The sequence below is a fragment of the Saccoglossus kowalevskii genome, chromosome 5 (assembly GCF_978046115.1).
Source record: "Saccoglossus kowalevskii chromosome 5, keSacKowa6.1, whole genome shotgun sequence".
In the NCBI taxonomy this organism is placed as follows: Eukaryota; Metazoa; Hemichordata; class Enteropneusta; family Harrimaniidae; genus Saccoglossus; species Saccoglossus kowalevskii.
In genome coordinates this window covers 27,753,782-27,825,870 of record NC_140645.1, presented here as the reverse complement: position 1 = coordinate 27,825,870, position 72,089 = coordinate 27,753,782, and the positions used below count along the sequence as shown (strand labels likewise).

The 72,089-nt window shown below is 33.7% G+C and overlaps 1 protein-coding gene and 1 long non-coding RNA gene across 2 annotated transcripts; both read right to left on the bottom strand.

Annotated features, from left to right (window-relative positions):
• Positions 1-58,772: 58,772 nt before the first annotated feature.
• On the bottom strand, positions 58,773-59,065 carry LOC146745964 (uncharacterized). The gene is made up of 2 exons (XR_014929431.1): positions 58,998-59,065; positions 58,773-58,907 (listed from the first exon to the last, which is right to left on the bottom strand). It is a non-coding gene; the product is annotated as an uncharacterized LOC146745964 (long non-coding RNA).
• Positions 59,066-59,575: 510 nt separating this feature from the next.
• LOC146745963 (cell adhesion molecule CEACAM5-like) lies at positions 59,576-65,652 on the bottom strand. The gene is made up of 9 exons (XM_085498852.1): positions 65,619-65,652; positions 64,880-65,206; positions 64,442-64,717; positions 63,864-64,136; positions 63,099-63,362; positions 61,561-61,824; positions 60,611-60,907; positions 60,001-60,297; positions 59,576-59,709 (listed from the first exon to the last, which is right to left on the bottom strand). The coding sequence occupies exons 1-9, from the start codon at positions 65,650-65,652 to the stop codon at positions 59,576-59,578; spliced, it is 2,166 nt and encodes a 721-aa protein (XP_085354978.1).
• Positions 65,653-72,089: the final 6,437 nt, after the last annotated feature.

Here is a 72,089-nt window from a genome sequence, read left to right as displayed (position 1 = left end):
GAACGATACCTAGTCAAACAGATTAGGACCGTAAACTAGGCCGACTGTTTATGATATATAGTCAACCTGTTATATTTTCCAAATGCAGGTGTAATTGAACAATTATAAAACGCTGTAGAAAATTGTAGAAACAGGTGTAGGATAACTAATTCTCAGTTTACTAAATTGCAAATAAATAATCTGTGCAATTGACATGCTGCAATATCAACATATATAAAAACAAATGATTATTTGACTGTGTCGGTTACCTTAACATCTAAGTGCTTGATCAGTATATCGTCTGGAGTATTTGTACTGTTGTTAATTATTGACGCAGTATTAAGAGATTAACATTGCGTTTAGCTGTAAGGATGATTTAGACATGTCAATGGCCGACATCAGAAGCAGATATAATTATTAGTGTGATTATGTTATTGTGAACAAGATTAAAAAAAAATAACTATAACAGAATTATTTTCACACACTAATTTGATAAATATCTGATGAAGGCGGTTTGTGTATTGTCTGGAAAGTGCTGGAATAGGAGTGACTATTTACCACTGCCTGTGTGTGTCCACACCTTTTTTTCTTCAAGTACAGAAGTCGGAATTTAGTAAGTCGTCTTGAGTATTTATGCGCTTGACCATCATTCACATGATTGAGTACAAATTCATTATCATTTTACTAGTCTATGAGCAGAGCCTGTACGGGCCAGTTGGTAATGGTGACACACTTTCAAAATATAAATGTGTTGTGCGCCCTCTAAATTTGACATTCAACTGTGATCATGTGCTTTATTTAGGTAAATTCCATATAATTCGTCTTGGCGTGACATCAAAATGGGAATAATATAGTATGCACGTAATTTGTAATATTCACACATAGGAAATATATAAGGACTACCAAAAAACATACAGTAAATGTTAAATTCATATAAATACCGATTGTTTTGTCTTCAAGTGTGTTATGTATGATAATCTCGCTGTACCAATTACATTAAGACACAGAGTCATCCAGTTGATACCAAATTGATACCAACTACAGAATCACCGCACGCTTCTTTCAGGAATTCTACTATGCTCGGATATTGAGCGACCAACCGACAGTTTATCTCGCCATGACAAGTACCTTGTTCGACAAGAAGTCTGATATACTCAGTGTCAACATTTATTTCAATATTCATTGCAATGCCACTAATTAGTTTTACCTCTCGAATATGACGTCATATACGAAACGAGCACGTCTTAATCTTTATGAATATTATAAAGTGGGGTCAAAACAGAACTGACTGCCCCCTTGCCATTCGTTACTGAAGCATTGCAAATTGACGATATGATTTTGATTTTCGTTGTTTATTTCAGAATACCGTTGTTGAAGAATAAATGTCGCCACCGAAGGAATAACTTCGAGAATCACAGCTAAAATCCTAATTGTGATTACTCAGCGCCAACTCATCAATTGAAATTACGTGAAGAACCAAAATGTTAGAATCCAGAAGTATTAGAAATTCACTTGGCAGTCATAACCTACGAATAAACCGTCAATATATGTAACATACACGAGTCAATGTTTCACCCACGAACATGAGCGATGCGATACGGCGTTTCTGTTATTTCATGTCAATGATTAACATATTAACTATTTAATACTGTCTGCATCGGCAACACACACGAACCTGTAGAACACGATATGTTTAGCGCCATCTAGAAGCTGTACTCGTCTACCACTTGCTTATATGATGCAAAAGTGCTGCTGAATATTTTAACGATGCCGTGCATGGTAACATCAACAATACAACGAGAACAACGTTTTAGTTTGGTCACCGATTGGAAGAAGACATTTGTTACTGTGTTATGTCTGCCTTTAAAGTTACCCTATTATTTGAGACGATTTCACTATGAGATTATGGTACACCATTGCCTCTGTGGTTTAAATTGTTAGTTTGTATTTTTTTCATCGTATTTTAATCTAGCAAGTAAATTTGCTGTGTAATTAGGCTCAGCAAAAGGTGCCTATTTCCGTGCGATGAACTACTTTGTTATCAGCTAACATTGCGGTAATTCAGCTGATTGTACAGTAGTGAAGAGACACAACTCGATAACTAATTAGTGTACTGCTCTATGTTTAACCCTGTATCTTCACTTACTTTGATAACAGTGTTTATGTATCGCCAACAAAAATCAAGTCCGTAGACGATTTAGCTATACAAAATAAAGACAGTACGGTCTGAGGAAATTAAGGCTCCTCATTTGAACAGCAGTCCCAATGTTAAACTTTGGTCTCAGTAACCTGACAACACCCAGTGATCCATGTTTGTGTCACTATTAATACTTACCCATGGTACAGACTGCTACGAGCACAGTAATCTTTCTTTATAATATGTTATATATTGTTTTCATAAGATTGATGCCAATCTAACTTCCTTGTAATTGGTAATGTATTAGACTATGACATCAAAACACGTGAATATACTAGCCAATTCAGACGTTCTCGTCGTAGACAATGATGTGCATAATATTTAGTGTTAATATCACAAGCTTCAATAATAAAAACAGAAACATAACACATGTTTATTAAGCTGCAATGGCTTTACAACCCACTATCATGTAACCTAAATATTGTAGATTGCACTGCACTATGACACTGCACTGCCATAACGACATGAAATAACAAGTCATTTCACAATTATATTTTCCAATATTATTTTACTGTTAGTATTTGTCAACATTTTTCCTGACGCAGTGAAAGTGTCCAAAATGATTATGGGTCATAACTGTTTTATTCATAAACTAATCCTTTCTAAATACACAATTTGAATGAATTAATATCACATTATATTTATTGTGTGTTCTATGTGTACCAGACTCTACATGACAACCATCTGCTCATTCAACTGAACCTAATGTTCGTCTTTGGAATACTAGTTTTATCTCCCCATTATATCACTATTTCATTATAATATGTTATTAAAAAAGTAAATGGCATAAAAATCTGCTGTAAATAGCTATTGCATTCGTTTTTTTTTTAATAACATAAAGCTACATTGCGGAAAATACAATGTAATCCTGTAATGCAATGATAAAAATGGTAGAATATGTACAAAAGCAAGTATTTTTTTGTGGCATAACAGTTTTTTTTTATTAATCATAGGATAAGTGTAAACAAATACTGATTATGCAACTGTATCGGTAACCTTAACATCCATTGCTTGATCATTGAAGCGCCTCGAGTATATGTATTTGCGCTGATGTTAGTTATTGACAAAGTATAAATAGAATGATCAACTTTGCGTTAGCTGTATAAGTGATTTAGATGGTTTAGTGACCGACATCATACGCAGATGAAAATATTAATGTGTTGCTGTTGTATTCCAGAATATTTAAAAATAAATATGACATGAATTTGTGTTTCGTGTATATTGTCTGCACTTATATTTGTCATTTTTACCTTGTGTTGATTTAAATAAATAAACACGAGTGTTTACGACAAAGTACAAATGATCACATAGAGCGATCACTGCCTTGTAATTGGTTATGTATGGTAAAATACATGATTGGCCCAAACTTGTAAAAAAAAACGAATTTACACATACATACATATATATATATATATATATATATATATATATATATATATATATATATATATATATATATATATATATATATATATATATGGCTCAAATTATACTTTAAGCTTTCTAGGAACTCAAAGACTTATGATAAGACCACTGTTTGGCTGTCTTGGCACATTTTACATCTTGAACATATTATGGTTTTCCTAACGAACGCAAAATATTCCCAGCTTTTAGGTTTAGCTTCAATTGCGTTAATAGGACCTGTTATCAACCTGCGAGAATGTCAATATTGATTTTATGCAATCAAGGACTATTTTGTATAGATATATGATACTAAAGTTAAAGTCAATTCAGATTCACAATAGCCTAGTATCAGATCATATGTATTAATCTGTTAAAAACGTATTGTATTCAGTGCTGATTATATGAGTGTGGAAATAACTTTAACCACATAAATTTGAACAAATTGGAAAAAAACATTCACTTATATTCATTGATGCCAAAATACTTAGTTCACACATAATGGTTCGTTTCGTAGTGTAGGAATAACCGATAACCACCCACATACACACATGCCGAACATCCTTATTATAATAATTACATTTTTATGAAAATGCAATTATTAATATAATACAAGGCATTTTAAACTGCTTATTTTATGAAATTTGAGAATGTGTGTTTCATATACAATATTAACGATAAATATTTAAGCAGTGTCAATGTTTGCATGTCGAACAATTGTGATCAATACATTGAACACTAACATATTACATCGCTTGATTTCAATCACCAGCGCCATCACAGTTTGTTCGCTTATTTCACGTGACAAGGTTAGTGTGACCTATCGAACTGAATCAGTGCAGTAAGCTGTCAGAAGTATTTGCTTTGATGTTAATGGTTGACACAATGTTGAAGCATATAGTACATTCAGTCATCGGTTTTTAATGAAACCCATGATTGTAGTGGAATTGTTTAACATAAATACGACAAGATTAAATTATTTAGATATATGCTAGAAGAAGAAGACTGTTTACCACTGCATTTTTGTAATTAACAGAAAAAAAGACAAAGAAAATGTGTTTTAGTACCAGAAACATTAATATCATTAATTCAATTGTTCGTCTTGGGTATTTGCGCTTCTGTCAATGATTAACACATGATCATTTCACGAGTCTATGAGTACGGTCGATACGGGTCAGTGGCTAAAGTTGACGCACTTGAATATTATCAGTGTGTGTTGCGCCCTTTTATGAAGTTGACATTCAACCGTCACCATGTTTTTTAGTTAAGTATATTAATTTTACTGATACCATATAATTAGGCAATGAACAAACAAAATAATTAATCTGTTTTTTTTTATAATTTAGATACCAATTTCGGCACGTCAATAATTAAGCAGATGCTGTCACTGATTCACACGGGATGTTTACTTACTCTGTATATATGATTGTTGATACAATCAGTTCCTTCTAATGTGTAACGTACTGATATTGAACAGAAAAAAAAACAATGTTATTTCCGTATAATACTTGTTCTACTATTCCAGTGGCATGATTTCAAATGAAAAAGAAGGTGATTTTGTTTTTGTTTTTGGAAATTCAAACAGCGTATAATATTTTGGTTGATGAATAATACAATAAAATGACTTATTATACACGGTGCTCTTAAATTATTGCCAAATGTGTTTTGTTCAACAAACCGTCAATATATGTAACATTTTTCCATGAGTCAAAATTGTTCCCCACGAACTTGAGCCGTGCAAACTTTCTGTACATGATTAACATGTTAACTATAATATATGATATATATATATATATATATGTATATATATACATATATATATATATATATATATATATATATATATATATATATATATATATATATATATATATATATATATATATATATATATATATATATATATATATATATATATATATATATATATATTAGAAACACATATATTAGAACACACTATGACTAGTGCATAGCGCCATCTAGAACATTCGTCGTCCACCACAATATTTGCTTAATTTATCATCTTTTCGTTGATTTATAGTTTTTAAACATTATTCACAAAAGTAGGTGACCATAGAAGCTTTATATTATGTATACAACTGCACAAGACATGCACTTATCACCGATTAATATTTGTATTAACAAATGAACATTACCGAGAGAACAACGTTTTAGTTTGGTCACCGATAAAATAGAAACATTAGGCACCGTGTTATGTGTTCGTTTATAAGTTACCCTGTTACTCGATGTGATTTTACCATGAAATCATGTTACACCATTGCTACTGTGGCTACTCTGTTAATTTGTATTTTGTTTTTCATCATATCTATATCTAGTAAGTAAATTTGGTGTGTAAATAGGCTCACCTAGAAATATCCTTTTGAGTGAAATGAGCTACTGTGTTAACAGGCAATATTGCGGTAACAGTAGTTACGTGAAACAACTCGATACCTAATCAGTGTACCGCCCTCTGTTGAACATAGTATCTTCACTTGCTTTGACCAAAGTGTTGATCTATCCTTAACATAAATCAAGGCTCAAGACACGTTAGTTAACAAAATAACGATATAACAGGTAGGAAGAATTAGAAAATATAGTCTAGTAAGGCGCCTCATTTGAACAGCAGTCCCAATTTTAAACTTCGGTCTCTTTAACTTGACAACACCCAGTTATCCATGTATGTGTCACTATTTATATATGCCCTTGGTACAGACTGATACAAATACAATAGAATTTCCTTATAATATGTTATCTATTATTGTCATAAGATTGATACCAATCTAACTTCTTTGTAATTGGTAATTTATTAGAATGTGACCTCAAAACACTTCCACATACTAGCCAATGCAGTCGTTCCCGTCGTAGACAACGATGTGCATGTTTACTGATAATATCACAAGATGTAAAAGTCTGTCAAAACAATAACATAACACGTTGATATTAAGCTTCAATGTCTTCACTATCCACTATCATGTAATTTGAGCCATCGATTTGCATCGATTGCACTGCAAGATGAGGCATATCGACATGAAACAACAACTCATTTTACAAATATATTTTCAAATATTATTTTACTAATATCAATTCGAACTTAATATGAATAATAATTGTTTTATGCATACACTAATCTTTTCTAATTGTATAATTTAAATTTCGTCTCAGTTAAATACCAGCACAAAATGGAGGGATTGATTAATTTGTGTCGTCCTGATATTTATTGTGTTCTCTGTGTGAAATAGACATTTCACACCATCTGATTATTCAACTGATTGTACATACTTGTCTTTGCAATAATAGTTGTTTTTCTACTCATTACATCACTACCTTTATTATGTTATTTAAAAAAATAATAATAGGCAGTAATAAAATAATAAAATAAAATGTTTATAAATCATACAATCCTAGATTCAGTGTAATAAATTTAGTTTTATACCAATAATAAGATGTGTTTTCAATATTATTTGCTGTTATTGGTTTACGGATTTCGTTAGTTACGTATTTTTATTATAGCTGCATGAACGATATGTATCGTATGAACGATACTTAGTCAAAAAGATCAGGACCGTAAACTAGGCCGACTGTTTAAGATATATAGTCAACCTGTTATAATTGCCAAATGCAGGTGCAAATGAACAATTATAAAACGCTGTAGAAAATTGTAGAAACAGGTGTAGGATGTCTAATTCTCAGTTTACTAAATTGCAAATAAATAATCTGTGCAATTAACATGCATATATAAAAAAAAATATTTGACTGTGTCGGTAACCTTAACATCTAAGTGCTTGATCAGTCTATCGTCTGGAGTATGTGTACTGTTGTTAATTATTGACGCAGTATAAAGAGATTAACCTTGCGTTTAGCTGTAAGAATGACTTAGGCAGGTCAATGGCCGACATCAGAAGCAGATGCAAATATAAATGTGATGCTGTTATTGGGAACCAGATATTTAAAAAAAAATTAAATTAACTATAACAGGATTATTTCCACAGACTAATTTGATAAACATCTGATGAAGGCTGTTTGTGTATTGTCTGTAAAGTGCCGGAATAGAAGTGACTTTTTGCCACTGCCCGTGCGTGTACACACACATTTTTTACAATTTACTGAAAGTAATTGAGATAATTGAGTACAAACTCATTATCATTTTACTAGTCTATGAACAGAGATTTTAGAGGCCAGTTGGTAATGGTGACACACTTTCAAAATATAAATGTGTTGTGGGCCCTCTAAATTTGACATTCATCTGTGATCATGTGCTTTATTTAGGTAAATTCCATATACTTCGTCTTGGCGTGAAATCAAGATTGGAATAATATATTATGCACGTAATTTGTAATATTCACACATAGGAAATCAATAAGCACTACCAACACACATACAGTAAAGTTTAATCATGTACTGGTTGTTTTGTCTTCAAGTGTGTTATGTATGTTAATCCCGCTGTACTAATTACATTATGTAAGACACAGAGTCGTCCATTTGATACCAAAATACTTCAAAATTATTTTACAATTATAAGAAAGTGTATAGCAGGGTAATTACAGAATCGCCGCACGCTTCATTCAGGAATTCCACTATGTTCGAACATTGAGCGACCAACCGACAGTTGTTCTCGTCGTAAGAAGTCCCTTGTTAGCGTGGCTTTAGCTATCGAATATAACGTCATATACTAAACGAGCATCTATATGAATATTATTAAGTGGGTTCAAAACAAAACTGACTGCCCCTTGCGATTCGATGTAATGAAGCCTCCAAAATTTGACAATATGATTTAAATTTTCGTTGTTCATTTCAAAATAATGCTGTTGTAAAAAAAAATTCGCCATGGAAGGAATAACTTCGAGCATCACAGCTAAAATCTCAATTGTGATTACTCACCACCAATTCATCAATTGAAATTACGTGAACCAAAATGTTAGAATCCAGAAATATTAGAAATTCACTTGGCCGTCATTACCCACCGATAAACAAACCATCAGAATATGTAACATACACTAATCAATGTTTCACCCACGAACGTGAGCGATGCGATACTCCGTGTCGATTATTTAATTTCATGTCAATGATTGACATATTAACTATTGATTACTGTCTGCATCGGCAACACACACGGACCTGTAGAGCACGATATGTTTAGCGCCATCTAGAAACTTTACTCGTCCACCACGACATTTGCTTTTTGTTGAGTTGTGTGTTTTTTAACTTTATTCACAATAGAAAATGATCATGACTAAAGAAGATGTTCGTTATGCGTAAATCTTCACAAGTCAAGAACTAATTACATTATTGATAGTTAACACTGTACTAACCTATGAGACACATTTATTTTAAAATATTTCTTCTTTGTATGATGCAAAAGTGCTGATGAATATTAGTAATGACGTCATGAATGTCAACATTACAGAAAGAACAAGTTTTAGTTTGGTCATCGATTGGAAGAAGACATTAGTTATGTGTGCGTTTGAAGTTACCCTGTTAATCCAGACGATTTTACCATGGGATTATGGTACACCATTGCCTCTGTGGTTTAAAACTGTTAGTTTGTATTTTTTTTCATCGTTTTTTAATCTAGCAATTAAATTTGCTGTGTAATTAGGTTCAACTAGAAGTGCCATTTGCGTACGATGAACTACTTTGTTATCAGCTAACATTGCGATAATTTAGCTGTATGTACAGTAGTGAAGAGACACAACCCGATAACGAATACGTGTTCTGCCCTATGTTGAACCATGTATCTTCACTTATTTTGATAACAGTTGTTATGTACCTTAAACATAAATCAAGTCCTCAGACGATTTAGCTATAAAAATAAAGACAGTACAGCTGCGAAAAATTGTAAATATAGTGTTTTAAGGCGCCTCATTTGAACAGCAGTCCCAATTTAAACGTTGGTCTATGTAACTTGACAACACCCAGTTATCCATGTTTATGCAACTATTTATATTATCCATGGTACAGACTGATACGAGCACTGTGATCTTTCCTTATAATACGTTATATATTGTTGTCATAAGATTGATACCAATCTAACTTCCTTGTAATAGGTAATGTATTAAAATGTGAACTCAAATCACTTAATTGTACTAGTCAATTTAGCCGTTTCCGTCGTAGACAACGATGTGCATATTGTTCACTGTTAATATCACTAGATACAATAGTCTGTCAAAACAATAGCATAACAAGTGTATATTATGCTGCAATGACTTCACTACCCACTATATTCTAATACGAATCCTAAGTGTCATAGATTGCACTGAACGATGTGGCAGATTGACATGAAACATTTTGCAATTATGCTTTCCAATATTATTTTACTGGTAATATTTGCCCAAAATTTTCCTGACGCAATGAAAGTGTCCAAATTATTATAGAATAATAGTTGTTTAATTCATGAATTAATACTGTATAATACTATAATGTAAAATATCCCACATAATCTGAAGGGATTAATATCATATTAATTGGTGTCTTCCTTATATTAAATGTGTGCCCTATGTGTACCAGACTCCACAAGCACAACATTAGCTCATAAAACTGATAGCACATGTTTTTCTTTGGCATCATAGCCTTATCTTCCGATTTTATCACTACTTAGGTATAATATATTTAAATTTAGTAAGAATCTTAAAATCATAGGTTAAGTGTGATAAATTTAGGGCATGCCAATGATAAGATGTATTTTCAATAATGTTTGCTGTTATTAATGTAGTTGCATAATCATGAACGATAGCTAATCAAAAGATTTAGGATTGTAAATTTAACACAATGTCAAATTCATCACAAAAATCGCGGTAATAGGTGTAGCACATACGAATTCTCAGTTTAATACATTGCAAATAAATAATATGTGCATTTCACATGGTGCAACACATATAAAAACAAACGGATTATGTAGTGCCGGTAACCTTTACCTCCAGTTCTTAGTCTGTGAAGCGCCTCGAGTATTTGCGCTGATGTTAATAACTGACGCAGTATGAATAGGATGTTTAACCTTACGTTTAGCTGTCAGAATGACTTCGATGGTTCACCGATAAAAGACATAGATGTGAATATTATTGTGTTGTTGTTGTTGTTGTTGTTTTTGTTATAACCCAGAATTTAATGGAATTGTTAATAATGAAAATAGGTATGACATGATTATTTCCACAAAATAATATGATATATATATATGATTAAGGCCGTATGTTTATTGTCTATAAATTACTGGAATAGATGTGACTATTTACCACTATATGTGTATGCGTACACAACTGTGACGGTGTGCTTTATGAGGTCTATATTATGTAATTCATGAAATCAAGTTCGGAGAAATAAATTATGAACGTTGTTTGTGATATTGACACATATGCAATACATTATAAAATTTTACTGTTGTTACTATTATATGAATGATTGGGACTCAGTCACATGACATTAAATGGTAATGAATATTACATGACATATTGCCCGATAAGTGGATTTTACATGGTATATTACAAGGATGACATCATTTGGACTACTGCGCAACGATACTGTGCATAACAAATTGTTATTCGCTGCACTGTTGTCCTGGTCGCTTTGCTTTCAAAGTTTTGAAGGAACTTTAGCCATCCGAAATTGACAGCGAAAGTGACAGACATTAAATGAGATTCTTTATTTTGATGTTAAGGATATTCTCTATATGAAACGATCATTTACGGTTTAGCCGCCACTGAAACGTCCTATCTTGATCGTCCCATCAGCTTTCGACGCGATGAGAGTTCTACGCGTGCCATCCTGATGCTCACTGAAAAGAATGTTTGTACAATGCATATATGTATACTATTAAGTAATATGTCACTTGTTATTCATGAAATAAAATATTGCATACTTCAAATATAAGCGCTTTTTTGTGTGGGAGAGTGAGTGTAAGAGATGTATGTTAGGTGTAGTTGTGCATGGTGGATGTCTGTTCGATGTGATACAATAAATAACACTTGGTAATTTGACTCTGGCATCATCAATACCATGGTCATGACGACCATTTCTTGGGCAGGCAACAGACCGAGACATTGCCCTAACAGAAATGAGTTATCATTTAATTATCACTACCAAAACATATAGTAAAGGTTTAATTCATATTTATTATGTACTGACTGCTCCGTCTACTGTTGTGTTGTGCATTAATCTCGCTATACCAATTGAATTATGACACTGAGCCATCCATTTGATATAAAATATATATAAATATATTTTATATTTACTTATATTATAAGTAGGCAATTAATTATCAATTAATAAATTAATTAATCAATCTTTTTTTCAGGTATAAATTATGGATTGTCAATAATTGAGCAGGGGCATTGAATTGAACAGATATTTACATTTCTTGCAATACACTTTTTAAAACTCACAACTGTAGAAATTGGTCGTAGCAAGTATTTTGCTTGATACTTTACACATAATAACTTTTCGTTGCACAATATATTAATGTGTCAATGTGGTACAACATACTCATCTGTACAAATAAGTTATGTCGATTACAACTGTATGTATGTTTGTGTTAATAACCTTCGCCCCATGGTTGTGATCCGGGACTGACTAAAACCTCGACAATAAGGACCTAATGTTTGTTGGATCTGTATAGTCGACATTTTATTATGTTCAATAATTGTAACATATTTCAATCAAAAATACGTGGATATGAATATTACGTGTATGAAGTTTTTTTAACTTTACACACTGTATTTGGACAATGTTTTGATGTGTTCATCCGGTGCTTCATGTCAACTTGTACTAAATCAGTATATTTGGTCAGTGTGGTTGGTCACTTGTAAAACACATCTCTATACAAGTACTACCTTCCGATATTTAAATTGTATGTTGTTATGCGCGTTTTATATATAAATGGCACCTGAACTCTCCCACAAGGCCTGATGTATAACATATCATGGCAGTAGGCACGGATACCATAATTAAGTGCTTGATAATGAGATGTTGAGTATACATTTCACGACAGACAATATACCATAAATGTATATATCTGATATCAAACTATTAATTTTATATATTGTTTGACGTATAGTTAATAATTAATAAAATATCAATATATTACCATTCCAACACTATATACATTAGCTAGGCGTGGGTCACAATTGACCTAACTTAGCGAGTTTTGAAAGTTTTAGAAATGATGAAAATGTCAATTGAATACAAAAAATATGATATGTTGCTAAAACAATATACCCAAGTTATAAGTTTTTTTTATTGGATTATACAAGAGACGTCACAAAAAGTAATTAATTGTAAAAAAAATAACACGCATGCCTATATTATTCAACATTTCAAAGATACAATAATTATCGAAAGGTAAAATTCTATTAAAATTATTCATCACTAAATGCATGGTTTCACATCTATGTGTATCAATATCTTCAAATTTAATCTTTTGCGATCAGCATCCATGAGTGCCTGACGTACAAGCAACTTGTTATAATATGATGATTTGCTTTGTCAATGAATACCACTTTGTAAAATATCTTCTTAACGTTTTTTTCTCTTTTCATCATGTTTCTGTAAATCTTCATCGAATTCCGATATTTAAAACTGCCGATAGTGAGTAGCAGTGTGTTCACATGATTAAATGATGAAGACGCGTTTCATTAGTCGTTAAATCGATTGTTGTGTAGTGCATATTTTGATATTGGTAATTTAATATGAGTGTTATTTGCGCTAATATCAGTGCCTGTCACATATTACGTACGATGACAATCCATGTTGCTATGCGAGCAGTGTTGCTCAATCGTAGAGACAGTATTTTGTGCCGGGGTTTTATCGTAGATAGCCCATTCTCGTACTGAACGGTTGATCACATGACACGCGGGATGTATATTTCGTGGCGTAGGTCAATGACCACACATACGCACATCGCTATGTCAAGATGTGATTAAAAGCGTTGTGCACATTTATTTCGATTCAGCAATATAAGGATATATTACTCATAATTTATGGGTTCTCGGTAATAATATAGGGTGCTAAAACAAATGTGCAAATATCTTCTTTTAAATTGGTTAAAATGTGTTTGTTGTTTTTATCAGTTGTTATATTTCCTAAACAGGATACAACACACAAAATAAAGCGTCGAACGCATGTGCTCATGATATCAAATCATCTTCCTCTATACATTTGGCTTGTCTTTTTGAACAGAGGCAAATGTATTTCTATCAATTACAATGAAAATGTCATGCGAATTCTTTTAAACTTTGCAACTTTTACTCCATAACTTATCCCTCGGGTATTCATCTGTAATTCAGTAAGCTATCAGAAGTATGTGCTGTAAAGGTCAATGACACCACTTGAGGCACATGTAAATATCAGCGTATAGTCTGTCATTGGAATAAGATTCACATTTTATATGTGATATTGAAACGCATTGCTTTTACGTAGACAGCGACGTACTGTGTTTAAACATGATATCTGAAGACGATGTCTATACACCAATTATTGAACTCAGCGTGATTTGCTGATCTTTATACACTGTCAAAATTACAGTACTTGTTATTGTGAATATATGTTAGGTTCATACACGCTTATGAAAAACAGTGACAATTCCGTGGAATTAACATATTAGCTATGTGACGACAGTCAAGTTTATACAAACACATCGTGATAGTTTAATCCGTGTATTAGGCACGAATATATTTATTATTGTTGATGACTGTACAACATTTTACTATTCCGATTGTTAAACACATATTGTGATGGCATAAATAATGAATTAAAATTCTATCATTTCTTGGCATTGTCATATTGAGATATACTTTGGTAAACAAATAATTTGTCTGGTTAATAAGTTACAATAAAGCATCGACTGACTTTGTAAAATTATGTATAATATTATTCTCTGTAAAGTGCTGGAATAGAAATGACATTGTACTACTGTATGTGTATGCGTGTACATAGATTTTGCAATTGACAGAAGGCAAGAATATTTGTTAGTGCTACAGAACTCAGCCTCATCAATTCAGTATGTTGTTCCGAGTATTTGTTCATGATTAACACAATACAAATTCATCAGCATTCCACTAGTCTACTGAGCTGGGATCGATAGTATGGTTCAGTGGCTAAAGCTGACAAACTTACAAATATCAATGTGTTGTATACCCTCTAAATTTCACATTCAACTGTGCTTAAGTTTATTTCATGTAATTCATTTTGGCGTGAAGGTTGGAAGTAATATATTCTGCACGTTGTCGACAATACTAACACATATGCAATACATTATCAACAATGCAAAACATATTGTGAAGGTATAAATTAATATGACTTTGGAATTTGTCTTCAATTGTGTTGTGCATGATAACCTCGCTGTACTAATCACAGTATGACATTGAGTCATCCAATTAATTTTACGATTAGGCAGGAATGTTATCAATAAATTAAACTGTTTTCTATCATTTAGGTGCCAATTCCGGCACACCAATGATTGAGAAGATGCTGTCACTGAATCACATGAGATGTTTACTTACTCTGCATATGTGATTGTTGCTGCAATTATGAAGCTAGTTCCTTGTAATATGTAACGTACTGTATTCTTCTGAAAATCATTCCACTGATAACGCGTCCAATTAGTTGGCCTTTAACTGCTACTAATTACTGCGATATAAGGTAAAAAGCGCCCTCATCCTTGTTATTTCACCGAATCATTTAGCCTCGTGTAAATATTCTTAATTTAAACTGCCTGACGAGTTATACATTGTGCTCTGTGAAACAAAAACAACTCTTAAACTAAACACTTGTATTGAGTTTGACCACTATTTATGTCTTGAGGGGTAACTAATGTTTTTATTCCAACTTTATTGATGTCTATTCTCAACCACTGTGTCCGTTGAATTAATAAGTTATTAGAACACCTGATAACGAATCTGTTCTAACGATTCTAACGGTTCTGATTGCATGTAGACGTGAACACAATTTCCTTCGGCCGCCATTTTACGTGTTGGAAATTAACGGAAACCTAGGCTCCAGGAATTTTTTTTTAATTTCTCACCTGTACACTTTTCTCCAGACAAGGTGTTATTCCGATAATGCTTTGTTATGACGAAACTCGTACATGTATGTGCCTTTTTGAAAACAGAGCTAGGACACTGATCATATATTAAGGGTATGGACAATTTCTATTTGGCGGTAATTATAGAGCGTTCTTTATCTTCGAATTATATGTCGATATTTGTACTCCACATGTCGTGTGTTCTTGTCATCTATACTAATAGTTGCAGGTAATAGTATGTGTCAGTAAACCAACCCTCTTCTGACAGACTACATGATCCAATGTGTTTAATAGCTCACCAGACACCCCATCAGGCCACCAGTAACTCGAACTTCCGTAGTGACATTATAAAATATTTGTACTAGGTGGTGCTGCAACCCAGGAACACAGGATAAAGCCTTATATTATCAATAATATGATATAATATTATTATCTCCATGCATATAAATGTGCTGAATAATTCATTAAGTGGGATTATGGATTTAGATAAACTCGGCAGAGCAAAATAGAAATAAAAAGCAGCCTTTAACCTACGTATACGAGCATTAGTTGGTATTTGACACTTTGGTCCCAGGACCTTGACAACACCAAGATACATATCTGTATATCTATTTATATTTATTCAAGGTACAGAATCTTACGAGCATAGTGGGTTTGCCTTATAATAAATTATATATTGTTGTCACAAGGCAGATATGAACTATCTAACTGTTAATATGTCATGTATTATAGAGCGGCTTTATCGATGCAGTCGTCATCACAGACGAGGTGCCCACTACTTGTACTTCAATGTGTAACAGGCGTATGTCTCCATAGTTGCAAATATAATAACAAAACAACATTTATATCAAGAATTACGCCTCACCTAATGCAATGTAGCACGAACCCCAGTAGTAACAAAATAAGGTGAGCCTGAACACCAAACAAAATCAAGTATGTTTAACTTTATTTGCCATATTATTTACTCCCATGTTTACGCGCGGAATACACACATTCTAAAAAAATACACAATAAAGCACAAGTATTATAGTTATGCCATATTTTTTTCTCATTACAGACCTAAATTCTCGTTGTCGGTTAAGTAAGTGCCAGCGCAAAATTTGGGGACGTTGTATAAAAGTAATAATTGTGGTGTGAACCTTACACTAAGTTAACGTAATTAAGGCTAAATTTAGCGTGTGATATAACTGTACCAGACTCTACATGCCACACACTATCAACTCGTATTGAACATTGCATTCATCTTATCATTATCTATCTATTGAATTACTACTTCCTTATAATATATTATTGCCTACTCGTGTACAGTGTCACGTCACAACATACATTGTGAGTCTATTTGAAGATTGTTCAATTTGTGGGACGGTTATCGTTGTCGACTCTAATGTATTGAGAAATATTTATTAACAGATTAAATGTTTTTAAGAATATGCCTTTATTGGTTTTGTAATATTTTATTACTACACATACTACGTGATAAACGTGCTAAACCAACGATGCCGTTGAGTAGCCTCCGTTAAAATATGAGTCTCGAGCAATAAATTCTACATCACAATTGAGGTTGTTCGAAATTTTGATGACACCGATCGCGAAGGTTGACAACTACATAACATATACTGACAGCTTAACAGCGGCTTACTCGATCATGAAATCGAATAGCTTGAATTTATAATTTAAACACAAAGATAATCACTCACGAATGTGGCCTTCTTGTTCCTATAATGCCTCTGTGACACATCAATGGGTCAAAAACCCAACCAAAACATCAGACTTTTCATTTTCTACATTGATCTGAGTCAATACCAATGATGTATTTTCTTTTAAAATTTGAGTGTACATATGTAATCATGTGCACAGGGTATTTTTAAATAACTATCTCTGTGTATGTTTTCTGGATTTTTATTCATTGGAACATTTTTAAATATAGTGGGCCTCCACCTGCAATATTTGACTGCTAACGTGTAACAGTTAATATATTATTCTTAAAGTCAAAATTCAATTCAGAGCTAGTGTACAATAACATGGTCATGATAAGCAATGTGTGACTTCAGAGAAGTGAACTGTAATATCAGCCCTCGAATTTTTAGAGCGTGTTCGTTTGTTTGCCCCTTTTTTGCTAATTTAACATATTTAATTTAAATTTGCCAATATATTTTTTAACTTTTTGTTCAGTAGACGTGTTTACTATTGCTTTAGTTATTATGACAGATGTAAACTGAGTAGTTATTTTCATTTTAAATTATGCAATATGGAGTACACGCAGTTTTATATATACTAACATTTTACCTACTATTTGAGCCTTTAAACTAACAATAATACTTATGTGAATACTCGACGTTGCTGTAATGACTAGCCGAGTAAAGAGAGGAAATAAACAACTAGACGAATAATGAAATCTCCTGACCTTGCTTTGACGCTTCAAAATAGACCGATGTCATCAAATGATACAGTTTGTCTTGTTTTTGTTCACTAATAACGAGTCATTCACCCATCAACAATTTTAGTGTATTAAATATACCACCAGGAGTTTTACCCATGTTAAAACCACCTAATGAGCAAATGTTTGTTTTACTATTTATATTTTCCCATAGATCTGACTGGTATGTATCTCATCAAATACATTGTTTTCAATATATTATTTTTATTTGTTTGCATATTAATAACACACTGTATCTCGAATGCGGCACTGTATATGATACTAACTTCACATTTTGAATATATTGGTAAATTTAGCAATATTATACTTCGAAATTGAGCAGTATTTAAAAAAATATTCTATGACCCCTGTAACCTTGATAACACGCGGCAGTCCAATGTACGTGTTTACTTATATCCATAGTCCTGAATAATACGGTAACATTGAATTTTCCATATAGTATGTTATCTATTATTGATATAAGAATTATATAAGAATTATATCAATCGGTCTTTGTTGTAATATATTATGTATTATAATAAATGTATAAAGAACGAATCGCCAAGGCCATCCTTGTTTAATATATTGGTGACTATGGAAACAGAGGAAAGATACACCACAACACTCCATCTATTTGACGACTCATCGTATAGTAATTCTAACCACAATTCGGATTATATAACAAAGGCCATGACAAACTATACCCATACAAGTCACCATGGCTATGAAGGCAATATTATTATTACGTCATTACACTGATCAAATATACATACAACCTGCATATAACTTAATAAACCTGACCTAATGTAATAGCTGGTCTAATTATGATGCATTTAGTGTGTCAGGTGTGTATACCATCTGATCCAGTCTATTTATCATGGGTCACCGCAATCAAAGACGGGCTTTTAGAAAATGGCAAAATAGAAGATAATGCATCCATTTGAGCTGATTACAACATGCCGTATTACGAAGTCCACACTATAACTTTCAACGCTTCAAGTCGTGCGCAATAGAAGTACTTATTTTCCATAGCTAAATTTGGCTCTAGTGGAACATACAACATTTCAACATCGGCTAAACATATCCATATAGGAAGTAATCATGTATATGTTAACAACTATAGACAACGTGCATGATATACGCAAAGTACTAAACAGTCGACAGCGAAATAAATACAAAGCCACAGTTGATAACAGCCAACAAATCACCTTAATAATTGGATATCACAGTGCGTGTACTGTTTCCTGACTCAAATTCAGCATGAACCCTAAAAAAACACTGTGTATTTATTTACAAATGTAATGAATTATGGTAAAAAATATCTTGTGTTGCTTAGCATATTAACCTTGTATTTGTTCATATGCTTTTAATCCCCATTTTGCTGTTTACATTTTAAAAATAAAGCTGTATAATAATGAATTTACCTTTCTTACACTATCAGATATAAATAGTTTGCCCATGACAATTAGTTCTACTTATAATTCTTAATGACAGACAATTTTTCTAGTGGCAATTTATGTAATAACAAGTCGGACTTTGATGAACATTATGAAATAATTTCAACGTCTGACGACTATTATGGATAGTAGGTGGTAGTTGGTAATCGTAGTCAAACATTAATTTGTCAAGGCTATCTAATATGGCGCATCGTGTTGATGCATATGAGCTTCACCAAGTGCATTAAACTCGGACAGACAGCGACATGAGTTTTCATACCTGGTATGATACGTACCAAACATCTAAAACAATTACTTAATTTCCATACCTACAAATAATAGTATAATGACTAGTCGTGCACTTATTCCGTCATCCTGGAGATAAATAGGTGTATTCAATATCACGTGGCACCTTGTACCACTCAACTATCCAATTACATCTAACGTTCCACCACTCAAAACTCTAACTCACCAAGCTTCTGGATAAACAGAAATAAAATGCTGTTTAAAGATTAACAAAATGCTACTAGGAGTAATCAGCGATAAGATAAAACAAATCCGTTCAACTTTATTTAAATGTACGCAACATAGGAGGGCCTTGATTTCGTATTTTCATTATTCTCATTTTATCCATGTCTTAATTGAATACATAATACAAATTTCTCTTATATATTTCTATTTCCAACCTTTATATCAGTTTAAATTTACAGTTTAAATGCATCTATATTTGCATTACCATTTACTGTTTGATTCGCAATTCCAGTTTGCTTTTTATGAAAAAAACGTATTTGCATACCCACTGTTTATTTTTTTCAGATTTGCAATTCGATTTTAAAATTATTATTCACCTTGTTTTTTTATTAGTAATTTCAGGTCACAATTGAGTTTCCAACTTATTTATTTTAGTTTGCCATTCGACCTTATGTTGACAGGTATGACAACGTCAAATTGAAGGTTACGGGTCAGCCTGCAGAACAGGTTGTCGAATATTAAAGGTTTTACAATACAAAAATGACCAATATGCGTCTTAGACACATACACTACCCACCGATTTTCTTGGGCGTCCAATCTCAACTATTCGACGACGGGATTAGTATTTGACCACGCATTCTTGTCATGTAATTATAAACAAAGAATATATTTTCGGTAACAAATGTACTAGCAATACACACAAAAATCCAGTAATCACAATATACAAAATGAAAAATGGAAATTAACTGAAAATAACTTGTAATCTAACCAATCCGGTAGAATGGTTGGTGATTCACTCTTTTTATTAGCAGGAATTGAACGTGAAGCTAACCTCGGTTTGTAACTAAAATTGGGGCTCCAAAGACGAACATAAAAAGCATTAAGTTTCGAGAAGTCAATTCACTCTATACCTAGCGCGTTTTTGCTATTAACGTTATTATATTCATGTAAATTGACTCTTTGACTTTGATTTTGATAACATTACAAACATTTTATTTTTGCAATTTTCTATTGGCACTGCGAAATACGTCCACATGCACAGGATGTTGTGTTATTTTTTTTTCTATAATAATTATCCACGGTCCGCGTCTACACTACATTGAACACCCACGCACTCTGCTGTATTATGTTTCACGTATTTATTTTTTTAAATGTTTTTGTCCCTCTCGTCGTCGTCTTCGTTTGTATGTGAACGATCGGCACTTTCGTTCCAGTGTAACACATGTAAATTTATTATCATCTTGTAGTGCCTTGGAATGAAACACGATTTTTCTGGTCGTACTTGTGTAGTTAAAACTTTCAACGTATCCAATGTTTATAAGTAGTTTGCGGCATGTTTATAAACTTCAGAACCACGAAATAAATTCTGTAAATTCTCTGATACAGTTGTCTCATTGTAAGATTCACTGCAGTTGTCGTGGCTATTTATATATTAGTTCACGGACCTGATTATTTTTATTTTGTATCTCTCTAGCACTGGTCTATTTTTGACAGATTACGGAATGCGTTTACAAGTTTGTACAACAAACGGTTTTACCGTGGTTTTTAGTTTGACATTCAACCAAACACCGATCGGACTTGAAGTACAAATACTGCGTGTGTTATCTTTTTGCGATTGTATTTTCCTAGATTTTTTTTGATTATTCGAAAAGTTCCGGGACGACTTGCGTTCATACAGTGTAACAATGTCGGTGCCAGTCACTGGTCGATCTGCAAATTAGCCAAAATATAAATCATGATCATTTGAAAACTGCTGTTACAAAACATGTAGAAGTTTGTAATACATTTAGGACGAAAGTATTAAAAAATCAGTTGTTGGATGTTGCCATGGCAACGTTGGGTCGTATTTTTTTCATATTCTACCAGCTGACTGGCGTGGAGGTATAACCAGCTTACCAGGTATGGGCAAAATCGCCCGGCCAAAAAAATCACAGAATAGTTAAAAATACGTTACTAGTACAAATTTAGCCAAATTTTGAAGTCAAATGTCTTGCCAATGATGAGAGGTGACGTAGAGGTAGTACGTGAAGATACAGAAAACAACACACACATGCACGCAAGTGATTTTAAGGGCAAACCTATGGAAGTGGATGGCCAATATAGTATGGAAAGTACTATATCGCAATTGACGTCACTGATACTATAATATCTGTATTCATCACCATATTCTTTCCCTCTAATAATACCAATCTCAAACTACCCACCAGATGACGCTGTACATTGTATTCAGAGTTGTAAAGTTCAGTGTCATATATCTCCCTCCGATACGTGCGTTCACGTTACGCATAACAATGTCATGCCTTTTATAACAGGACGTAATAAAAAAGAAAAACAAACAAATAATTTCAGTGTAATAATATAGTATAAAGTGTATTAATATTTCCCCATAATATACCATGTTATGTGAATATATTAAAAATGCCATACAATATTCACAAAATATCGGAATTTCAATACGGGTGCAGTGAAGGTATTATCCTCGATCATAGAGTATGAAGCACTTAAAACATGGACATAATAATAATTCATAGTGAGTGTTTCACAAGAAAAATAATCATTAAAAGTGTAGTAGATGGATTAATATTCAGAAGGAAAATGCGCAACTGATAGTTTGATTACTTTCTTAGTAGGCGTTTAAAAATTATTAACATCATCTGACAATATCTGATTTCAAGAATTCAATAACCGTGGTTGCGACTACAGCCAGTCGCCTTCACGACCGGTTTCCAGCATTGACTGCCTTTCCAGAATGTAGGACGACCGCAAATGAGACAATTTTAGGCAAGTAACAGGATATTGGAATAGTCTTGATTGTTTCCAATGAAAAACATGTTCGAATTTGAAAATCTACGTAGTCACAAAGATTTACCTGCATGGTTATTCAAATTAAACTGCTCATCAAAAATCAGACTAAGACTCCAAACAAAATCCCTGAAATGTACAATCAAGCTAAGATTGACATAGCTTGCCAATAACAACAATATCTGCTACTCTCCGAATTTCACTTTAAATTGTTGACTGTCAGTTGATAGATTCAAAATCACTTTTCTGCGTTGTTGATTACGCGAACTAATACTAAAGTATTTTGAGGAGATAAATCCCATTCGACTTTGTCATAGAAATTGTTCTGAATAGACGTTCACATACATTTTTTTAAAATCTTGAACACCTTAGATAAGAATGGAAATCATCACGCCATTAAGCAAAACCATGTTCTGAACTGCACCAAATAATATAATGACAGTGCCACTCCTAACACGTTCGGACAGTACTGTTACTATTGCCCCCAGGCCGTAACGATGGCAGTAAATACAAAAGTATAAAGTGCGCGCACACAGTTTGATAGACTTCCATTATTTAAAAAAAAAATGCTTTACAATACGAAAATCTTACTTGTAAAGTGGTTGTGTTATTGTTAGTGAATGCACAGTAACAAACAACAGTTTGCATTTGAAGCAATAACAAATATATGCAGCATTTACGGCTGGTCAGCGATATATTCTATATAACAACAGCTGATTGACGATATTTTATTTTGGTATGTTAGTATAATGCGCGTATGAGGATATTTGATATTTGGACACCGGCGTTCAATTTCACATAAAAGCTTAAGTACATTCTACGCTTGTCAATGGCCTCGTTATTGATTAAGGTAATCTTTTCTAACGAGCTCAAAGTCAAAGTTTGTACTGTTGACTCAAATAATGAATATTGTTGTGTGGAGTACGAACGACCTTATCAAATGAGTCGCTTCGACAGTAACACAGTGACGTCATTGAACACTGACACGTGATAATATGCAAATTAGGGTCGGTATCACTTGGACTACATGCTGATCTGTGCGCTGTGTATCAAAGATTCTACATCTTCAACGCCAAGATGTCCATAATAAAGAAAATTACATGTATTCTGTGTGTTCTGATGGTACAAACGAGTTTAGTTTCCGGTGAGTTTTGTTAACTCCTGTGTCTAAATGTTTTATCAGATCTGATTGGGCCAGTCTACAGACAGTATTTGCTGAATATTTTACAGTGAATAATGTACAACCCTGATCTATCAATGGCTGTAGTGTTAGTTTCCTTTGCGTTAAATATGTCATGTCATTTGTTTTATCAATTCATTTTTGTTTTTAATAAACAATGTGACATTAATTAAATACGATATACATTAATAAGCTTGCCAGTGACTAAGACGTGTTATGTGTATCGAACGACAACTGGACTTTAGGGAATATCACGTTTAAATGTGTTTGTTTTGTTTTTTCCACACTCTGAGGGCGCTATTGTATTACGAATATATTATAAGTATTCTCGGCGGCGGACATCCGGGAATTTTTATCGCATGGCAACCATCATGGTGAAAACAAAGGCCAAACACTCTCAGAAAACGAACAGTATAACACGATTACCCCTGCGTGCGTAACGCATATACATTTGATTGTTCAGGTTTGCTTCAAAGTTGAATTCCTGATGTTTTCTGGAATTTTCACCTGCTCTTCGCTCGGCGTTCCGCGTTGCTCAGCAGCACGCGCAGAGCCCGTAGAAAGACGTGTTACAGTGGTGCGCGTCTTAGCAATGTGGTACGTCTTGTGACGTGGCTCCGTCCCTGAGGAAACACTCAAAAACAATTAAAGACCACATTATTTTTTGAAAGCGGTTGTACCAAATGTAAAAGCTTCTAAATGCTGCCATGTTTTTCAGCATAACTTACGACGTTAACAAATATTACCTATAACAGCCGCTAAACTCAACAATGTATGTGTACAATTTTCTTTTTACAACCAGCAATTATGTAAAAAAAACAAGGTCATATGCAACCCTATTCATTCTATGAACCAAAAATCAAAGTTCAGATTTGTTCGTCGTGTTGACTGGGATTTATGTTAAGTATAGAATACATGAATATATTTATTCATAATCACTGAGCCTGCGAGTAATGAACAATTTATACTTCCTAAGATTCGTTTTTATTTAACGTCTATCACAGAACAAAATATAAAACCATTCAAATTGTTTTGTTACTCTTTCCAGTTCAGTTTAGTTATATATTGCATTTTAAATGGCACTAATAAATTGTCAGTTTTATTCCCAGTTCGTGCTCAGTTTCACAGCCTCAGCTAGTAGCCCCCGTTCAAACGAAATTTATAACTTTTTCACTGTTCAAGGGCGATTCCATATGGAATAGCAACATTGCAAATATGCTGTTTAGACAAATTGTAACGATTATTGATTAACGTAAAGCAAAATCGACTTAATTACTGATGATTTTGGTATATGAAAACGTAACATTTCAATCACATTTCTATCAAATCACATCTTGCAAATGTTGATCGATCTAGAAAAGCGCAATCAATTTTATGACAACAAAGAAATATTTCCGCTATGTTATGAGTACTCGACAACACCGAACAACAGTGACATACAAATTCTGATTTCAGCGTCTCCGTACTTTATTGTGGAACCCGAGGACACTATAACAGGAGAAGGCTGTCCTTCAGAACAACTATACTGTACCATTGGCAATGTGACATCAACAGTGTACTGGCAGTTCAAAGGTGTTACTATAACAGATGATCATGAGTCACTATATTTTTCATATGAAGTAACAGGTGACATATCTTCGGGAGAATATAATCTAGTAATCCTGACTATAGTAACAAATGATGAAGGGGATTATGCATGCCAACATAGTGACCCTTTCATTGAAAGTATAGCATCAGTAACTGTTGAGCGTAAGTAATTGTTTTATACTTAGCTAAAAGATTGATTGGGTATTCTCTGTGTTATGAATAATTTTAACAATACAATTCATAGTATATTAAATGAATGAACGATTATCAGTAAACAAGTCAACAATATAACGAGTCACGGCAATACACATGTACATTGAAAATTCATAATCTAATTTAGTCAGAATTAAAGTACTATATTTTTTACGCTCATCTTTGAAATCTAGTTTACCTTGTTATTATTTTTTTTTCTAAATGGGGGCTATGATGTTGCAACGCATTACAGAAACTAGTGTTTATGTGAAAAATGCTGTCTTGGTTATACTGTTGTGTCGTTTGTTTAACTCATGGGAATCTTATAGTTTCATGCAGTTCCATTTTGATCACTGTCCATGGAGCAAACAGCGACGGAAGTGATGGTGTTGTTGACGTACTAGAAAATACCACCATAGCATTGCAGGCATCTGTGGATGATAGATGCAATGCCAGCTATACATCTATTCTATGGTTTAATTCAACTGGGAATTCCCCCATGCCAAATGAAGATCCAGATTACGTACTCCCAGTCACAGTGTTCTATTACGACAACAATGTTGTTATTACAGCAGCACCAGACAACGAAGCAATGCGATGCAATCCACTGACAGCAAATGTCACTTTGAATGTTGCATGTATGTACCTGCGTTATGATACGTTCTTGTTCTTATATTTGTTATTCATCGGCCATTGTCATACAGTGTGAATGTTCTAGGGTATTACTTATTTTCCTTCAACAGATTCACCAAAACACGTTACCATAGATAATGTATGTGAAGATGATGGAGACACACTTATCAGTTGTACCAGCAATGCAAACCCAGACGATGTGCATTACAGCATTACAATTGATGGGTATACATACGAAAGTTCAACAGTCAGTATTCAGCAGTGGGCCTCTAATATCACTTGTCAAGCGACTAACGCTATTGGAACGGCGATTACATCAAGGGAAATTGAATGTTGTTGCCCAGGTGTGAATGATTTCAATTATTCATCAGTTATTTGTATATTAAAACTAAAATGGCTATTGAATAGAAGTTGTTTTCCCGTACTTGTTTCCCATACATATTCGGGTGTGTTATTAATTTAAAATATTTATACATGAATTGAGTGGGAGCGTCAAAAAAGTACATGGTAATTCCTTATTTTATTGAGACATGTTCAAACAAATTCGTCCTATATAATCAATAATACTCAACAGCATATTGTAATTGTTTATATATGTGGTCGTTTCAAAATTAAACTACCAAGAACGGAGGTTTATTTGACCAACACTTACATTATATTATGATTAATAAATTTAAATTCCACTAAGTTTTTTTTATAGATTAAACAACGGTAAACTCACACTTTGTTACGCCTAGATCGACTAAAAAACTTCACACTTGGTATATCTTATTGTTGTTGGGCGTACATGAGATTTAATATTTCAATTGTTTCAGTTGAAGACAGCTATTGGTGGATTCTTTTATTAGTTATACTACTCATTTGTTTGATTTGTGGAATATTTGGTTTAATATACTACGCTAAATGGTCGGCGAAGAAACAGTATTCAGGTACGTCAAATTGTAACCTTAATAGATACACATCATGTAGTCATTTACTATCAGCACCTGTGTATATGCATATAAACTGTATATAGTCAAAAACAAACTAACCTGATAAATAATGTTGTCTTGCAACTACAAAAAAGGCGTTAATGTTTATTCTGTTTATGTATGTTATTTTACATACATCTTATAGTGGCGCCTCTGCACACAGTGCATCTACTTTTGGTCGTTTCAGTCCTAACTGATGATTGCCATGTATTATTTATGAGCAATCTGAAGTTGAGTTTTCGTGTGTTTCAAATGAACATTCAATTTTACTTGTTACCCGAGGAATCAAATTTATATGAACACAATCATTTAATAACGATTGTCTAAGGGTTGCATCCTGGCGTGCAAATGTACAAAGGTACACTTCACAATTTATTCTAAATTCCCCGTTGCATAATACATTACGCTAACAAAACCTACGAAATCTGTTTAATTCACTCTGCAATCAGGAATCAAAGCACAACTCAGCGACTAGTATAATTAAAGATCATGAAACTATATCAATCATACTGAGATGTCACAACGTGTAAAATTAAATACACATCAATATAAAAGATTTAGTTTTATTGAAATCTTTAAATTGAGCGTATTTTTCTAAGCGGATAGATGGATTCGTTGTATGTTCTCAACTAACTAACTGTATAGTGTAATTTTATCCATGCCACAGACATGGGATTGTGTGTAACTGAGAGAACGACAACATCCTTAACGGTGTCCTGGCAAGTAGCTGAATCAGACAACAATGGTAGAACAACATTCAATGTTTTGTATAAGAAAGAAAACAGGCCGCAATTTTCTTCAGCTAAGACAATATCACCCCCTTATGTGATCGAAAACCTGGAACCATCTACCATGTATAACATCTATTTGAAAACAAATACCTTAAAATACATCAGCCAAGATAGTGAAATTATTTCAGCAAAGACCAAAGGTATGTGTAGAGAATGTACCTTACATTAGTTATTAGTGCTCTTACGCAATGGATGAATATCTGTAAGGAGAACCATGTGACTAACTACGTGCCATATTGTTGGTAATTTTTATTTGTAATATGTGATTCTGGTGTAGAAGTATACCTTATAGATTTAAATTATCAAATACGCGAATTAGTAAATGGGGTCACGATCCTATCTAATAGCTTATATATGATTATATATCGTTACATTTTAGCGTATCATTTGGAAAATGTATGTTACAAGTTTCTAGAAGTTTCTACAACATAGAACCACTTAAATCACTTACTTGATAGAATTGAGATTAAATTGCGCATGGTCCTTTAGTAAAATAATATTTTGTATTTCTCATTTGCAGGCGGAAGCGGACAAAATCAGGTACGATGAAATTAATTAAAAGCTTTATAGTATATTATGTCACAAAGTGAATAAATTTGTTCAACTGAGTTTTTAAATTCATAAATATAAAACAACGACAGAAAATAACCTCCAAAGGAATTTCAATGACTTCCATAATTGCGCTTTAGATAAAAACCACTAAATTAGACATTTGGTGAGAGATTCATCTAGTTGGCAATGTGAATAGACGGATTTCACAGCAATTCCATACAATTCAAAACAATTTGGTCTAATGTATTAATGTATAAATAGTTCTCAAACGTCAGTTAACAAAAACAGTTTCATGAGCCCATTGCATGTGTTTAAAGGGCTAAACAGTTAGACGGTAACATAATTTCTTGATTTTTTTCAAAAAAAAGTATTAGAAAACTAAAATTAATAATGTTTAATTCCCACGAACTTCCCTAAACTCTTTCAGGGGGTTTGCGGTTGTACTGATTTTGAAATAAAAATGCCAGCCCCCCAAAACGTAATATTCATAAAAATTGTTTTGAAACTTCATTTTTTTCAGACCATTCAGGTATGTTTAGCCTACATTCTTGATTAGGCAAACAAAACGATACCAGTTATTTGAAGATTTTATGCTATCGCACCATAGACCAAGGAGTTTTTTTTTCTCAAAGAAAACGAAACTGCTCAACCCGCTGTTTGTTTATTGTTGTTATTATTATGATTGCAGGGATTCTGATGTCGAAGTGAGTGCTATTGAATATACAGCTATGAAAGATTGAAGCCCTTTTCCATAAATTGAATATGAGATACATAAATGGCATATAGTTGTATTCCGCATATGCAACCGCATGTACAAAAATTCTATAACAAATTATATTACAACTTGATTGATATTTTCATATAATAAATAAACTTATCCAAAATTTTATATCCAAAATTTCTTTAACTTGAATTAATTATATTTCTGCTTCAAATTCAATACATTAAGTATTTTTAAGTTTTAGTATTTTATTTTACCTGTGTTGCCTGTATACCTTTTGTAAGCATTTATTATGTACAACTAAATAATGATTTTTGTATGAATATTCGTGTAGTATCTTATAGTAGATGCAATGAAGTAGATGTATAAACAGTTGTTTACTAGTGCATAGTTATCTAAATAGTCTATATTTAATCCTTGAACGTGTCATTTAGTCAACCTTTATATTAGGTTAGTGAACGTGCTTGCATCTTGCCTTTGAGTCCTTCAATTATATATTCTGGTATACCCCAGACACGTACACCTACTTTTACATTCATGCCAACACGTTCCACTGTGTATATATGTCGGCCCGTGTAAATACACGTGGTGATTAGACACTGGACGACACTTGTAATCGGCGTGAATGTCGATGGTAGACCGTTGATATCGCAGCATGTTATCAGCTGTATGTGTGCCCAGGACTTCTGAATCATGTAAATAAACCGTACTTGTCAAGGATAACTTATATCACGCATAATGGTGTTAGTTGTGGTGTTAGTTGTGCTGTGTTGTCGACGCCACTGTGTTATTGAAACAAGATACATAACAGTTATGTAACATTTACAGCACAAGTAAGACTTTTCAGTAGTCGTCCACTAATAAAAAATATAAAAAAATATTTTGTTGCAGCACGTTTGGTGTTATCACAGCTATGTATGTTTTAATTACACGACCATTTTTTTATGACACCTTAAAATTAATTGTTGAATGAAATATCACTTTCTTGCATTATTGTATAAATTCATTCAGGACGCGTGGCTTGTAACATTACGTTCATTTAAAAAAAGTGCTTTAATTTACTCGTAAACCTACTGAACCTTAATGATAAATTGATTTTTATGAACTTGCAGCTATTATGAATTGCACACAAATTGTAAAATATGTATTGACATAACATATATCTGTCAATAATGATAACATTTACCATCCAAATAAATTAACTTATCAACTTATTTTATAAATAACTGTCCAACGGCATTTAGCTTTACTACTTTTGACCAAGCACCATATATGACACGTAATTATTAAATTACCTCACTTTAATCCCGTAAATGTTAACACAAGTATGTTCAGTCAGTCTACGTGAAACTAATGAACGAAAATATTGATCCCACGAAATGTATTTGTCACTGCATGTCAATGCCAAATTGAATGCATTCAATATAATACCACCCTCTCTTCCTATTACAATGTTATATTGTGGCCTGCAACAAATTAATATGGTAGTCACTGATAATATTAACTTTGGATTAAATTTGGAGCAACTTTTTAACAACTCTCTGCTCACATGGTTGTCAATTCACAAACAAAATAATATATGGCATGCCCCGTCTGGGTATCGTATCACGAACACCATATGTGATAGCAACAAACTCAATGTAATCTCAACAAATCAACATTGAACGTATGGAAATTGTCTATAACTAATTATTATTTATACTCTAGTGTCTTGTCATTGTAGAATTATCCTTGTTGTTGGCGGTAACAAACTGAGCAAATTTGGAGGTGAAAAATAACAAAATAATTAGAATCGTGGTTCGTGGCACAGTACCATATCGTTCCTATTTTATTCCGTAATTTCTGTGTAAGTATACGGTCACTTAAATAATTTAATTTCGGCAAGCTCGGGTATTTACTTACGTCAAACAATATCATTGGGTTATAGGTATTTTTTCTAGGTTTGCAAGTTTAAAAAAACGTTCAAATTGTCATGTGTTCAATAATAATGAATACAGTTAACTGCTATTATTTATTATTTTGTTTATTGTCAGAAAAGAATGAATAAAAAGTGAAACATTCGTTTTAATTATCAAATATATAAATTAAATTTATCGACAACCCAAAGGGTACGTCATAAAATTGACTAAACACAAGCAGCCATGCAAGCTATGTAAATAATGTATACATTATAAATCTCAAATTGCATAGAAAAATTAAAATATAGTACTAAATTAATTGGAACACAAAATAATGCAAACATATGTTGATTGGTCGATGTTGAATAAGTTCTTAAAAAATCGATTATCACCTGAGCAACTGTATTTATCTATGGCTAATGGATTAAAAAATATGAATCTTGTATATGATATAAAATTGTACTTAGCCGTGGTCACGGTATGTCTATATGTCAAAGTCTACCTTTTACAATTTAGAATAACCAATGAATAGGCACAATTACAGTTAAACAATTAGGCCTATATAGTTTTAACTGATCTTCATTACGTATATGAATGCCATGTAATGGATATTAGCAAATGCTTTCCTGCAATTGTTTATGGAATTCGTATAACTTTCCTTACATGTTTTAAACCTCAGTGCAGTATATGTTGTTATTCATTACCTTAAAACTCATTGAAACTAATTGTTAAATTAATATACTTGTTTTAAAAATCTAGTAGAAGTTATAATACTGTTAGGATTGTTGAAAAACGTGTTTGATTTCCCTAGAGATGAGAAAATGATGATTTTATTACAATGTGAATAAAAAAGCAAGCTGCACTACATTTTCTATTTTTATTCCAAAGCATTCCATTGATACTACCATTACAGAGGAATGCATTGTTTTACCATCAGCATTGTATGTACGATTATTATGATACGCTGTTTTATAATGATTTTGAAAAAAACCCAAACATAAATGTGATTATTTGACTTGTTTTCAATTATTAAAACATGAATATCAAAATTATTATTCAACATATTATATTTACATAGAAAAGAGCTAATATTATGAGGTTATTACGAAGATACCTAAAAGTATACACGAAGACATTACAGCGGAAGTATCGACCAGCGCGAAGTGTTTATAATACCTCTCTAACCAAACATTTCAAACTATACTACCCTACCTCCACTCTATAAATATATAACTCAGACAGAACGACGTACGCGTCGGTCGATATTCCCGCTGTGCTGTCTTCGTGCATACTTTTCGGTGTTCGCGAAATAACCTAATAGTATATTCATTTCTTCAACTTGCTAACGTCAATGGATGCATACTCTACTGAGTTATCTTGCCACGGTGGTATTTTACGAATTGGCTTCGGTTTCCCTAGAGCTGGTTTTGGCTTCTGTCTTCTAGTCAATTCCAAATCAGCATATATTAATCCCTCCACATTCTTTTCCTATGTGGCAAAATGTGTCGTAAATAAACAAAATAGTTATAAAATGTAAAATACTCTAGATGTATTACTATATTATATATATATCATTATCGCCTTCGATAATAATTGGTTACCTGTGTCTTGGTTTGATTGTCAGGTCTTATTTCTGATATGTTGTTTAGGTTATCATCTTGTATTTCCCGATCAACAGTGCCTCCAGCTACAACTTCATCATAAGCATTTTCTCCTGAAGGTAACTCGGGAATAGCATACGTAACGCCACTTCCTAAATATATAAATGACTACAGATAAATCATACTTTCAACAATAATGTTTTCTATATACAAAATTACTGCTCGTAGCTTTGTTAGACAGAATAAATAATGTGTAACAATATGACATGAACTGTTGCCACTGCACACACACATGTTGAAAAAAATGGTGTTATGCAAATGCTCTTATTTAAAAGATAATTAGTGAGAAGAAGTTAAATTATAAAGGAACATAACATATTCTACCAAGGGTTTGTTTTTCTTCTAATCTGCGTCCGTTTTTGTTGACTTGAGCATACACAGCATTCACATTGCTTGCTTGAGACTGGATTCCTTTATTATTTGCGTTGTTCTTATTCACTTGGGAATATTCAACTTTTTTCTGCGGTTGTCCATCTTCTTCATTAGTCTGTTCTTTTTGTTTCTTTTTGTTCTTGTCCACAACTGCATATTGGACCCCTTAAATGTATTAATTAAACTCATGTTACACGTAGCATAGTTACATTGAAAAAAAAAATATTTGTAGTAAATCAGTAATACATGGACTAATAAACTAGTAAATTAATTTCGTCTCTAGCTATAATGGTTTACATTATATCCAATCATAAGCAAACCCGTTACATATACCTGAATCTAGCGGAGTTATATCTTGCATCTTTTTTACCTCTGTGTAAATAGGAATTGTTGATGTGGATTCGATATTGTTTAATTCTGTAGCATCTGACTCTCTACCATAATTCACAGACGACCGCAGTGCTGTTGAAACAAATATCTTAAGTTACTCTGCCTTAAGTTATTCTGTATGAATTCACGATGCACGCTGACATACATGCATCATATATTGAACAAGGTAACGGATATTTACCAACAGATGTACCCAAGGGTGCATTTTCAATTTCTCCTTCATCTGTCAAAAACGAACCTAGATCTCCTGATCGAGAGGTAGAGTAGTCGTTTTCACTAAAGTCTCTGAAAAATAGATTCAGTTCCAGCGTGGATGAACTTATCTTTCAAATTGCACTGTTATATTCATAATTCAACTACCACATTAATGGGGAGAAAATTTCTATAAAATGCGTGAAAATGTTTATCCGAATCGTTTGTGTGTTTTAATTACTGTACGAAGGGTATTATGCGGTGTGCCCGTTTTGTCTGATTAGTTTATCTGGAAGGAAATTTCCATTACATGTCCCACATTAAATCAATAGTTTTGGAGAAAACAAGTTTGAAAAAATATTTTTTTTGGCTGTCTATGAACCTAACAGTATACATATAGTCATCCACACGTTTGTCGTTTGAAAGAACTTGTAGCCTAACTGATAAGAGCATGTATTAAATATGTTAATTCTATACATACCTTCTATGCGGAATACCGTCTGAAAAAAATAAGATATGCTAATAAAAATTTGTTAATGACTGCCTTTTACTAGTAAATGTTAGTCAATAACTCTCTATTCATGTTCACTATTTTGTTCATGATATTAATCTCATGTAATGTAATGTTTGTACACAACACAGGATGATTTGATAAAATAAAGGAATAATATATTGTAGAAGATTTTCATTGACATGTTGCATTTCAATCTCATTTTTGAAATTCGTAATTAATGAAAGTGAAATAAAAGTATACTGACCTATTCCTTCTTTATTGGATTCCCGTTTTCTCCGCCACCAAATAAATAATATAACTGTTGTAGTGATCAACACTGCGAGAAGAACAAATACAAAAATAATAGCCGCTGAGCTACCAGATGACTCTTCCTGAACGGTACCTAAAATAAACAAAAAGATAAGTTGGTATAATGATGAAAAGTGTAGTATTTTCGATTTATTCCTCACCAAAACCTTGGAACAAATGAAAAATTGTCAAACCAGTATATTTGATCATATGTTATAGAGTCACGAATGCTACATTCTATTTGTATCATGTAGAATCGAAAAGCAAACAACGATTGACCAGTCACTTGTGAAAATATTGTAGGCCCCAATATGAATGTGTGTAGTAAAAATAGCGGTATCCTCCACTTTCCTGTCGGCCAGCTTGATTATGTGGTATTGTAAACGATAAGCATCGTTTTATATTTTATAAGCTATGTAAAAAAAAACAATGCATTGTCAGAGATATACGAGCCTATTGTACACAGCCAGTGACGGTGTAACATTTGAGATATTCGCTTGACATTTTACAATGCCTTGTGAATAATTGTGAATAAATGCATTCACTTATATAGTGTTCTGCGCCGGCATAAATATACTGAATTATGTTTGATATTTATACATCTCAAATACAGAAATGTCAAATACAGAAAACTATGAGTCACTAAAAAGGCTGTTAAAACTCATTGGAATTTTACTGTGAACTACGTGCGGCGTCTCTCTGCGTTCGGACATCGTGAAATATTGAGGGAGTGCAATCAAAAATAATCTCATAGAGGTATTCTTTAAGATAATATCTATCGTCTGTGACTCAAAATGACAGAGCCGCGATGTCGTCACTCCCCCTCGAAACACCACCAGAGAATATGTCATGATTTATGTGATATATTTGGATATATAAACATTATTAGAAATAAATATAATTACTTGTTGCGACTAAATAGATGATGTTACTGTCAATGCCATATATATTGCTAGCTGAACAGTTGTATTCACCATAGTCATTTGCTTCTACATTAAGTATATGTAGTTCACTGTGTACATGGGTTTCATTTACTTCTACAGTGTTGATATGACATCTGTCGTTATCGCTTATCTCAGTTGTTCCGTTAAACCAGTACACGTCTGCATGCGGAACTGCATCAACTATACAGTCTAATGTAATATTTTGTTCTTCATCAACAGCGTGTCTGTTATCTTTATCATTGACTATATTTGGGTCATCTTAAATACAAATGAAATAAAAAAACGCAAATGTTATGTCCCGCTTAACTTTAAATCACAAGATCATACTATATATGGAACCGTTGGTTGTGCTCATATTAAAATGCCACCTGCAATAATTATTAGATCTGTAGTGCGGTGGATTAAAGCATTATATTGGTCAAATATGTTCCTGTGTCGGACATGTTAAATACCGGGATGTATGATTATAAAATTGTCCAATGTTTTATGATGGAAAGTCGCTCTGTACCTGTGTCACCAAGAAACAAAAAACTGCGTACCACACTGTCACTTCAATTCACGTGCCTAATTCCAATTACACACACATGTCGAACCAATTCAAATGCCACTTCGAACCACTAGATTGTTTCACAACACGTTTCACTTCGCAACGTACTGTCATTTTGTATCCCAAGATCAGCCACTGTGTACAAAAATCTGACTTCTACCCAATTTGTTTATTACCACTTAGTCACTTCTTCCAATAATGGTATGTTGTACTCCGTTGTCAGTTTGTTTGTCACTACAAGCTCGTACATAAATGAATGGACTAAGAAGTGACCATGGGGTAAAATGGCTAGTGATGTGATTACTTGGTGTGAAGGGATCAGATGTGTAGACTGGCGCAGTCGGGGCGATTACTTTGTTTTTGTGTTTTAAATAAAATAAAAAAAAAATTGCGAAATGAAGGTGTTAGCGCGAAATACACTGTAACTGCGAAATCACCCAGACTAGTTTATTAGGCATGGCCCTCTTTCGACACTGCAGGAACCCGTCGATTTGTCGACGGGTAATTATATTAATGAGTGTTCTAATTGACAATCACAACGTCTCTTCAACTGACATCTGACCGAGAAGACGTCGGCTGATTGTATCAGCCGATGTTTTTTTAATTATACTACTAGTACGAGTTTTTACACATTGTGATGAATTAGAAACGACGACTACGACAAACTCGAATTTCAACGTGCTGCCATGTTGGGTCTGCAGTGTGACCTTTACCATGTTGACCATGGGAAATACGTGCGTGATGAATGCACGTATTATTTTCTCATTATAATAAGTGCATTCATGAATATTTAATAGCAGTGAATTTCCCGAAGAATAAACCAGTCGGGGTGATTTCGCGCTAACACCTCCATTTCGCGATTTTTCTTATTTTATTCAACTACAAAAACAAATTAATCCCCCCGACTGCGCCAGTCTAGTACACGTGCTCTACACAATGATTGAGTACGAATATTGGCGCAGATACATTTTGGTACGAAGGGACTTGGAATGAAGTGGATTTGGTGTGACATTACTGTAGTTATCTGTGCGTAATCCTAAAAAATCATTGTTAGTTTTTGCATTTCACACCCAATGTGAGGCTGAAGCAAAACCACTGACACTCAATGTTTGAAAACCATCAATAATACAAATGAAAATGACTTACAATGTAAATATAGTTGAGATGATGCACTATCGTCACTGACGTCATTATTAATAAGACACGTGTACTCATCACCAAATTCATATCTACTTATGTCATCAATTTCTAAAGTCCCACCAGGTAAAGTTATGCTGTACCGTGGATCGTTGTCTACATCTATTACGTCATCATTGTGAAACCATGTGTAGGTCACTTCAGGATTCCCATCTCCGATACACGTGATACTGGCAGTTGTTGTCTCGGGCAATATTACAGTAGTTATGTTGTTTGGAGAACCATCTTCTACAAATTCCGCTCCATCTGAAAGGGTCAGTAATAAGTGGACTATATTATAAAATGATATCAGGTGTTAAATTCGCTTAGTGTGTCAGCTATGGACATCCCCAAATTCTTCTAGAAAATGTATGTAAATTTGAATTAGACACGGAAGTCAATTTATATGAATACAAAAGTATTCAATACAAACTACATGCAGAACTGATAAATGCAGTGATAGATTGATTAAACACACCTGCATGGCCATTACAACATTATTCCTTATTGCACAATTACCTAACTCGTCAGTAGATTTATGTTCAATGATTCACTGCATTAAACGACATACAATGTAAACTTTGCAAGTTAACAAATCAATAAATTGCTAGAATTAATATATGACTATTATAAGAAAGTATTTTCATGTTATTTTATTACTCAGTCCTGTCACCTGTCTTGTTACAAAATTAGGCCATGTGGTTTATATATCTTGTTTTAATTTCGTTGCGTATGTTTAACTGGTTCCGTTATCCAATGGCGTAACTAATATAGCTGACTTGGATTGTATTTCTATTGATTTATTTTTTTAGAATGCTATCCCACATTCAGAAATATGTTCAATATAATACAATACAAATTGAACCCTGAAATAGTAAACATAGCTTTACAGATATTTCGATTTTTTTTATTGAATGGCGTTACTATACATCTAGGGATATATATGGTCAACTGATTCTTTAACCATTCCAAATAAACTGTTTGCAATCCATACACAGCTGTATTATTTTTCTACAAAATGTGTTAAAATTAGATGATGAAGTAATATTCTTGTTATTTTGTATTCCAAATTTGGCATTTACATAATCGAATAATGAAGGTATTTGTTTATTGTCATTATCATTGATTACGTCATGAATTGAATCAATTCTGCCATTGAAATCGGCAAGAATATCATCATCATCTTAAAAAAAAAACAATAATATATTTTGTTTAGATGGTTCAATAAATCTGCATATTTATTTCTGTAGATAAACGTATTTTCAGACGGCATTAATTATTCCACTCAATACAGTGGCAAGAAACGATCTTGAATGATTTGGTTTAAAATTAGTAACTGATGTCATGTAACTAGAATGCCCCCAAACAAGTACGCATGTAAATCGGGTATTTAGTTAATGAACAAAATATATTTAAGAAGAGTTTTTTTCAGAAGAATGCGAATAAATAAAACTGTTAAACAAATCAAGTATCAAATCAATCAGGCTGAATAAAATCCATGAATATGCCGATTTAAAAAGCGCATTTTCAGCATATTTTTACTTCTGAGGCAAATTATCATAATATAATACATATGAATGTTAACGTAAGATCAGTGCAAATCACCATAATCAACATTTACACTGTCCATCGATTTGTGATTTACATCTCAAACCAATTCACATGAAAAATATATAAATACATTGTAATACGCCCTCAGCTAAAAACCTCAAGTTTTCACATTGTTTGGATTTACACACCATCATATAAGTTAGTGTCTCACAACTACATGCTCATCAAATATGACTAAGAAATTCTGTACAGCACACTTACAAGATAATATGCTAAACACGTATCGACGATGAAGGTATGTCTTTGTCGTATGTGTAACATTTAAACGAAGACGGTTCTCATATCAGTTTACAAAATTAAATACACCTGCACTACGAGGAATCGTGGCAATACACATCACAATATTTTGGACGGTTTCAAAATGATAAGAGCAACCACAAGAACAATCATAACAAAAACATTAGGACTGTGAGCTGCACATGTATTGTGAATACGATGCTAGCGCCTAAATCTAATTACAGTCCTTGAAATTTAGCTTCCTACTGCTGTGGATCTCTGTCTGTCATAGCGACCAATATCAACATACCAACGCACCACACATACATACATCTACACACGCAATCAACCAGAACATATAATAATCAATACAGATTATTAAATAAATATTTGCTGTTGCAATACTTACATAAAACATTGATCGTTAATGATGAATTATCTGTATAAACATCACAATTGAACAAAGTATTGGTAGCACGGCATGTGTAATCACCAGCGTGATCTCTATTGATATTTTTAATATGTAATTCGCTGCCATGAATAGTCGCATTGTTTACATCATCTTTCATCCACACTATAGTAGCTTCAGGGTTTGCATCAACATAGCATTTAATATGTAAATCGTCGTCTTCCAATATTTCGATATACTCAATGAGAGTTACCTCTGGACCATCTGATGAGTAGAGAAGTAAAACTATTTATATATGTGTATTTTATACTACTTCAAACACCATTTCTGTACTACATTTCATAGAAATAGAATATTGTATAATAATTCGTCCATACATGATTATTACACATTATTATGACATATACTGGTGATTGGTGATTCCAACAACCACATAATGTTGTAGGCGTTTGCTGTTGATAAAATACCTTCAAATCGTTTTTTTTAGTAAAATGTCATTCACTGGCACGCTTTGTAGGCGACGGGATGTATTCATGTCGGGGGACAAATAGGTTTGGTGTGCGGTACAATGTCGCATCAAAGGAAACTGATAAAATATTATCATTTTCACGCCATTGCAGCTGAAATGCACACACCAAAATAGTGAAACATGACAAATCTACTTCTTTGTCGGAACGAACAGAAAGATTATCGGTGTATCTCCTGATGACTACTGTCGTATTTGTTATGCAATTTGTGTGTATCTGGTCAACCCCAAAAAATCCAGTATAAATATCTTAAAATTAAACCGAAACACCACGATATTATGTCATCAAAATACGTCAGTAACGAATTTATTTCCGCTTTGGTTTGAGACATTATGGACAGGAACAAAAACTTGTCGCCACGCTTTTGCAGATGTTGCATGAGGCAATCTGAAGGTTTTGGGAAAGCGAAGCAAACTTGCTTGAATGTCGAGATATCTTGAGTTGAAAGATGGACACTGGAATCGCTGGTTCGGTCATGCACTGCCACCAAATGGCGATTAATGATTTTTCGAAATCTAATTATTCAAAACGAAAACGAACTTTCCACTCCGCCAATGTTAACATTTCCGCTCAGTGTGCAGTATATTCAATCGAAATAGAACGGAGAATTAACCAAAAGATTCAATATTATGCAGACATGATTTGTGAGACTTGATTGTCGTTAACGCCGATTGTGATTTTGTTTACGTCCGGTAACTTATAAAATTAAGGTTGTTTGAATAACGTGAATACATCATTTACTTAAATATGTGACAAATTAACGCGCCACATGTAATTTCGGAACACAGCCGAATCGTAAAAGAGATTCACTGGAGTTGTCTGCTGTAGCAAAGCTGAGAAACAGCCACACGAAACTGGACTGTATAACAACCAACCTGATGTGCGTAATGAAGGATGATCAAATCCAAAATTTACAGACGAATACACTTTTTTCAATCTGAATACGTTTATAAACGGCCTACGGAAATTTACCCGGGACAGATATTGACCTTCCATCAGATGTTGCTAACAATTTTAATAGTTATATTATAATAATATCACACCCGGAATCCTTTTTCACGATTTTTGCCTTCAACCTGTTATTAATGTAAAAACTTTATAATCCTAATTGCCACCACTTATTGTATATGTATTTGGGAGTTTTTCGTAGATTTATTCTAGTTTTTAGACTGAAATTCATTGTCGTCTACCGCCATTAACAATAAGCTTTGTAGTCACTAAAACGACATGTATACCACTATTGAGATGAACAATTGCCAAGTTGTAACTAGACGCAAACGAAAATACTTACATTCGACATTGATGTATGTTGTATTACTGCCTTGCTCTATCTCATTTGATTGTGTTAGAATATTCCAAGCTTCACACAGATAAGGACCGTCTTCCTGTTTTTCTATATCGGGTATACTAAGTGTATAATCACTGCTTATTTCTTTATCTAAGAAGCTCCATTTGACTTTTGTTTCTTGTGGAATGGCATCTACGATGCACTCGATAAGGACACTGTCTCCAAGTACAACGTTATATGTAGGTGGAACGTATACATCTGGAGGATCTTGAATTAGATTCTCAATTATTAAGCAAGCACGAATAGACCAGTTTTATAGCATGTAATTTTGGTTTATGACAGTTCACTTTTTAATTTTTGTAATGTTTATATAATGTGCTGAAAACAAAGTGAATTTGTCTACCTGATACTCACATTCCACTGTGATTGTAGTTTGTGATGACCCATGACCCGTGTCACCATTGTAGTACTCGTTACTGACTTCACATGTATATATCCCGGATTCGTCGCGTTGTATATTTAATAACTGAAGTGGATTATCCATTTCTGCTTCCTGATCACCAGGTCCTTTCCATTTTGCATCATCGTTGCTGGGTAATGGATTTCCATCGATGATATAACAAGTAATATTGACTAGAGTGTTTTCTTTCGGATACACAGAATCAATGGAATTGACCGTTGGAGCATCTAAAACAACATTATATTATTTACATTTATTGCTTTACTTACAAAACTATTGTATGATAATAAACAAATAAGCAATATATTATCACCCATAATCATTTATTATCATCAAGTCGTGCAGTAATTTATAATATTCACAACATGATTAAACAACTATCGTTTGGTAAATTTGGGTAGAGTTGGATCACCAGCTTCACATTTTTCATCCCATAACCGACAGTGGGCAAATCGAAAGTTTCATCAATCTCACATTAAATCTCGACAGAGGCTTTGGTAAACAAGTAATTTTCAAAATAATAATACGAAATTGTATTATTGTAGCAGATTAAGTTGTAATGTATACTTGGTACTTCGTCACATGGCAAGCCAATGACATCGTTTTCATCCAATTTCATTACCCAAGATGTAAATCCAATTAGCCCTATATAAAATGTATTTCAGTATATGCTTTTTGTGATTGTTGCCAATGTATATTTATGCCAGACTAAACGCATAATTGTCTACCATAGTGCCTCCACATGTTTTGCCACTACGCAAACAAAGTGTTTGCAATGTTTTGGATCTAATCGAATGTGTGTCACAGGTGTGACACAGCACGGCTCCATGTAAATTTTCCCTATCATTACACCGCTTAGTGTCATTTATTAAATATATTTATGAAAACCAAACTTACACTGTACATCTAAAAAAGCCTCAGCAGAATCACCACCAATGGTATTATTGACTTGACATTTATAGGAAGCTGCATCATCTTTATCTGTTTCATTAATAATAAGAATCCCATCGTATAACATATAGTTTTCATCTCCATGTGATATTAAATTATCATCTTTATACCACGTAAAAGTTATCTCATCTGGATTTCCATATACAGTACATGTTAACATTGCATCTTCTGTTTCCACAACAAACTTTGTTTCAGTTGGTTTTGGATCTATATATGCGCCATCTGAAATAAGATTCAATCAAATTTTACTCTGATAATGCGAACATTTTACACAATAGAAAACATACTTACGACAACATTTAGACCAACTCGCGGAGAAATAAACAAATAAGCAAAAACCATTAATAAACTTCTTGGATTTGAAATTAAAAATACGTATTTATTTTACTTACAATATACTGTAAGGTAAGCTGTAGCCTGTATTGCATCACTAGGATGGAATATACCAGACACTTCACATGTATAACTATCGTCATCACCTTTCACGATGTCATGAATTGTTAAGTCATATTGTCCCTCACTGCTCTCATCGGATACACTGTGTTTGTCTGGATGCTTAGTAACTCCATCATTTTCGTCATAAATGATCAAACTGCCTTTCTTCCAATATAGTGTTCCTTCCTTGTTAGATACAGTGCATTCAAACATAACCGAGGGATCACCTTCTGTGGCTGTAGTATTTTCTGGTGTTACACTGAACGACTGCGATGCTGGAACAAGTAGCGTATGTACTAGTAATGTTATGATTTATTGACACGTTTTAATACATTTATCATGCGACTTAGATGAACAGACAATACACCACAGTTAAATACACTTAAAACAAACAACATGTGTATAACGTGTCATATTTGAAATCGTTCGACCTCCAAATCCAAACACAATCTAATAAAATAGTCGTTTATGTTACAATGTTGTTGTAACATATGCTGTATCTAGTTTTTCATGGACTTATTGAAACAAACTTATTAGTTTTGGAAATAGTTTTGATCACAATTTATCGTGATTTTGCCAGCATTCATCGTGTGAGCCAGACATACTAATCAGCAAAAATGTGAACTATAAATATTAACTAATGATATTGTAGTATGGATATACATCAAGAAATAACATACTCTGATATAGTCTAATGAAGCGTTAAGCCGTTACAAACTATGTATAAAAGAACACACTCAACAAAACAAAATACACCGGTTACTTCCACTAGCAAATATATCTTCACTTTTCTTTTTTGTTTTGTTTTTGTGATTGCCTACATGATAGAATTATTCACAGGAGATTTGTGCTTTGGTATGTGATATGTGTTAGTTGACAATAGCTTGAATAGCTTGATTTGCATAAATTGTACACATGCATGATGCCCGTATAATAGGACTTATGACTAAAAGGTCGTAACAAAATGATGCTTGAACTAATTTGATGAACATTGGAGTGAGTATATGGTCGATTGTCGTTGGAAAAATTACTGTAACTGTAAGTATGTATTGCCAACGTACGTTTCCATTGATGTAGTAAAATTGTCAAATGTTAAAGCAGCAAAGTTAAAGTCAAGATACCGAGACTGTTCGCGGATTCTACTCTTTTTTCACGAATTATGTTGCTAGAAGCGACTAGTGAGCAAAACAGCAAAATGACTGAACAGTTTAGTTGTGAACAAGAACTCGGTTTTTTGCACGTGTTATTTGTTCAGGGTAGCAACATCACTAACCATATTGCTTTACAACTGTATAGAAAAGAGTAAAAGGAGTGGAGTTGTGGAAATAAACGCAGTCCATTATGGGCCGTAATAGGATGAGTAGTACATACAAAATCGTATAGTCACCTGCGAATAAGCTATTAGTAATTGAGACGTACATTTGTTTCGGGTATATGCTATTATATATTTTTTCTTCTTTTATGCGTGTACATGCGCATTGACTGTTTGACAAAAATCTATCATTCGCCATCGAAGTAAATTTGTTGGCGTAGTTTGTGAATGTTATTATTGAATACATGTGTACACGTCCTTGTTGACAAACAATAGCTGACAAGCAACATATTGTCACAACAGAGTGTGAGTTTTTTTTTCAAACATTTGCATGCTGAAAAGATATAAATAAATGACGTCACAATGAGATTTGCCAATTTGTGATTGGTCCAATTACATTCGAACTTTACACAAACATAATAATATACATATGCACATCAATTTGTTTTACGATCTTATTTAAGATGGCCGAATGGCGGCCATTTTTTGTACTGAAAAATCATCAATATCAAGCATTTCTTGGCTGTTTACAGAGAGCTTTTGTTATAACTTGGCACATACATTGGACATTATAGAATCTTGATGCACGCCGTTTTGTTTTTCAGGTAAGATTCAAAATGGCCGACGGATTATGTTCAAATATTCATTATATATCATGTCATAGATACACAGATATATTGGTTTGACGATCCGATTGAAAGTGGCCGAATGGTGGCCATTTTTGTGCTAAAAATCATTTTTGGCATTCCGGAACTGGTTCTCGGTCGTGTATGGATGAATTTTGCTAAAAATGGGTACATACATCAGACATTATGGGTTCCTGGTACACGTCATTTTGTTTTTCAGATCGAAATTCAAAATAACGGAATGGCATCCACTCTGTTTGAATGTTCTATATTGAATGTTCGCTATATCTGATATGCTTTGACTGATGTTAAAATTATATATTTCCTCAATATACATCATGTAATAGATGTACAGATGTGGGGTTTGACGATCCAATTCAATCAGGCTGACCTATTTGGTTTAATTAATGCTGTTCAAGAGCAATATTTTTCAATATAAACAAGTTCTTGTACTACTGTAAAATACCTTATTTTCGCTTGGAATTATTTTTGCTATTTTAGCTGACGGAATGATTCAGTGAAAATAAAAACCAGTGGATATACCTTTTCCTTATATGTTATATTCAACTTGTCAAAAATCAGTGAAAATACATACAAAACACCTGAAACACCTCTTCAGTATGAATTAATTGCAGGTAAAATAAAGTATTCTACACTATATTACAATAAACAAAACTATATAACTTAGATTTGATATCTAACGGGATCTGTGCCATGCATGTCTTGTTATTTATGTTTTTCTTTATTTTTAAGGAATCTTCGTTCAAGGACCACAGGTGAATTAATTTAACGGACCTGGTTGCAAGGGTAGCGCATCAATTGCAAAAAACATTAATGAAATGGAAAGATGGTGACACAGCCCTATAACGTAGTTTCAAATATAGTTTAAGCACTTGTATTGTGTGCTGTGTGGTGTTGTTCGCTGCTCATGTTGAACTATCGAACTGAATAGATCTCCGTTGTAAAATATACAGCGCTTCTTAAATGATAGTACATTGTATTGTTTGAAAAATAAACATGAAATAAGTTGACAATGGGCTTGGCCATCGGTTTTGTTGATCTAGACGAGTTATGCTTAGCAAAGAGTACGCGCGAAGCCCAGTGGCATGTGGCGCATAAGTCGGTCATCAAAATGACACTACCCGCTACACTGTTGAACCAATATGGAATTGTTATTAATACTGAAAATATTAAGCTGCAATTTAATTTATCTTTATATTCAGATTTAGTTATCGCTCTTCTATTATGAGCACAGTCGTTTCTGTGGTTTCATTTTCTCCGTTGCGTCGAGGGTCATTACATTATTTGACCTCGTTTAGTAAATATACTTTGTACTTTGGCGCTCAAACGTTTCTGTATAAAAATGTTATGAATTGTCAAAACCTTCATTATCATAAATAATTTTATTTACGGACTTTGTATCCAATAACAATAATCGCGGCAGCACTATCAAGATAATTTGATGAGTTAGAATTTATCGTCACTGCATAATAAAACTCGAATTTTGTACAACCAGACTTGTTGCAATGTGCTATAAATTATGACTGTTAAAACAGTAATCGATCTTCGATAATTATCAATACTGTTTAGTCGGCAAGAAGGATTGTAACATGTTCGACTATAACCAGGAAGTTATACAATTTTTTGCCATTGATTCCTTGTCACGTAAGCAAGGACTGCCTTTCCATACGATTGTTTTTCTCTGGATCAATATTTACGACAGAAATATGTACCATACGTTCCCTTATGTTTAAACAGGCAGATAATATCAAAATCACAGAACTACGGAACAAGTTATTGCTGGTGACTAAAATTACAGTGATCACTGAATAAACTTATTGTAGTAGTTATAAAGAGTTTACAATACCTGATGCTTGTTGGAAGACAAACCATTGCATGTACATATTCAACAGAATAATAATACACGAAAACCTCATGTCTTTGGTGTGGGATACACAGACAACCATGTCAAATGTATCTCTGCGATAGATACTCGGTGACCTTATTAAAATAACACGTGATTGTATACAATATCAAGTTGTCATCTTTTGGTTTAGAGGGCGCTGTGTATCAGGAATATTATATTGTTTCTATATGTTTTGATGACAGAGACATTATTAATTACGACCTAATATTACTAACATAAGTCGATAGCAGTAGCAATTATTTGGTTTATATTATCTTATACAGCTGTTTTCGTCATTGTTTAAAATATTCTATTTGTCACGAATTAGATGTTGGAGTTTTAATTTGTCCAACGTATACCTACGATCACTTACAGAAACCTACGTTTTTTAAACATATTGGGGGCGCAATTATCAATGAGAGACATGGTGCAACATGTGGTATAATACCTAGGTAAATAGTTAAATAACTCTACAAGTCTAAAATCTAACAGATAAAATAATCTATGAACATGGAGATGTTCAAGGCCAATACTAAAGTAACACACTCGTGTATAATCATTCATATTCGATATATACTATATAGATGATAACATTATGTTAATATAGTTCACAACTATTAGACTGGGGGCCAATAACCATCCCCCCGCTTAGGAATTTTTGCATATCATGTTTTTTAGTTAGACGTGACCCCCAGCTATCCTCTTCTTCATCACCCTGCCCCAGCACCAAATCAACAAGTTCCTTTGGGAGCATTTCATCTTCTGTCCATTTTTACTGCAATTTTTCTTCTTGTAGTTGCCGTTTTCTTGATATATATAAGAGCCTGATAGTACGTTGGCTTGATATATATAAGAGCCTGATAGTTCGCACGTACAATATGCATCCTCAAGGAAGATCTGCATGGTGGAAGCAAACTAAGGTCAATTCCACTCTCACTGGACGGTAACTTGTTCTTTGGTTTTTAACGTGTCATAAACATAGTGTATCGAAGCTTGTTTATATCTTTTACACCTGGGTTCGCTCCATATATAAGGCATGTGAATGCCTCCAATTCATCATATTTATCTGTTGTAAGAGCCTGGCTCGTAACTTAGCTTGTGAAGACAGAAATAAATTGTGGGTTTCTTTGCAAGACACGCATGGGTCCCACCTTGCCTTTACGCATGAATGAACTTATGGAATTACAGCAGGTGAATGCGTGAAATGAAAGCAATGTATTGCATAGCTTATTGCTAATTGTTTGGACTGCTGAGCTGATGTTAATCGTTTATCTGCAACACCAGTGTCCACGATTAGTGGTATTCTAATATTCTGTAAAAACTTCATCAGCAAGAGGAAAACATCTATATCATCTGTATCTGTATCAGACCAAATTATGATGGCATTTGAATGTATGCAGTGTATTGCAATATGACAGCAGTGGAGAATGATTCTGGTGTCTGCTTCCTCCTGAAAAATAATATCAAGGCATTGTTTAGAATCAATAGCGAATCAAATGTAAATTGCTAACATTGGTGTAGTAGTGGCCTACTTGATTATATGTACTTTAATAATGTGTATTTTCTAATTCTGGAAATGTGGATTAAATGCTAAGATGCTATCATCATACTGGTATACTGGAATTTATATTTGTTAAACTTGGATATATTGAATTACATATAGGTTTATCCTCCTGAATAGATCGCAAGTTTGATACCTCTTCTACCTCAGTAGTATGGCCATCCTCACTACTTAGAAACCAACAGTTCTCTCCGGAGACAAGCATCACCTGCCCTCCTTTCAGCTTTATCGCATATTTGTCTTTCTTCAATTCTTGTAAAATCAGACAAATAAGTTGTGTTTTATTACTGCTGTTTGCCAGGAACTGTTTGAAGTCACGTGGTACTCTAGTGCGAGGTCCATGTATTAGGAATTTCTGTGATGTCCCACGGCGTTCCCTCTCCAAATTCTTGATACTCTTAGTCTGGTATGTATCTGTAATAAAGTCAACACGGGTAGTATTTGGGAGCTGTGCAAATATACGCTGAGCCAACTCTTCAAAGGTTTGTGGGATTTGTGTTAGTGACTGGAACATTGCATTTCCATCAATAATATGAACCACAAAATCTGGCCTGCTTGTCACAGTATGTCCCTCTTCCAGTTTGTGTAGAAGTTTTGCCTTGTCAGTTTTTTATGATGCACCATCAGCAGTGGCTAGACTCCAAGGCACTTGGCCAAGTGGGTATGCCATCACTTTTTCCATGCATAGTTTATAATTCATTGCAAGTAGTATGAACTGCCCAAATACATTTCTCACTGCTACCAGTTCCTTTGTCTTCTTTGTTGAACTTTTTACAGACTTTTTCACAGCCATTAATGCAAACGACTTCAACTTCAGTCTCTTGATTGGTGCATCAAAAGTGACTATCTTCTGCACTAGTATTTATTCTATGAATCTCTTGTATGCTTTGTTGCCATGTGTGACAACTGCAAGTAATTCAGTTGATATTTCGTCTGAAACTGGTCTTCCTGATGATATGCAATACAGATTGTGCACATCAGGTATCTTGAGAGGATTGATAAAGTTTTGGAAGGCAGTGATCATCTTCTGCACTGCAGATTCCCCTTTTACAATCTCTGATGCGGTGACATCTTTGTGGTAGCTCATCTCATCATTTACAATGCCAGCAGAATAAAGTGTTGCCTGTAAATAGTCTGCTCGTGCATGCTGAGTGAAACTCCATCTATGATAGGTTGCCATCTTATGACTGAAGCCAATGATCCAAGGACCATGCCCACTGGCATGGCAGTTATAGGTATGTAAATTGTTATAGTAACTGCATTTCGAGAAGTGGGAACACCAGATCGATTCACACTCATTCCATTATTTTGAAGAAGCTCCATAGAGTCAGGGTGTGTGTGTGAAAAGTTAAGGAGTACATTCAAGTACAGTGATGTATACCATTGCATAGTTAGGCTTTTCTTGACTAAAGAAGAGAGGGCACATTTCATGTATATGAAGGCCATATGAAGGGTTATGTCATTGGCGTTAGTATCCCTCAATAAACGCAAAAGGAGCCATGCCTTATCCATGTACCCTATCCATAACTGTGGTATTTTGCCCTTTTTTCCGGCACGCAACTTGTCTTTGTACTCATCATACTACTGTATTCATTCCTTTCATATTGGGTTTTCCATGACAGTTCTCTGAGTTTGGCTTGTTTGCTAGGTTAGACATTAACTTCATTTCTTTCCCATTCATGACTTTGTCTATCGACCCACTTGCATATACTGTGGATTCAACCACAACTCCCTCCAATCCACTACCCTTCATATATTTTCCCAATGCACCTATATATGCACATGCCATGTGGAATGTCCCAAGTTGAATGATGACATTCTTGAAACGATCTGGATACGTTCATACAATTCCATAGGCCTTTTTAGTAGCAGCTAGATCAAATGTAACAATCGTGTAGGGCTGACCAACAGCAGCAGATGCCTTCTGGTAAATCTTTAGCACATGCATCACATTCTTGTTTTCAGTGATCGGGGCATTTACTGGAGGCATGTATTCCACTATTGATTTTCTTTCTTCTCTTTTCTCTCCAGTGGGAGAAACCCAACCTCTCCAACGAGGTACTTTTTGGTCAACTGTTTTTGGCAGTTTCCTGCACAGCACCCATATCATGTCAGATACTTTGACGTCTGAAACATATTCTTTTGTTTGTTGAGGTTCAGTAATTTGAACACTAAGGCTGGGTTCAACATGTTTTTTGACAAAACACGGCTCCATTATTTCGACTTCATCTGTCACTGATTGCTTCTTTGTTCTAGCCATGATTGTCATCAATTGATTGGTCAATGGCTCTCTCTTGAATTACAAGCCTGTGAGTTGAGTGAGTCGTTCCAGCACCAGATGTTTTCTCTTTGTTGAGATCAAAATTGTCCCAACAGAAGTTCAGCACTTCATTACCTTGTGTTTTGTTACCAGGTGGAATTGAACTATCATGGGATTTTATAATCATGTAGATAGAAGTCAGGATTTCTAGTATATTTGAATATGACACACAGTGCCCAAATCTGTTCACCAGCTTAACGATGTCTGCTTTTCCTGTCAAATGCCATAATGACATTCCAAGGAGTATATGCTTAGGTGTCACCCATCTACCATTTGTCACAGAATATATTATATCACTGCCAATGGATAATACTCTCCGCGTGTTGCTAGCAGATAGTGCATTCGACCATCTTCTTGCCAACAAGAAGTGCAGAAATGAAATTTGACAACTGCACTGGTGGAAAATCCCAATATTCGAGTTTATTTCCTGGAGAAGGTGGATAAGGCATATCTGAAGAAACTTTCTTGGTAGCTATTATGATTCGTCGCAAAAATATGGCGGCTTCTTCCAAACGCCTGATTTTTGATGCAGCAACCTTAAATGCAGTTTCCACTGCTTGACCTTGTTCAACAGCTGTTGAGTAGATGAGTTTACTACGGTAATTTGGTTGCCAGAACTGAATAGTGTTGCCAAATGCGTTTTTGATCTTCTGTTTCAGTTTGTCTGTTTTGTAGTTTGGATTATAGTGGTCTGAATGGTATTGCTGCATAAAGTATTTCTCTTTTAACATACCAAGTCGTTTTACATTTGAATTCTTGATAATGCTATCAGTTATGTACTCAGATGTGTACTTAAATGCACCTGCATGAGCTCCCTGTTCTTGTTTGACATTTCCATCACCCCGAGCTTGTGTTATATTCCGCTCATCAAAATGTGTGTAAAATTGATAACAGGAATGATGATAGTGTGCGTCTTAGCTATAAGATCGACATTATTGACTTTTGTCTGTATAGCATAATCATTGTTCATGATGGCTAGCTCCTTTATCTTAAAACTTGCAGTCGATGTCACTCACTTTGTAAGTGCTTCTTCCTTGCCTCTTTTTGTTGTTGTTTGGAGCAAAGGAGATATTAATTACACTTGAACAATACACTGGAATCAGCTAACACACGTCTTCTCTTTACGATATGGTGTGCAGGATCAGTCATTGCCTCACGTTTTAGAAACTTAGAAACATTGGTGAACTTCTGGTTGCATACTCTTTGAAATCCGTGTACGTGGTTCTGGTATTCATTGGGCATATGTTTTAGCAGCATAATATATTTAGTATAATATATTGGTAAGATAAGCAAATATATAAATAATATACTGAATATTCTATGAAAGTAATGTACAATGATATTGTACGTTATAGAGGCGTAAAATCATCAAATAATAATGAATTACTAATCATTCGAAAGTAGTATTTGGAAAAATCGTCCACACGACTTTTATAATATAGTTTCACCAGTATCGACTATGTTCTGATTTACATATATATATAAATATCCGGCAAAGAGTTTAAACAAAGGGTGCATCGACGCCTTAGACTAAAACAATCAAAATAAAGTGACAGTGAAATGTAAGTAATGTTGTACTAGCGGCCATGTTCGTTTCATCATATTACTGTATTCCATAATATAAACTATTATTATACATCTGTCACCGTAACGCTATTACAGCGTGCGGTAATTTTGCGGTACTGCATTTGGTATTTTCATCGCTTCATATTAGGAATAATAATGAAAAAATGACCGTGCCCCCCCCCCCCCCCCACACACACACACAAACAAGTTCGCTAAATCTGTTCTAAACGTTTTGGATTTCGGCATTCCCACGATGTATCCATAATGTATGAGGATACTGTAAAGTATGTGTTCAGACAATAGGCGGTCGCATCGACCTCCATTGGGCATAGATTGATACTCCCACTCTACTGTCTTCATACATACTTTACAGTATTGTCGAAATAACTTCACATAATAATTACAACAGGGTAGTTCACTGCCTTTATCTTTGCATAATGTTTGTGTACACTATACAGCTGCTAAGTACAGTTAGGCTGCTTTTATGGAAACGCATACGAATACAACTAGTTTGTTGATTTAAACTAGAAACTTGTTTGGCTTTATATAATTAAGAATAGTCTTAGAAATGTACGAAAGATTTAGAATAATTAGTTAATTTGGGTGAATACTCTGACAAAATATGTTTTTGCCCCTGATGTTAAAAAGCCTGATGTAATTCTTTGGTGATGTAGTTATGACATAAACAACCACATTCACAAGAAATTCAATATTGAAATAAATTAAAAGCGTGACATTTATACACACTATTGTCTGGGTATAACTCTTTTGTGCATGCGTCATACTCGAACTGAACAATTTTGTTTTGAAACTAAAGCTGTTGATGGCTTGGTATTATGTACGTGTGTTTGAATTATTGTTGAAGAATGGTTTTATTATTTGAGAAATGTTGTCTATTGCGAAATAACGCCAACCAGCATAATGTTATTTGTAGGTCGTTGCGGCAATCGTTGGGCAGTCGGTTACAAAGAAATTACAATAAGATATTGTGAGTGCATAACCTAATGTTATAAGTCATGATGTAACATTCATACGAATAATAGTTTTATCTAGTTTTTTGATACAGTTGTGTTTGAAGCGACAAAATAGCAAAATAATTATATAATTGGCCTGATTGAAGCTAAACGGAATTAGATTGGATATTCATAATTAAGTCAACATCAGCTTTGAGATTGTATTGCCATATATTGCCGTTGATATTGTGTCGGCGCCTGGGGGTCATTCGTCGTTTTACACCGTAGCCAAAATAAAAAACATGATCATTTGAACACTGCGATTACACAACTGGTAGGAGGTGATAATTTGGTGTGGAAGTATTCAAAAATAATTTTTAGGGGTGTTGCCAAGGCAACAGTGGGCCAGGGATGTGTTTCAGATGTAACCAGCCAACTAGATTGAAGATATGACCTGCCTACCAAATATGAACAAAATCGACTCAGTCAAAAATATCACTGTAGAGTTGAAATGCCGTTTCCGGTGAAAAGTGGCAAACTTGTTTTTGCACAAAATAGGCAATTAAAGTTTATATTCGACTTTCAAGAACAAAATTGAAAGCCTGGTTTTTGTGATGTTGAGTCAGTCATCTATATTATTTATTTGGATATTGTTGCTTGCGACTATGACGGTGCACCTAGGGATGCTGAAATTATACATGTGTTGCTCATACTGTGTATCGATCGGTGGTTGGCACCATATCAATGATGGACTAACAGACAACGAAAGAGCATATAATCTTGTTGTAGGTCGTGTCTTCAGTTAGTGAAATTGTGCATGTATATGCATAGCAAATATATATTATGTGGTGAAGCTTTTTAACAAGTGTAAACATTCATTAATATGCGCTGCTTATACGTCCAGTGACAGATGGCCAGCGTGTTGGAATTTGTTTGAATATGTGCCCCTCATCTCTCATCTAGGAGTTGGTCGACACGGCATTTAGGGGAATATACATGTCGTGTTAATTACTGGTGCAGCTAGATATAGACTTTAGGTGTCCTCGTCTAGAGGCAGGAGCCAGGAAACCCTTTATTTGTTACTTATATGCATGCTATAGTAAGTGTTCCCATCCCCACAATGTGAGTGTCAATCTTGTACAAGCTATTAAATCTTACTAGGTACACTCGTTACCACATGAGATAAATATGATCTCTATTCTAGACAAGGGGTCTCATTCCTAAGCGGGAAGCTCTCATGCCAAAATACGGAACATGATCACGTTCACTCCTTTTTTAGAGACATGTACTTAATCCTGGTGAGTTTCCTTCCATGTATATAATGATTTGTGAGTATTTTATCATGTTCATTGCTTCAACGCACTTATTCAAAATATCTTCCAAATTTTCGATTGTTACGTTTAATGATAATGTATGATCAGATTATTTTCATAAACATCAACCTAGAAAAAAATCATTTTATAGGTATATCAGGAACAAATATCAACACATAAAACTTTAAAAATTTGCACTAATAACTAATATTGTTTGAGTATCGAAATGACACAGTCATGTCATGGACACAGTGATTACAGATTCAAAGCATATAGCATATATGGAATATTTTACATCTATTGTTTAATTGTTTAAGTTAACTTTGAAAAAATAAAGTCAGCACAGTGGCATATTATGGTACATCACACTCATATTTATTTATTTGCTCGCAATAACCGGATTTCCCTTCTAACATTCCATCATTATATTGTATCTAGTCAACAATTATACAATAACAATTAATCTACCATCCTAATTGCCTGTGCCAGCGCGAAGCAGCATGTAATGAATCATATACTCAGTTAACTTAAAGCACACTATGTACTTGTGTTTGTGTAGACAGAACTTCAGAATTGACCATGGCCTTACAGGTATATTGTCAATTTAGGCAAGTTTCAAAAAATTAAGTAAAATATTGCCCAAACAAAATGATGTATACAGGCAATTACAATGTTGATATAATATAATTAACGTTATCCAATACTGCAATAATCATAGCAATACGTCAAGGTAAACAATATCAACCCTTAAAACTCACCACTTTGATAAGACAAACAATCATGTGAGTATATTCAACAAACAAACGGGTTTATACGGATGAGTGCAAATATGAATAAATCAGTAGCACTTCACAAATCATTATGCCTACGTAACAAATATGTAATATCATCGTATGATGGCGCTATGAAAACATTTCCTCGCGCACGTTTGAATGTAATTAACATATGAATAAGTATGAGTACATGAACCTTGGTTATCAACCAATATCTATTGACACAGCGAATCTAGTGTTGACTTGTCTGCGTGTACACACGTATGTCAAGAGTTGAATTATTGTAGAAATAACACATAATGATTTAAATCAATTATGTTTGGCAACTATACAAAGCAGAACAACAACAAAAAACTGGATAATATTAATATCATAGAAACCAAAGTATTTATTTCCTCATAATGAGTGATGCATTAATCGCCGACTTCTCTTATATCAGCTCGACCTATCTACTGCCAGATTAATAACTACAAAACGTTGATCCCACGATCATATTATGTCACAGTTACATTGTTTTTAAAATAATAATTGTCTGATTTTGGTCTATTCCACCAGAATATTTACTAAATCATATTCAAGTTCGTGTAAGTGTAATTTCATATAACGGCGACGTTATATCGCTGGACCCAATAAACTCACAAAATATAATTATGTTGCCGAAAAGGTTTGTTTTTTTGTCAAAATTATGTCAAATCTAAAAAAAAACAAATAAAAGAAAATCGTAAGTATATTCAAATTATACAATTTGCTCTTCTGGAAGGTATTACCTTTAGTTTAGCCTTATTTGTGTAAACAAAGACATTATTTAAATATCATTATATATAACAAAAATCTGAAAATTCAAAATACGTAACAGCAATCTCATCTCATGCTAGTACATTTTACTCAACATATATCATTTTCAGCCGATTTCTTCAAGAGCGATAACGTTGGAATAAGCATTTTTAATCTTCACATAGTCATTCTGGTAAAAAAATGAAATTATTAGAAAACTGTATAATGGTATATAACAATAATATTTGTTTTTGTTATTGTTTATGTAACATACGCACCATATTTGTACTGAGTAGAGTGAGTAGCCGGCAACTGATATCATGAAATGGTGGCCGCATGACAGGGTCTTCTTTCCAACATTCCATCATTATATTGTATCTAGGCATTTGAAACGAGAACACATTAATAACCATACAGTCTTAAAATCAGTTCGCCTAATAGATTATGAAGTGATTACTGACTATGGCATTTTTTTGTGCGCCATGTGTTCAAAACATATCTTGTCAGATATAAAAAATAAGAAACTGTAAAAAAAAATAAAAAAAAAAATAATCTTGCGTAATTAAAATTACAAATCAAGTAATAAATGGCAAATCAGACAATTTATTTGTATATCTGAGATAATAAATATATGTAAAATTTACAGGCAGCTCGGTTAAATTTATGCATATAGATAGGAGAAAAGACAGAGAGTACATTTTAATCACAAATGTCTGATGAACAAATCGTAAATAAATAGTCAATGGATCTCAAATTCCAAAGAAAATAAAAACAGTTATCAGATACACTCATAAATACAATGTTACCACGTAAAATAAATGGATAATAACAAGGAAATGTATTTCATATCGCACCGTGTTTTTAATATTTCGAGTTTTGTGTGCGAATATGCACGTTGTTCTTATTCCAATATGTATCGTACATTGGTATATTACGTTGGTATGTTGGGTGGTATGTTTACTGGTGCACGATTTAAGCATATTACTACACTTACATGTGTTTGTCACAATGCAGTGGTTTTGGTATTCTATATCCACACTGCAGCTCATGTGTCAACTCATTTGGTGACAATCCTGCATACGGCACACATCCTATCAATGAAGAAACGTGGACATTTGGTAAATTGTTATCATTAAATATTACGATACTGCAAAAATATTCTTCAAATAAAATTACATCATATCGTGAGATGTTAGCATTGTTTTGATGTAGTCGTGACTTACCAAAACTAAATATTTCCCATAAAACAATTCCAAAAGACCACGTGTCCGACTTCGTTGTATAAAAACAATCCAGCAGTGATTCTAGAGCCATCCATCGCACAGGTAGACGTCCCTGTCAAGAAAAATTAAGGAAAATAGGACAAGAAAACAAATGTATCAGTCACACACCAACAATTGTTGAGTATTTATCCCAAAAATCAATGTTTATGTTATGGTGTATACGAAATTGACATTTTTATACTCTATTAAGAACCATTATGCAGTTACTCACCCTAGTTTCCAATTCAAATTCAGCCAAGGACATAACTGCCGTCGACAGTCCTAAATCAGTTATTTTACATTCTTTATTGTAGCCAATATAAATACTACGAGATGTCAGAGTCCGTAAAACTATCTGTAATTGTGTAAAGGCAGCTTATTGACCAACGAATACAAAAATGCACAATAATAAATCAATAATAAGCAAACCCTATATAAAAACATACCTCTTCTCTTTCAAGGAAATCCATTCCATTCGCTATTTGCATACCATAGTTCATGAATTCCTTTTTCTCATCCTGCCCAAATCCCACGCCGCTAGCATCAAATAATGATGGATCACGTGAAGACCGATAACTCCTAATATATGTTTTCAAATCACCAAATGGACAATACTCCAGAATCAGACAAATGGGATCTGAAACCACATAAATAATGTGACGACTACAACAAATTGATTTTATTATATTTTATAGTAATGTAATTTACCTTTGACTTCACAGCATCCAAGAAACGTAATTATATTTGGGTGTTTGGATACTTTACGTAACACCTCGATTTCATTGATCAGAAATGTTTTTGCTGCAATGTCATCTCTTTTTTCTTCTGCAAATGCAAAAATTAAATACAAATAATGTAGCTTCATATTTTATTTGTATTATTCAATCTGAAATATGGAGCTTGGTACTTTCTACGTTCAACTCAGTCAGGTATAGTGGATAAAATATTAGTAAATTAAAAATACTTTTTCAATGTCACATTTTCCATTGCGTATAACAAAATATTTAGGACTTATACAAACACATTACCGCATCCAGCCAGTAAACCATACATAAAATGTCAATATAACCTCATGATATATATCATTAATTCAATCTTGATTGCATTATGCGATAAAATAAAGCTCACTCAGTCACATTCCAAAATTGTTGTTAGTCGTTATGATTTTTAGAAAATTTAACTAAACATACCTTTAATTCGTCTAATAAAAACGTGAATCATGCCTTTGGTAGACATCACTTCTGCTTTAAATAGTTCCGTATATAGTCCATCTGAAATGTGTTTTAGTATATGCTTCTCTGGAAATGGATTATCCAAATAATATAGCTGAAATTGTACAAATCAATATCACTGTGAACAACCATTGATAGCAAAATAATTGTTTCATGCAATGTTAATAGAAAATGTTTCTCTCACCCCACGATTTCCATTCGTCACATTTGTTGCTTCGGGTTCTGAAAGTATTCATGTAATAGTAAAGTTCATTAGAATACAAGTTACTAAGACTGTGGTTTCATATATGCGCGTACATTACATCGAAGCAATTTGGAAATGCATGCACTGATAAACTGAAATATATCATTTATTATTAATTAGTTTGATAACTGAAATTATTGAAATATTAAAATAATGAAGTATAAACCGGTTTTCCTTTTAGCGGGGAATATAAGATCCATGTATACATCGCTTGACATCGATTTTTCCTCAGAATGAAACTCATCATCCCTACGGGTAAAAATGAATCCATATTTTAGAACCAATGTCATTAACGAATATGAGAAATAGTGGAACGACTTATTCTAAAATAAATGGAGAAAATACCTTTTTGTACGAGAATCTGAAATGCAAAATAGAAATGTTTTGATTTGAAATATTGTTTTATTATTCCATAAATTTCCAAAAAAATAACATTTGAAAATAAAGCAAGACACGTAATGGTCTTCTGGGTTATATTGAGCAAGTCGAATCGAACACTGAAGTTTATATATTGTATACTAACCCTTTCGCAGAAAAGTCGCATTTCTTTTTCGCCAACAAATGACAAATAATATTAACACTACAGTGACTACAAACAAGCAGACAAATACAACTATTCCAGCTGTTGATGATGATGGATTCGACTCACTATCTGCGACAGAACAATGAGTTTAACAATGAATCAATATCAACACAATAACGTAATGTCCATATATGGAATAAAATGCAATCATGAACATTTTGGAGAGGCCATGAACATTAATGATGAAATTTACACTGATTGAAATGCAATTCCAAATTTTACTACGGAAAATAAAATACTAGCATGGTGAAAGTCTGAAAAGCATTTTGTCTAATATGAACATTTGAAAATGGCACAATTCAATCAATGTTTTAGAGAAAATGGTCACCATCATATTTTCGGTTGTAACACCTTGAATACCTTGCATGGCTAAATGGAAGATGACACTGTCAACACCATATATGTTTGTGCCTGTGCAGTTGTATTCCCCGCTGTCATAGATTCCCACGTTAAGTATATGGAGTTCACTGTATACATGGGTTTTGTTTACTTCCACGGTGTTGATTTGACATCTTTCACATCCTGTTGTCTCAGTTGTTCCGTTAAACCAGTACACGTCTGCATGTGGTACTGCATCAACTATACAGTCCAATGTGATATTTTGTTCTCCTTCCACAGCGTGTCTGTTATCATCATCATTAACTATATTTGGGTCATCTAAACACATTGAAATGCAATATAGTTTAAATATATCAGAATATCTCAATATCATGTTTAACTTTGAATAACACTATAGTACGATATATGGTCCTGCTGTGACAGTGGATTGGTTGTCCCAATGCTAAATGGCTAATTGTAGTAAATCGTCAATCTGTAAATCTGTAACACGGTTTTGCAAAGCATATTAAATTACAACACTGACATAGATGCTCATAATACTTTCACAAAGCAAATATTGTGTTAGGTGTCAGGTCAGACATAGTTGGCGTTGTACGTATTTCACATTTACTATTTCAAACAAAAAGCTTACATTCTAAATAAAGTTGAGATGATGCATTATCGGCACTGAAGTCATTAGAAATAAGGCACGTGTACTCATCACCAAAATCATAACTACTTATGTCCTCAATTTCTAAAGTCCCACCAGGTGCAGTTATGCTGTACCGTGGATCGTTATCTACATCTATGATGTCATCATTGTAAAACCATGAGTACGTCACTTCAGGATTCCCATATCCGACACAAGTAATACTGGCTGTTGTTGTGATTGGTAAAATTACAGTAGTTATATCACTTGGTGAACCATCTTCTACAAAATCGGCTCCATCTGATTGCAAGGGTCAGTTTGCAAATACAAATATTTTACAGTTAATAATATAAAAATAAAACTGCAAGCAACAATGTTTCGATCAAGAGACTTGTAGGTTTGAATTTCATTACATTTGCACACCATAACATTACACACACTGTTAATCAGAGTGTAACAATAAACGATATAGGAGAAAAGCAAATTGAAACCTAGTAACGATCATACATAGAATACGTAATTTGCGATCCTTGTAAGCGGCGCACGAACCATTCAGATAAAAACAGACATAAACATGGCAGTACTAAATACATTTGGACATATGCACCCACTACATGCCCGAATGCACCTGGGGGGGGGGGGGGTGGCAGATTCCATCCAACTCAACTAACTTGAAATGAATATGTGATCGATGTACAATCTGTATTTTCGAAAAGTTCGAGTGACATCCAAATTTAAACCACATATCACCACAACCAAATTTGTAAATTATAGGTCAATCTATTTGTTATAGTCAAAACCAAATTGGTTAAGAAAAACGTAAAACTGCTGACATTTCTTAAAATATAAAAGGTTATTATTTGCACTATATTGCAACCAGTCGCCGATACAGGCTCATCAAAAATGATGTAATAAATACATGAAAACATTGTTGTTGTTTTTGTAATACTTACATAAAACATTGATTGTTAATGTTGAATTATGTGAATAAACATCACCATTGAATAATGGATTGGTAGCATGGCATGTGTAATCACCAGCTTGATGTCTATTGATATTTCTAATATTCAATTCGCTGCCATGAATAGTCACATTGTTCCAATTGTCTTTCGTCCAGACTATAATAGCTTCAGGGTTTGCATCAACATAGCATTCAATATGTAAATCGTCGTTTTCCAATATTTCGATATACTCAATGAGAGTTATTTCTGGACCATCTGATGAGTAGAAAATAAATGTGCATTATGTTTGATCTCTGCAAACATCATTTCTGTACAACATGTCAAATGGAATATTGCACATTATATTATACCCGTATATTGATACTGTTAATCGATCGATTTCATTGGTCCAAACACAATATTTGCATAGGTAATTAATGGCATGTTACCAAATTAAAAACATCTGAAAAATTATATAACCATAATATTGCGTTTTGTTAATGATGGGACCTGAGCTGTGAGCGTCGGTCGTTGGGTGATCGTCGTTCGCCACACAAAACTAAACCACCGTCCATCCACACCGCGAGGAACGGTGCCTAAACGAACGCCAGACCATTCCGTGTTGTGGCTTCGAAATGGATTGCGAACCTCAAACAAAGAAAAACATGTTCTTTAAATTAAACTGGTGACCAACTAGATGAGATTGATGGATTGAAGGTCAAAAAAAATTGCAAGAAACTAAGAGTCACAGGAAAACATGTTTGTATACAATAACAACATGTGTCCCATAGAGGCGTTCAAATTCTGACCGACAAAATTGCAGTGAAATTGCATAATTCGACGACGATTTATGGTAATGTAATCCTCCACGCAGAAAAAAATAGTTTGTATTTGTATTCAATTTGAACTGTGTTGCATATGTATTTTTTGAATGCATTTTGTGTACAACAACTAAATATTCATATTCAAGATCCATAATCAAGATCTTATAGTAGATGCAAGTAATTTTATCTTTATTTTGTCAATATACTGGTATTATATATAATAATAATATATTGCACAATTCAATCCATATATGCACTCGTCTGTGGCTCGTGTATATATGTTGTGACTTGTGCAATAACTCGTGGTATACCAGCCTTTGGCGGGGGGTTATTGCTTAAATATATGAGTATACAAAATAATATCACAGGGAAATGACCCACCAAAACATTCTAGAGGTGGATATTAATGCTCCATCAGATGTGGCTAGCACTTCTAATCGTTCCTGTTATATGGTATGACATACAATGACTATTTTTACGATTCACTCCGTTAACCTGTCTAACAAATTCGAAACGACCATATTTCTCTAACTGTCATCACTTATTTTCTAGTTGTTTAGGATGAATACTATGAATCGTTTGTAGATATACTCCATGTTTAAGCGTTAATATCATTGTCATCTAACCTCATTGACAACAATCTTTGTAGTCACTAAAACGGCATGCCAATCTCTGTCGAGATGAACAATTGTAAGGTTGTAACTAGACGCAAACGAACATACTTACATTCTACATTGATGTAAGTTGTATTACTGCCGTACTCTATCGCATTTGTTTCTGTTAGAATATTCCAAGCTTCACACAGATAAGGACCGTCTTCCTGTTTTCCTATGTCGGGTATACTAAGGATATAGTCACTACTTATTTCTACTTCTAAAAAGGTCCATTTAACTGTTGTTTCTTGTGGAATGGCATCTACGATGCACTCGATAGAGACACTGTCTCCAAGTATGACGTTATATACAGTTGGAACGTATACATCTGGAGGATCTTGAATTAGAATTCCAAATAATAAACATGTTTATTATGAGACGAATGGACCTGTTTTATACAATGTTATTTTGATTACGTTTATGACAGTTCACTTTTGTATTTTTGTAATGTTTATATTTAATGTGCTGAAAATGAAGCGAATTTGTCTACCTGCAAACTTAAAATACCCATGTATGACATAATTTTCGGAACATTTGCATTATCCTCTGATTTGTAACAATGGTTAATTTGGTGATATACAATGTTAAACCAAATAGATTAACAAACGTGTTCACATTTTGCGCCCCTATGCATGCGTCTTGGCTGGTTGGCAAGAACTTTGTATAATACAACGGCGTTGTTTTTCGCTATTATTAATTGAACATTTATGTGTCTTGATAATAAAACAACCTCCAGGCAATGCTTGACAGAGCTGCGCGTTAATGCTGATATGTGATTGACATTTGATATGGGACATCATGGTACAACGTCCTATATTCTGACAATTATGATACTCACATTCCACTGTGATTGTAGTTTGTGATGACCCATGGCCCGTGTCACCATTGTAGTACTCGTTACTGACTTCACATGTATATATCCCGGATTCGTCGCGTTGTATATTTGATAACTGCAGTGGATTATCCATATCTGCTTCCTGATCACCAGGTCCTTTCCATTTTGCATCATCGTTGCTGGGTAATGGATTTCCATCGATGATATAACAAGTAATATTGACGTGAGTGTTTTCTTTCGGATACACAGAATCAATGGAATTGACCGTTGGAGCATCTGAAATAATATTTTATTATTTACATTTAGTCCTATATTTGCAAAACCATCATCTTATAATAAACAAATATATTATCACACATATTCATCTATTATTATCAAGTCGTGCAGAAATTATTTACGCATAATAGTCTACCATAGTGTCTTCACATGTGTTACCACAACACAAACAAAGTGTTTGCAATGTTTTGTACCTGATCGAATGTGTGTCACAGATGTGACACAGCACGGCTCCTGGCAAATTATCCCTATCATTAAATCGCTTAGTGTCATTTATTATATATATTTATGAAAACCAAACTTACACTGTACATCTAAAAAAGCCTCAGCAGAATCACCACCAAAGGTATTATTGACTTGACATTTATAGGAAGCTGCGTCATCTTTATCTGTTTCATTAATAATAAGAATCCCATCGTATAACATATAGTTTGAATCTCCATGTGATATTAAACTATCATCTTTATACCACGTAAAAGTTATCTCATCTGGATTTCCATAAGCAGTACATGTTAACATTGCATCTTCCGTTTCCACAACAAATTTTGTTTCAGATGGTTTTGGATCTATATATGCGCCATCTGAAATAAGATTCAATCAAATTTTACTCTGATAATGCGAACAATTTACACAATAGAAAACATACATACGTCAACATTTAGACCAACTCACAAAGAAACAAACAAACACCATTAATAAACTTCTTGGATTTGAAATTAAAAATACGTATTTATTTTACTTACAATATACTGTAAGGTATGCTGTAGCCTGTATTGCATCACTAGGATGGACCACACCAGACACTTCACATGTATAACTATCGTCATCATCTTTCACGATGTAATGAATTGATAAGTCATATTGTCCCTCACTGCTCTCACCGGATACACTGTGTTTCTCTGGATGCTTAGTAACTCCATCGTTTTCGTCATAAATGATCAAACTGCCTTTCCTCCAATAGAGAGTCCCTTCCTTGTCAGATACAGTGCATTCAAACATAACCCATGTATCACTCTCTATGACAGTAGTATTTGCTGGAGTTACACTGAACCTCTGTGTTGCTAAAACAACTAACAAAAAGTAAATAAAAAAATAATTTACAATATTACAATAGCGACATACATATGTATTAGTATATATGTTATCTCATTGTCATCTCTTATGCGTGCACAGTGACTGGTGTACAAAAAGTTAAATTTCTGTCATTGTTTGTAATTTGTGTTGATGAATACACATGTGCGTGTGAAATACAATAACTTACAGATCGTGCCATATTACAGGCCAGAAGACGAGGTTTGTTTGCAGCCATTCGCAGATGTAAATAACTGACGTCACGGTGAGATTGGCTAATACGCATCACCGAATTTATTTCACTATCAATTATAGACTTTTTTCGGTAACATATTTTTTTTGAATTATGTGTTTTTTTTTTTAAGTAATTCGATAAATATTGTTCAAGGTCCATGATTGTATTTACCTTGCCTGGTTGACGCAAAAGTAGCGCATACATTGCCATATCGCTAATGTGATAGGAAGCTGGTCATGCAGCCCTATCTTGTAATTCCAAATATACTTCCTGTACAGCGTTTGTGACTAATAAGCTCATGTATTTGAAATGCTATGTGATGTGTACCACTATATGTTTTTGAAAGAATTTCTGCTCGAATATTTTAATACAAGAAAAATGATTTTCAATGCAATTATATTTCCAGATGCGAGGACTGCTCTAGACCTGCTCTCCCCCCAAAGTCGCATTGTTATAGTCGTGTTTCGACAATTGGAGCTTAATAATTGACTAACACAGAAACAAAACAGTATCACGTGTTCGACAATTTTTACAAATTGAAACAAATCTTTGAAATTTTCAATCATGTAATTTCATCTTTACTTTATTGGGTACCGTTCGATATGGATTTGCGTTCAATTCTTCAAATGCGTGCATCTATCATTCAACGTTACGTATTGCCTGGACAACATTCGGTAACACAAGATGAATTTGACGACATATTGACGGTATAATATCATAACTATGCTGAACTAATCATAATGACATGTTTAGTAATGAAATATTGAGTAGGGGAAACGGTACGCTATATTACTGCCTAAATGTTGGCCCTCTCATGGTCGATAAACATTTGATTAATATATATATGTATATTAATGACTCCAAATACATACCATTATTTCATACTATGTATGTTCTACTTTTATTGAAATCGACCCAATGTCATATGGTTTAGAATGTTTACCTCATCTTGAAAACAAATATTGACATTTTAAAAATTATTTAAAAAAATCAACAAAAGAATTAGCACTGCATTCCCATTTTGATTGCTTCGTCTGGTGATAATAAACAGTACAAAAAAATACAGCGTTAATCAGCACAGTTCCACATTTTAGCAGTGACGATGTTTTCTATTAAATTAGCCAGAATAATATAGTGTTTTGACATAAAACACACTGACTCATAAGCAGTATGACATATACCGATGATTATTATAAATGTAGTTGACGTCGAATACTCGAATGTAACAAATCAGTTGTTGGCCGGTGTTGTTCGCTGCTCATGTTGAACTATCGAGCTGAATAGATTTTCGGTGTAAGACGTATGATGCACATCTGATATATGAACGTGATTTTTCTAGACATATCAGCGATATGACTTTGAAACATTTATTAAAACAAGATACGTATAGTATTCTGTCTAATACTTAAACTGGCATGCGTAAGGTTTCATTGCACTAGACAATGCTTAACGATTCTCTATTTGAGACCGTGATTTAATTCCAAAATGGTAGAAATTACAATTGAATATGTCAAAATGTAAATGACCGGCCGGTACAACGGGAACAGTTTTTTTGTCGCGGTTTTTGGTTCAGAAATAATCATCGACAAGATAGCCACATTATTTTATTGTTGAGCCGTTGGTGTCTCAAACTTTTGAAAAAGGTAGTCATTCCTCAATGTCCTTTCTAAATGCCAATGCATCTTATTATTAAAAAAAATTGAAGTAAGATACGCTCACGCCAACATAGTTACAGCTTGGCCATCGGTACTGGTGATCTAGACAATCCATGTGTAGTGCAAAGTACGTTCGAAGTCCTGTAGCGTATGGTAATTATGTCGGTCTTCAAAATGACACCACACACTACACCTGCTAATTCTTTACTTTTCTGCCAAATGTTTAACATCCAATAAGTAATAATGCTCAATTTATAATTGTTACTATTGAATAATGAAAATGCTAAGCTACTATAATTCCTGTAGTTCCTGTAATTTCTCGTTCAGCGTTGTGTCGAGGGTCATTGATTTATCTGACCTGATTTAGTAAATTTATATTGTACTTTGTACTTAAATTTGGTTCGAAACCTATTCATATTTAATAAATATATTTACGAACTTCGTAGACATTAACAGTTACATTAATTAATTTTAAACTGATATTTTGTCAAGTGCATTTTTGTCTAAACATATAATCGAAATCGCGGCCGTAATATAAAGATAATTTGATGAGTTTGAACCTATCGTCATTGCATAATAAAACTCAAATTTTGTAAAACCAGATTTGCTGTAATATGCTATATATTGTGAAATATATAGATAAACATCAATACTATTTAGTCAGCAAGATCACTACCGACAAAGTTATTAGTGGTGACATTAAACTCATAGACATGACCTAATAAACGGACTGTATTAGTTATAAAGTGCAATATAGGTTTACAATACCTGATGCTTGATGGATGACCAACCATAGCATGTACACATTCAACTGAATGATAATACATGACAAATTCATGTATTTGGTGTGGGATACACAGGCAACCATGTCAAATGCGTCTCCGCGATAGATACTCGATGACCTCATTTAACAATAACACGTGATTATATGAAAATTTCCGTTCTCTTTTTTTTACTTAGAGGGCGCTGTGTATCAGGGTTACTATATTGTTTCTATGTGTTTTGGTTAATATAAGAATTAGTAGCAGTAATTGTTTTTGTATCGATACATATAGCATTTATACTTTACTAGATCATTTTCTTGTTGATGTTAATAAACCAACTTATGCTATTTTAATGAATTACTTTTATCAAGTGGTCTGGGGTCACACCTTCGTGAGTAACTAAAATATACGATTTGACTCGAATTTCAACCTGATATTTCATTTTGTTCAACGCATTTTTACAATCATTTAAAATACTTGCATTTGTTGTACACTGGGGGCGCAGTTGTCAATCAGAAACATAATGCAACATACGATTTATCTTAGTAAATCTTAAGATGACTCTATGATACTCAATAAAGAAACAGAAAAATGAAAGCAAAGTAAGAAACTAATAATCTCACATCCTAACAAACCTAACCGCGGTAACGTTATGTAATGGCTGATAGTATGTGACCATTCACGTAATTATTATTGTACTTCAAATGATCTAAAATTCATAAAATTTCTAAAACTTTAGACAAACATTGACACGACTCAAGATTTGATGTGATCTAATTACGGATGCCATAACAAATCATTTTAAAAGAGACTTTGTTGCCATGACACAAGCAAGGGTGAAGACGAATAGTGAAATTATTATGAGAGGGTCATCTTTTAGTCGGTAACAAATCAAATAGGCGAAAGAGCTGGATATGGCAACCATGCAAGCAACAGTTATTTGAGCTTAAGTGTTTTTTTGTCACAAACAGACATCTATGCTGGATCAAGTTCTTATATAGTACGGGATGCCAAAGGTAAAAATAATATTTAGGCAATTTTTGGATCAAAATTCAAAAATGGACCAAGCTTTGTGGGAGGCATATCAGTTTACTCATCTTCACGAGAAGCGTTCAAAAATATACAGTTTGACATATCATTATAAAATTTTGACCTATCAAACTCATAAAATATGTTATAATAAGCTATCGACCTGCGTTTAAACAGCCTCCTGCATGGCACCCACCTTAAAGCACTTTCAGACTGTAGTCTTGCATTTTGCATCACATCCACAAGTAATTAATTCAATACACTTCGAAGGGATGCTGTCAAGCTTATTGCAAAAAAATTTCAATTCAACCCCAACACATTTGTGGGAGGATCTACATTCATTTGTACTTGAGCTACACGTATGCTTGACCGAGAAAGTTTCAACTCCAAGCCCTTGCTTTGTTAACACCACCATGAACATCATGTCAAATCAAATCCATGCACATCATCTGGTTCACCATTTCTGCCAACACCACTGAGAAGCTACGGATATGTGTTGAATACTGTCCAGCAGGACTCCATTCCGTAACCACCAAATGAAGTGCTTGAAAGCCAATATGGTTTAAATGGGGTAGCATTTGGTTTACCTGTTGGTGGCACTGACCATCCCCACTGCTGCACGAGAAATAGAAGGACGTCAGTATCCTTGCATATGATGACAAGTCTCTTGTGTTGTGTTCGCTTTACTACATTCTGTGCATGCAATATGAATGGGGTGCCAGCCTCCTCATAATTGCCAACTTGCTGGGATATTGCCTGCTCATTTCAGGAAGATCTTGTCACAATCTCGCAGTTAGGATCCCGTAGCCTACATCATTCACACCATTGCGCAGAGTATGCACACAGATTTTTTTTTAGAATCTTATTGGGTTTCTTTCACTAACTGGGTGCGATAAGATGTCAACAAAGCAATAGCTTTGATGTTTGATCCTCCGGCAGAGGATGTCTTGGAGTTACACCTTTCTCGTGCTACAATTATTCTTTCATTTTGGAAACTGTTATAAGCCATGTGCAAAATGAAAAGCTCAAAATCAAATTGAGTTGCTAATGTACGAATACTAGAGTGCAGTTTATTAGCAATAACAACAGGCAGTGAAACAAATTGAACAGTTTACTACAATCTTTCCCTATTGAAATTGTTTGCAGATTATTTCAAATTTGTAATACATTCCGTCATAACTTACTAAAATCTAATATATTAGATTTTATTTAATGCATAAACTCGTGGGCTAGTTAACTAGGGAGTTAGACCGGAAGCCATAAATGTTCTGCGTAGCACCGACATGTGCAAATATAATTGGTTCACTAGCCTATCCTTATGGATTTTGGTAAGGTAAGTATGACATCACTTTAAAATAATCCCCAGGGGGAATTTGTGCAATTATGCATTGCAATCCATGGAGTGCATTTAGTAATTTATTCATGGAAAGAAAAAAAAAATCCGAAGCCATGTGATTCAAGTAAGTTCACTAACGAACAAAAACAGTCTTTGTAAACTCTACGAGGCAGTTAAAATCTTAGATCACATGTTGATGAAAATGGGAATATTTTTTCACTTTCACAATACCTTGTGTATATGTACATGGAACAGTAATTCAACACACGTGAACAAAATTAGCTGCAAAAGAAAATGCAATTTTTTTCAACATCTTTTATATCACTGGTAAAGATAGCAGGACATCCTTTATCAGCAATTCAGTCACAATTGCTTTCAATACACTTATTTTTCAATCGAAGTGCAGCATTGTGGCTAATTCATGGTAATATACAGTCAGGTCATTGGGTATATGCTGCATGAAGAAAAATAGTTAATTGAGGACGTTTTATTTCAGTTCTAGTCATTAGTATGGAAATAACTAGATAAAATGCAATAATATTATAAACTATGATGTATATAATGCCAAGACATAAATGTCACAGTTCTCATCATTGAAATAGAAATAAACAGTCATAGTTAACATAAATAATATGAAAAACTGAATGAGGTGCATATGTTTGACTGTACTGTACAATGCATATTAATTTCAAAAATATACAGTTTGACATGTCATTATATTTTGACCTATCAAATTCATAAAATATGTTATAATGGTCCTACTTTGACAATGTTGGTGTCTATATATATGTTTTCTTGCACGAGAAAACCAATAAATGTATGTTTAAGGACATGTATTGCTACATGCATCATATATATGCAATGAAATTGGAAATAAAAATCGTTGACCATATGACTAGATACATTGTTTTATAGATTTATTAAATGTCTCCTAAATTTGCAATCTATGTTCTATTTCTCATATGTATGCAAATTTGCATTTCTCACATTTATGCAACTGTTATCCAAACTCATGTGAAATGTCTCTAGAATTATGGGTATCAAATATAGTTATGGTCAGAAAGGAAGATGTATGATGTATGTGCCAATATGAATGAAAATTGTCCACAAGTCACGAGAATATATTTGTATAATCAAAAAGCAAGATCACTGCCAGTCGCCCATTTTGATTGAATTGCTAAACCATTCATGTACATATATCCAATAAAGCACTAGGAATATACGCAGAATAAACAAATTCGTTTCGGAGATTTTTTTAATACGACTCTGGATAGACTGGCACTGTTTCTAGATAACAATGATACATGTAAGGTATCAACGAACATGCGTATGTCTAAATCAATTTTTTTGGGATTTCAAATTTTATTAATATTCATACCTTAGAAATTCCCTCCGTGGTCCACCGTCATCATGAGTATAAAAAACACCATTAACAATTATTTGACAACTTTTTTCCGGTGAATAGACAGCATGAGTAAAAAGCAAAACCAAATTAGCAGTATAGATTAGAGAGTCTACTTCTAACCATCAATCTTATTTATTTTAGTGGAGTCAAATCCGCAATAAATTATCCCGAGTCATTCTCCCCTTCATACCGACTAACGGTTTCTGGCAGTGAAGTGAGCAGACTATCATTTAGTGTTTAATTTTAACCAATCACAGTTCGGCTTCGTTTTGCCACCTATATTTGAAACTTAGTAACATAGTTAGCGCCTAAATGTGTGTTCTTTCACATTCGCATAGAGGGTATAAATACCCATGATTTCAGTTACCCTTCATGTTGCCTCAGTGCTCTATGACAGTTTTCTTAGTATTGCAATAAACCAATGCTGTTCTTTTTTTTGCTACCGAAAACTACTACAA

What these genes read in the sequence shown, in the direction of transcription:
- LOC146745963 (XM_085498852.1), bottom strand. Translation starts at nt 65,652, where the DNA reads ATGGCAATGTATGCGCTACTTTTGCGTCAACCAG. An exon ending in GGCTTTTTTAGATGTACAGT is followed by an intron (nt 64,137 to 64,441) that starts GTAAGTTTGGTT and finishes ATATTATTTCAG; the next exon opens with ATGCTCCAACGGTCAATTCC. An exon ending in CTTCCATTTAGCCATGCAAG is followed by an intron (nt 59,710 to 60,000) that starts GTATTCAAGGTG and finishes GTTCTGTCGCAG; the next exon opens with ATAGTGAGTCGAATCCATCA.